Source organism: Colletotrichum chrysophilum, assembly GCF_026319265.1.
Source record: "Colletotrichum chrysophilum strain AFK26 chromosome Unknown scaffold_178, whole genome shotgun sequence".
In the NCBI taxonomy this organism is placed as follows: domain Eukaryota; kingdom Fungi; phylum Ascomycota; class Sordariomycetes; order Glomerellales; family Glomerellaceae; genus Colletotrichum; species Colletotrichum chrysophilum.
The window spans coordinates 8,355-76,552 of record NW_026517465.1 but is presented as its reverse complement, the minus strand read 5'-3'; the positions used below and the strand labels follow the sequence as shown (position 1 = coordinate 76,552).

Here is a 68,198-nt window from a genome sequence, read left to right as displayed (position 1 = left end):
CGATTTCGTCTATATGTCTTTGTTTCTTTGCATGTACTGTGCCCCCCCACCCTTTTTTTCCCCTTATTCTCAATCATTCAGGCGAATAGACAGTTGTGGTGTTACTCGACTCATGTATTGAGCGTCCAGGCACTTACAGCCCAAGAAAACAATCCGCCATCTGGTCCAACACGTCTGTTCAACGAGGCTGCACTAATTGAATATCGCCAATGATGCTGTCAAAGCTGACAACACAGCTGTTCCCGTCCGCGCCACCAAAGTAATCACCATTCGAACCGTCAAAAACACGGACTCCTTTCACAACAGACGTGGGCATGGCGCCCATTTCCGGCACCCTTGAGCCCTTTCCATACGGGGGAACACGAATGCCCCTGGCCCTCGCCGTCCCCTCAATGTCCCAGAGGAGTTCCGCCGCACGGCCCGATACACAACTCCGGATGCCCATCTCGTGGAGCACGCAGCACGCCTTCGCGACCGTGTCGTGTACGGCGGGGTCCGTCATATGCGGTAACAGAACATGGACGGCAAACGAGCATTGCTCCGCAGCCCAGTACTCGTGTTTCAGGGTGTAGAGGCCGCGATAGATCCACAAGTTCGAGATCATGGAGCTCGCATGGAGGATTTGCAGGGAGACGGGGTCGTGGCCGTCAAAGTCTAGACTAGAGCGGCTCGTGAACGTGGCGAGCAGCTTCAACTGTACAAATTCATATGTTGTTCTACCTCCTGTCAACGACGTCTTTTAAATTCCTGCAGGGCTGGGGAGGCTTACTGCAATAATAGTATCGACGGGAGTACGCTGTTGCTCGTCGTGAGATGATCCGGCAGAGACAGCTTCCAGCAGAGAAGCTTGTTGTAAAACACCGTGCAGCGTCCGCCATCGAGGAGGGGACGCTGAGTGTCGTTCTCGATGAAACCGGAGACGAGCTGATCAATGATCTCGCAGAGAGAGCACTCAGCTGTAAACACCTGCAGCTGGCATACATTCCATGTCTGGGAGGTTGGGTGGCCGTCGCCCGCGGAGGATGCTGACCTTAACGAGCCAGCCGACAGTCCGTCTTGGGCATCAAACGTTTTCATTACGAGTGGCTTTGGGACGAGCATATGTGGTGAGTAGACAAGTGACATTTTTCTGTGCCGGGAGGATCACAGTCAGTGTCTCGGGAGGCATCGTACCGAGAAGAAGGCTGGCCCAGGCGACTTACGCGAAGAAGCAATAGAAGCCCCAGGCGACGTGAGAAATAGCTTGCCACAGTTTCAAGTCATTCGTCACCTGGATCTCTGGATGGTGGAACAGGTTGGACCCATCGACACCCAAGCCAAGAGCTGACCAGGTCTGCAGCATCAGCCCAGCCAGGCCCACAGCCCGGTTTCGAGAGGCAAGGGTTCCCTCGTTGCTAGAGTAAACCCAAAGGACTGCCGTTCCTTGCAGAAGTGGTAAGGAGCTTACGCCTCGTTCGGCGTCGAGAAGGTCTAAGGCGCACTCCGCGAACTTCCGGGCTATATCCTTGGCATCCACTTGCAGACTGTTGTGCTTCCTCATCGAGTGTAGCTAGAAGCGATGTCAGTCTCCATGGCACAGGCGCGAGAAGGAAGAGAATAGAAGACCCGGGAGGGGTTGGTTGGTTGGTTTGCTGCTTACAGATGAGACCGCTAGTATGGCGTTGACAAGAAGTGGAGAGCAGAATTGATGCTTCTGTTGTGCGTCTGGATTTCTCAGTTCAACGGTGAAAAGATCACGAGCAACGAGGCTCGAGAGCGTGCCGTCCCAGATCCAGAATAGCTCGAGAATCTGCGTCAAGATTATGTCGTCCCCCAAGACCGTCGTCCAGCGAGAGATGGGCAAGGTGACGCCGGTGTCGACACTTTCAGCCGACAGCGATGTCAAAAAGCTATCAATGCTACCAGTGAAGAAGGATTTAGTTCAGTATGAGGCGAACATGAACAAACCCTCTGATATTGTATCAACGAGAACTCACCTCCCTGTCAGATCCTGCACTGTATCTGCCAGCACGTTGTCTTCCGGCTGCGATGTTGTGAGGATGGAGGTTTCTGTCTCATGTACTGGTTGTGTTTCGAGCGCTGAAGCGAGCCGTGGTCCAGATGGCTCGCCCATGCCACCCCCCCTGTCGCCCGGCGGAAGCAGCAAACTTGCGTCGGCAATGGACTGAATAGTATCGTCAAGATGCTTCGAATGCTTCAGTTGCTGCAAGACCTCGTGAGAGGCGCCATCTTGGTTGCCGCTCAGCAACTCTAGCACCCTGCGGCTGCTCTCATGCGCCCTTGACGCGTTCGTGAAGTTCTGTTTCTGGGCCTCTTTCAGAGAGACACCCTCGGGTACGGGATAAACGCATGGCGTCTTTGTCACGGAGCATCTGTGGCAGGTCGGCCGAATGCCATCGCACTTCATTAAGGTACTTTAGCCAGACTTGCACGGTGATAAGACCACAGGGGCTGAAGAAACCCTAACCTTGACTTTTCTTCTGCGGCATCCTGTGGGAACGATAAGATGTCAGACGGTCTGAGTCGGGACAATAAGGACCAGTTTGGACCATCGTACCGTTGCATGCGGCCGAAACCTGGGGTCCCTTTCTCTTCCGCCTGGTACTCGGAGTCGGCTGTGGTTGTGGCTGGTGTTGTGATTGTGGATCGCCACCCGGGGCGAGCGGCAGCAGCGGCCGTAGCCTGGCCGAACTCGACATAAGGTCGGCTTTATGGAGTGAATGCATTTTCACTTCCTACAGGTGCGGCAACAGTGCCGGGCGTATGTTAAAAGACTGGAGACAGTTAGACCGGTTGAGCTTTTCTTCCTTCTTCACATTAGAATGACGCGGAACGGGCCCGGTGTCACTCGCAAGCAAATTCCACAGACGTTTTACTCCCCCGCGGTGGTCTAAAAACCACAAGAAGCGAGGAGACTGTAGTCTTTGAGGAAGAACGTGGCGAGAAGCGGAAACGATGAGAAGGTGTGACATCAGACGGGGGGAAACAGTTTGATATACATGAGTAGAAAGGGAAGAATACGCATCATGAACATTGCGGAGACGTCCAGTCACTGGAGTGGTCGGTGAAGCCAATGCTCCTGGTTGCCCGTGTGCTTGTAATTAATCGCCTACAAGTCCAAAGTCATCTACTGCGTAGTATTTCGCAAAGACTCCGCCAGCTTCGGACCCAGCAGTTGAGCCTTACCTAGATACTGTCAAGCGGCGCGGGCAGGGCCTCTGGTGGGTATTGACAACCAACGCGTGAAATAGCTGAGGGCGGGGGTTCACGCTGAGAATGATGATAAGTCGATGTTAGGATGAAGTCACCACCAGGCGAGTAAGCGTGGCTTCACCCCCTATTGGTTCGCAGCTCCTATTGGCCCTCGGCCCCTGTTCCGTTCCGTGATTGATTTGGAACGCCTGATGACCTTCTGGGTCCATCCCGAGACGAGCGGTTCCGAGAGCGTGCTCGCTACTAATAAGAAGTCTCGATAACTTGATAACTGATGGGTTATCGATCTTGCGCCATGCGTCTCATGTACAACCTTCCCAACATGACACACCAGGAGCAAAGGCCCTTGTATGTCCAGAAGATTGCATCTTGGTTCCAGACGCATAACACTGATCCGTCCGCATATCGCTGCGCAGGAGGAGGAAGGCTACCTATTCGAGCCTTCTCGACCGTGGTCGATCACGTACAGTAGGATGGGGGCAAGTGGACTCCATCAAAGTTGGCATCGCCAAGAAGAGAAACGACCATATAACGAGGGGCGCTTGAGTCTTTCTTCTTGACTTGCTGACGCCTTGCTTTCAAGGATGACCTGATATAACTCTGCAGAGCGCCGTGTGCCCCATCGCCAGAGGAAGGTAGATGGTAGATTCTGGAACCTCGTGCCGCAGACCATGAAAGCCCCGCGCTGCGCTGTGTCTTGAGAACTTGGGTTCGTCTTACTTGCTGCATGTTCCCTGGAAGCACCACAAGTATCCGTGTTGAGTTCATCTTTCACCCCTCGCGACAGTTCTAGGGCCACAGGTGTATCCGTAAAACCCGAGGCGGATGTAACGAGCGGGCTGCCTCAAGGCGCCCTCGCACACACCAACTTCCTCCTCTGGTCATTGAAACCCCAGCACCGTCATCTGGGCGGAATGAGGTTTAGCTCTGATGTCTGTCTTGTCTGCGGCTTTCGGCTCCTCCACGGCATGCCCTCCTCGACATGGTCTCCCGGTTGGATTTGACAGATGTGCTCTGAATTGGCAAGTCCTCTGTGAGCCTGACAGCGTCCCTCTGGGGGCCGAGATGTTGGGGGCCATCTTAGTTTGCAGGCCGTGGACGCCAGGGAGTTGGAACCGAGCATCTCTCACACAAGGATGGACTGCACCCCTCCGAATCCCATGTAAAAACTGCCCTGTCCACATCCCAAAAATACACTACCGGTCTACCAACGTCGCCTACAAAGCCTGCAGGCAGCGCGACCTACCTACACGCACGCCCCCCCTCGCTTTTGTTCCCTGGCTCTATAGATCTCAAGTCGGTCAGCAATCGAGATTATAGCCCAGAAACCCCATTCCCGTTCTTGCTTTGTTTGATATACTTCACAGCAAGCCACTCTTGGGGCCTCTACGAAAGGAAGAGACGGCGTACTCTGGTCAAGACCGCCGCGCTTGAAACCACCATATTCCAGACCCAACTCCGCGGTCTCCCGAGAAGTGGTTCATATACTCGGATTGCGTTATCCGACGGCGGAGTGGGAAAGGATTCTTTTGGTCACGGGAGGCCGCACATATCCTAACAAGACCGTGGAACACAAGAGCGTTATATACAGGATTACCGTCCATCGTGGCGAAAACACCAGGACCAGTATCTGACTTACATGGCCGGTCTCACGTCTCTGGAATAATGGAATATGTTCAAAACGAACCCGAACCCGAATGGCGGTCGCCGCCCGCGCGGGACGAATGGCGATGTTCCAGGCGATGAGGTTCAGGGTCGCAGTGCTTCCCCCTCTCACCGGAGTGGGGCGGAGTTGAAGTCCGACAACTTGGCTGCTGATTGGGACCTGTCCTTGCCGGCTGGTCGGTGTGTGGAGGGGTGGCAAAAGGCTCTCGTTTGCCTTGACGCCCCCCTCTCCCTCCCCTCTCCTCTCCTCCCCCAGACTGTGGATGCCAAGATGGTCCCTTGGGACTTGGGCCGGCGGATGATTGGCATGTTCATGATAGCTTGGCCCGATCTCGCGCCCTATCAGTCGTCTCGTCGTTGTACCACCCATGTGTAGGTCGCTGTGCATGGACCATCAAGTGCATGAAGACGGGTAGAGGAAAAGAGGAAAACAAAAATGAAGAAGGCAAAAAGAAGAAGAAGAAAAACGAAAAGAGAACAGGCAGAAAAGAAATTAGCACGCGACGCCTTGCCCAGTGGATTCTTCAGTTCCACAACCTCTCCTCCGTCCAGCAGCGCGGGAGCTCCTTTCTGTTTGGTCTCTTTGCTTTTTTTCTACCCAGATTCCATCTCCATTCATTCCCCTACAGTAATCCTCATTTCAACGCGGCAATGGAAAGCACAGAGCCGGGGATGCGGACGCTGGTATGGTTTTGAGCGCGGACGCGGTCTCCCCGTGGTACTCGGCCGCACTGACGGCTTGCGGCAAGACCTCCGCTCCGCGTCACCGCGTAAGCGCATCCGGGCGGCAGAAGGCCAAGGACGCCAACATGCACCCGGTGTACTCTGTGAACTCGTCAAGGTGCGTGGGCTGACGCGTGGGGAGGGAGAGGGAGGTGCAGGGACTGTGCAGGCCAAATGGCCTGACGCAGCCTCCCATTTTGCCCTGGGGACCGATAATCTTCGGCAGTAGCAAGCAGCACATCTCATTCGACTTTCATCGGCCCGTCGTGGTGGTGGTGTCGTTGATCGATAAGGGCCAATAAGGCGAATGAGAGTTTCCGAGCGAGCCCCAACTCAAAGTTTGACATGTCTAGGAACCCAATCAAAGGCTGGCCCTCTTCGTGAGCGCGCTAAAGCGAGACTGACTTCCCGTCATGGGATGGATGGTGTACAGGCATTAGCCAGCGCGGCACCGTGGTCGCTCGCAAAGCCACGACCGCCGTATGGGCTCTCTGCGCGCTGCATGTTGTGGGGTGGTGTGCGAAGTTGGAATGTCGTCGTGGCATGTCTTTGGCCAAGGGCAAAAGATGGAAAAGAGGAGGGGAAAAAAAAAGAAAAAAAAAAAAAAAAAAAAAAAGAAGCACATGAAAGAAAAGTAAAACAAAATCCTCCAAGGGGTGATATGGGTGCGCCGTAAGGCTGCGGGGATCTCGTCATAACGTGGTAATGGCGCAACATGCGCACAGATGCGGCTTTTCTGCAGCTGCTATCCCTCCTCATGTTTGATCTCACATTCATGATACTCCATGGTAGTCCCTGGTTATCGTGGTCAAGATATCAATTGTTAACAGGCAACGAGTCCGCAGGCTGATTTGTAAGCCCAACTGGCATCAAACAAGAGACTGTGCTGTTGCTCCATCGTGCCGCCGCTATTGAGGACAACTGGGAATCACACGAGGTGCAGAGCATTCCTTTTCTGCAATCGAGGATGGATGCAGTGTGTGTATGTGTGTGTGCCCGTCCCTGTATGTGTCTGTGTCTCCTGGGTGGAGGAATGTGCACAGCACGGTAGCAGGATGGCGGAAGGTGGATGGCGGAAGGTGGGAGGCGAGCTGGCAACGAGCTCGCGGCACGGCACGGCATGGGACCTCGAGCGGAGGAGCGGGCCACATCACGATGTATGCGGGAGCCATGTTGAGAGCATGTGTCGGCGGTACAGCTAGGCTTGCAGGTGTAAAAAAAATGTCATGTGGAGCGATACTGTAAGCCGTTTGCGGACGGCTGAACAAAACGTAGTGCCGCGCGAGGTTGTGAGGCTCGAACAATATCCGACGTCGTGCACCTGCAGCTTTACTTGTCTTATGTGTTATGTACATGGTGATGAGAGTGAGGGTGAAGCCAGCGGATCTGCAGCGCCGAACGGCGACACAGTTGGTGCCCTACCTACCTACACTACTTACCCTACGCCATCTTACCATGTACAGCTACCTAGCTGGCCACTGGGAAGAGGGAGGGAGGGGCTAGGGATCTGACAAGGGGCGGCAGGAGGGCGGCAGTCTTATTTGTCGAAGACAACTTCCGCGGACTTGAGACCGACACCAATCATATTTTCCCCTTGGAGCCGGACATCCCCTCCAGTGCCCCTAAGCACTTGTCATTGGCTGTGTTTATTGCTGCCAACACGTCTCAACCTATCAAAACGCCCGGACTTGGCCTCCGTTTACCAGGATTGAGTGGGTGGAAATAGCTCTGCTCTGCTCTGCTCTGCTCTGCTCCTGCAATACTCACGCAGGTCTATCCGTAAGTATGTAAGCTTGCTCGTCTTGCGACCTTCCACCGCTGTCGATTTTGGACCCCTCTTACCTATCTCGCCGGCCTTCCAGCCTGTTCTTGCATGCTTCCTGGTCCCATGTACCCTGTAAACATGCTTCTTAAGTGGTCTTGTTCCATTGTTCTCCAGCCTATCATCCCGTCTCTTCGCTGTGGCTTCTTCATTGCCGCTTGAGTCTTGCTGGCCTCGTCGAACAAAACGAAACAGCCAGGCTGCTCACCTATGCCATCCCGCTCCGGGGCGGCTGGTCGGCTACATCGACCAAGCTTTTGAATGCCAACGATACGAGCACGCCTTGGCCGTACAAAATAGAGTTGCCACCATTCAATGTCCTTCACCCTTCACCTGGACCCTGCAAACTTCCCCATTCACGCAGATCCATGTCCACGTTTCCTTTGATAGGGTGCCTGGAAGTCCATTCAAGCTACCCTCGTTCATTCTCTTTGCCTCATCAGCTCATCTGCTATCTTTCCTTGCCGTCTCCAATTTTTCATCCACCAGCCATCCCGCATCCCAACCTCAATATCTCTCGTGTATCTGGCATATTTGAGGGGAACACAGCAACGTCCATTACTTGGCCGGGTCATCTGAATTTTGCGGTCCCACCACAGTCACCATCACCGCGCCGTCTCTTCCTGAAAGGGGTTGCCATCATCTTGTAAGCTCGAGCTTGGACGGCTGTAACCCCCCCAGTTCAAAGTTTCAAACCAGTTAATCGCTGGGTAGCAAGGACGCGATGGCCTCGTCGGACTACCCCTGTCCACCAGACATGGTTGACACTACCGCTATGTTTGTACCCACGACTTTATATCCCACACATCCGAGCCAGAGCGGCTCTCTCTCCCCAGACGAGGGGCCACAATGGCAGCAATGGCCCGGGTTGGACGACTACACAGTCGAACCCATTTATGCGGAGAACGAGTTAGCCGACTTCGCAAACCCGTCGCATTTTGAGGCCGGGACTCCTCAAAATTTGGAGTCTTCACACTTGGGAATAGGAGCTATGTGTCCCGCGGCTACCTGGGCTTCCCACGAGAACAACTGGCTCCCATTTCAGTACGGAAATTTCCAGCAACCGCTGGTATCCCTCGTGAACACACACAGAAAAGGCGAGGCTTGGCCCGCTCCCAGTACGCCTTCGCAACCGGAACCCCGTCCTCGCGCCAAGAAAGCGACAATAACAACAAGAACACATTCGAACGCCAAGTCCTGCACTATTCCGTCGGTCACCACACAGAGTCGTAAGAGGGCAAAGATCGGGGCTGGAAGCAAACCATCTCCGTCAAGCTCGGATTCCCACGACAACCAGGTAACAACAACGACCGATAGCGGCAGAGAATACCAGGGCGAGGTAGATGAGGCGGGCGAGCAGAGCGAAAGCTGGCCCCCGGGATCGAGCAAGAAATACCGCGTCAAGAACCGGGCGGCAGCGAAGCGGTGCCGCGAAAAGACGAAACAGTACGAGGAAGACCTTGCGGTCCAGGAGAAGGAAATCACGCAGGAGCGGATGTACCTCGACGCGTGCGTGACGGCGCTCAAAAACGAGGTGCTGACCCTCAAGAACCAGATCCTGCAGCACAGCGACTGCGGCTGCGAGCTTATCGAGGGATACATCGCCAGAGCCGCGGGCGGTATCAGCGCGGCAGCCGCCGCACCGCCGGGTCCCCAGGAATACCAGTCGATCTGAAGGCGAAGAGACGCCATCGACGGGCTCTTCCCGAGTCGGGTGGACGATCTTTTCCCTTACAAACGACAGAAACGATGGTGTTGGGGCATGTCGGCATCGTGGCGTTTTGCTTGGTCTCGTCTTTCATTCTTTCCTCTTTACCTCCCTTCCTTCTTTTCTGTATTTCTCACCCCTTGTTGCTTTCTTCTCTTGAGAGTATTTGTTCGTCTTTTCCCCTCCCTTTTTTTCTTTAGCCACAATACCCCTTTCCCCTCCACAAGCCCCCCTTTCAGCCTTCTTCGTACTATGGTGATATCCGGTGGCAAGTCCGACACTATGGGTACTTTCAGTCGCCTATGTGACGTCATGAGCGAGCACGCGCAGATAGATGGTAGGGGCTGTTATATCACGATGTGGCCAAGGAAAACCTGAAGGAACACTGGTTGGGATCGGAGCCATCGCCAACCTTCATTCTTTGAATTTTCGGCCGATGGCGACTGCTGGATGCGATGTGACGATGGGCCGCACCGGATCAACATCACGTCCGGACATGTGCAGGTGCGATCGCAAAAAAAAAAAAAAGGGGGGGGGGGGGAAGACGAGCAGAACTTCAATCCAGTGGGAAACATACTCTGATAGCATCAACAGCTCTTCCAGGCCTTCCAGGTGTGCGGCATCTTCATTGCAGATATCTAATTCCTCAACCTCCTCTGTCTTCTTCAAACTACGCCCTTCTCTGACAGGTGCCCGGCAGCAAGGTTAGTGCACACTCAGGTCTCGGCCAGCAATAGAAACGGGCAAACACTATTGTACTCGACGTCCGGTCGAGAAGCATCCGCAACAATCTCAATGGCATGATCAAGGCCCGCCGACCGCCGGAACCGCCGCAGGCTCTCGAGGGACGCGCCGTGCGGGCTGGCCCACAACAGCTGCATCACCTTACGGCTCTTCTCGTGCGCCATCGTCATGCGGGTGACCCTCTCCTCCTGGGCCCCACCTTTCTGCGAAAAGTCCTCCGGCACCGGGTATTCGCATGGTATCCTGGAGTGCTAGCAAGAATGGCACACAGGCCTGACGCCGTCGCGCTGTTTGATTTTGCGTGTGGTTGGTTCCGCTTTGTTAGAACAGTGGTCTTTTGGAACAGGGGGCCAAACCGACCTTAATTCTTCGTTTTCAGCATCCTATGACGGAACAGTACTCAGGTCAAACGGTTGCTTCCTCATTTGCGGTGGAAGGAAGGAGTTACCGTTGCCCACGGCTCGGACCTGCGGCTGTCTACTCCTCGGAGCTGCCGGTGCTTCGGATGGAACCGCTTGACGTGCGCGATGATGGCGGCCCCAGTAAGTTAGGGCTCTGCATGTCGCCTGACCAAGCGATAAGTAAGACTAGGAATAACGGTAAACGAGAATACCTTGGGATCAAGCGTTGTTGATTTAAAGATAAATGAAGAATAAATGAGCCAAGTGTCTTCAGTGAGGTCAAAATGCTGTATTTGTTCAGAAATCTGGTCTACTTAAGGAGGTAAGATCATAAAGGAGGTAGAACTGATGGGCTGATCTACTATGCGAAATGTCCTAAAGTGCCAAAAATTGTTATCATTTAGACGTTAGTGGATATCCATCGACCAAGTCAGCCTTTGTGCTTTCCCATGAAATTCAGTGCTCGCTTCTTTAGTTATTTGAGGCATGATCGGCAATATGAGGCGTGGCATTGAACCATGTAGTGGTGATTCAGCAGCCTTATAATAGGCGTGACGATTCATAAAGTCAGAGCCGGTGTTGAAGTCCGGCGCTCTTGCAATAAGAAACAAGCGGACCCGATACAGGACGAACTTCAATATCGAAATTCAGTCACCAGATGAGTAAGCAAGGTTGGCTGCTTTGGTTGGAAGACACGAGGAAACCGCCGCCTTGGGGCCAATCTGGTTCGCTGTATGCCTTGGATCACTCTGTGACAACCTCCAGCTGCTCCGACCGTCGATGGATTTGAAGCTCTAGGATACGGTGTATGCAGTTGATGTAGCTTCGATCGTGGTATTCGCTCAAATGAAGCGTCTAGGCACATTAGTGGAAGGGGCACAATAGGGCAGACTTCCGGGTATCTTTGCCGTGCGGCGTGAGCTATGGTACCTTTGCCTTGCTTCCGTAGACTAAAAATGGCATTGCCGAGAGTTGGAACTGGTAAAGTACGCCAGCTTAACCGCAGGAAGCATGTCTCAGCCAAGGTGCGAGGAACAACTATGGAGAAGAGGGCAAGTTCTTCTGGGGTCTAGCGCTCGCCACCGGTTGATCGGCCATCGTTCGTCGTGACGCGGTACGTCGGACATGTCGAGGGTGTGAACAGGGTGCTTGAAGCGGACTAGTGTCTTCGCAATGTTGCAACCTAAGGTAGTCAGTGTATCCTGGAGTCTTTGCTGCTAGTACTTTTAGGTGGCATCGCATTTAATCGCAAATTGTGATTGGAAATCGATGGCGCTGAAGTCAGCAGAGGTCGCGGCCCTGCATGTGCGGCGATATCCCCAGTTGCGAAACTGGCCGTGGCCAACAAGTACCTCTGACTTATAGGCCGTTGCGTAGTATCCTACATGCTCGTCCCTTCGCACTCATCAGAGTGCGCTGCAACGTATCTCGAGCCGGTTGGAGCCGGCGCAGCAGATGTAGAGTGGCATAGACTGCTAGTACTTTCTTGTACTTCACATTTCTTTCTAAGGTGTCGTCAACTCTGTTGTCGATTTTAAAAAGGGCGTCACTGGTTGGCCGGGAATGTCTGCTGCTGGGCTTTCTGTGCTGTCGTTCGGCAGTTATGCACGCTGAAATTCTGTTGGTGCAGCTCTTTGCGCGTGTGGCTTCCGTACTTCCAAGCCTACGCAGTCGAGATGCATCGACGTAAGGGATGCTTATGAGTTGGATGGCGCGAGATGCGGGTAAAGGGGTTGAAGTCATTCATGGTGTTCGTCTATGGCTACACTATCGCAATCGATGGTCGGCGAAGCAGGTGGGCAAGACCCAGAGCAGCAACACAGAGTTGTAGAGTAGTTTTGCGCTGTTTCTGCGTGGGTGTATTTGTCTGTCGGCACTCATGGCGGTTGACAGGCGTTGGGTGATAGTAAATATTGGATAGGCAGCTACAGGCAGCACCTTCGCATGCCGCCGTCGGGCTTTGGGGGCTGTTCTTGTACTGCTGTGGCTGTGGCTGAGTTTCACAGCATGTTGCAGCCGCTTATTTTGACGCCAGCCATCGAATTTCTCGTCCAGTCGAGGGACCCTAGGTAGCTCGAGCAGGTGCATGCGCTGTAGCTGCTTGAGTTGCAATTGTCTTTCTCGTGCGGTACATTACAGACGGGAGGAAAGTACCCTTGGACCAGTGATCATGGACGGGTAGAATCTGACGTTGAACGAGGTTGAGGCTGTAGGGGGTCGCTTTCTTGTACGGCTGATCCGTGTGGGCTGAGCGAAGCGAGGACGGCTCGCCAGCGATCGACAGAAGACAACCCCCCCAACACGCCAGGCGGTCTTCTTTCTGTCTGGCGACTGCAAGCAGAGATGCTGGGATTCGTAGTGAGGTTAGGCGAGTCGAGGAGCAGAACGGAGCTGGAGGAATACTTCCATGGACTCAGACTCGACCGAGTTCTTCTCCAGCTCGAGTCGGAGACGGTAGATTGACAGGTTTCGGGAATAAGAGAGCGTGTTGTTTGAAGTAGGTCCATCCGCATGATCTTGTGCTGAGAGCGTTGAGAGCCTCGGGCTGTTAAAGGCTTCACTTTTAGATGTGGCCTGAGATGGTGAGGGTGGTGAGGGAGTGCCCTGGCTGCAAGAAAGTTAACGGGGTCGCGGCGAGCCTTCCCGCTATTGGACGCCAATTGCCCTGGACCGTTATTGCAGGACGGGACGGGCACTCTCAAGCGAGGAAGGCAGGAGAGAGGGGGAAGGGTTGAGGGTCGTTCTTACTGATGTGACAAATTAGGGGCTGGAGGAATGTCCGTGGACCAATCACATCTCCCAGCTTGTCCGGAATGAATTCTGAAGCCCAAGTATTCGCCACTGGTCAGATCCCTACTCACTCGTCCCTGCAACTACGTCGCTTGGAATCTTGCCCACTCGACAACCACTACAGCAGCCGTGAACGAACTCAGTGCCGTCGCAGCCTCTCTGCCTGGGGCTTCAAATACTTTCCTCCTTTTCTTCCTCTTTTTTCTTTCTATTCTCCTCTATTCATGTCGTTGAGGTTTTCAACTCATCAGTCTTTGGTCTCGTGCGACTGCCTCTGCTTCTCAGCGTTGGTTTTTTTGGTTTCTTCCCAGCAAAACGATATTCCTTCGTTCAATTTACCTGCTTGGCCTCCAAGCTTGCCTGTCTATCGCCCTACTACGGAGATCCGTCCCTATCCAGAAAAAACATGGCAGGACGTGTCAGCTCGCATGTACCCGTCCTCAATGGTGTGTACCTTGCAATCGGTATGGCACAGTCATTGTCGGGCCCAACCTAACCGCCCACCAATTCTTCAGACCATCTCTTCAGGATAGCTGCAGATGATGGCCAAGGCATCTGGAGAGTTCGGTTCCATGTCTGAACCTCAACGAACGGGAGTTTGAGAGACGGCGCATGTCGTTCGCGGTACAACGAAAGACTTTCATCCCTCTGCCCTTTGGAATCGTGTCTAGGTAAGTCGACCGAAGCTCCTGCCAACGTCTAGGCTGGGGACAGCAGAAGTCAATTACCGACCTGACTTGTCCCTGTTCTAGGAGGGAGCAAAACAGGGCTCGCCCTTTCCGCTTCCCACCTCTCCCCGACATGCATGGCAATCGCCCACAACCGCTTTCCCATCCGTCCATTCAGGGCCCAGTCAAATATGCCCTCGTCCCCATTTTCATCGACACCACCTCTGACCCTGGCTCCTCCAAGACCACGACCTGCCTCTTCCTGTTAACTTCGGCCTTGCATCTGCCTCCGTCAAGCCGTCTTTCCGCTGCTCAGACCTTTCGTTAGTTCTCACCAACTCTTCCCCCTCCATCCAGATAAGCGGCTTTCACTCCCCGTATCACCTCGGCAATCTCGTCCGTCCATCTTTGGAGCAACAGAAAGCTTCAAGCAGACTGCCATACGACTTTTGAGTCTTGCATCGTCGATTCGTCATCGAATCCGTTGCTTCTAGAACAAGTGTGGTCTGATCTTGAGTGATCCACCCCAGTTCTGTAAGGCATATTGTATGCGTCGCGTGGTCCAAATTAAGTATAGACAGAAACTGACTGTAATCACAGATACGGAGAGGGCGCACATCCAAATTACCTCGACTCAGTAGTTATGACAGAAACTGGCGACATACCACAGCCACTTGTTCCCACTCTGCCGGAGCAGGACGACCTGCTATCTCCGGCAAACGGTTACTCATGCCGGGGATGGGCGGCATACAGCGAAATCAGCGAGTCTTTCCCCGATTCAAACGTCTCTGCCGGCATGCCACCGTCTCCTCTGTGGCAGACAGAAGTGCAGGGCCATCAAGTATTTGGAACTGAAGGGACGGATCAGAGCACTAGCATTGCAACTTGGGCACCTCCATCAACTACTTGGCCTGGACACCATCGATAATTGCAGCCATCCTTTACAGGTACTAACAATGTTCAGACCCATTGGCCGACTACGGCATGCTCATCTTCAGCCGCGACTACCGCCTGACAAACGCCTTTGAGGATGCAAAGATTATCTGCGCGGGACCCAAATCGGAGCGGCTATCAGTGGAGACGATGAAACCTCGGGCCAGCCCTTCGATAACTCGGCAGCCCCTGGAAAAGGTCAAGATTGGCTCCGCAAATAGGGCATGCACTACGAGCTCACCCTCTCCCAAGCATGAGACGACGACGATATCAAACGATAATGGTGAAGATCAGAAGCCTTCTGTGAGCCTCTCCGGCCCAGAGAGGAGGAAGACTTACCGTGTTAAGAACCGCGCTGCCGCTAAACGTTGTCGGGAAAAGACGAAACAGTACGAACTGGGCCTCGCAACCAAAGAGCAGGAAGTTATCCAGGAACGGATCCATCTCGACGAATGCGTGACGGCGCTAAGGAACGAGATCCTGAGTCTGAAGGGTCAGATCCTTCAGCATGGCGACTGTGACTGCGATGTCATTCAGGGATACATCGCAAGAGCCGCCGGCGGGGTGGGGGCCGGAACCACAACGTATCTAACCGCGAACGAGTTAGCGATTCACGAGAGTAAGGGCTTTTCTTTTGTTTCATCCCCTGGGGTCACGGGCTGATGCTTTTGGTTTCTGGTCCAAGCGACTTCGCTTGGCTGGAAGTTCTCTTTACTGATCATATTGGTTTGTAGATTAGACTTTGTTCCACTAAATGGCTCGATTCGAGATCCCATCCATGCTCTCCCGTTGTTTGTCCGACTATTCCGGGTCTTGAGTGCCATCGTGAGTGGCTCAAAGCTACGAGGCGAAGGAGAGAATTTGATTGGTTGAAAATCGGGGAGGAGGGCTTTCGGGATTCCTGTCCCGCGCACTCAGCGGCAGGCCCGAGATACCTATGCAGTACGGGCAGGCCGCTTACCAACGACATCCGGGACAAATTTACTGCATAGTACTTCAGCTGGCCTGCCAGCAGCCCGACCGCTGTAATGGAACCACGAGGCCCGGGACGAGGTGGCTGCCGCTTCCAGAAAGCTAGCTCCCCTCGACGACGACCTTGATGCCGGCTGCATCGACAACGCGCCATCAGACTTGACGCGTACTTATTCGCCTATCCATGCAGCTCGAGAGGCTGTGCGACATGACATGGGAAAGACCACTACTGGGCCAAGCTCGGCGGCGGCGACGGCACATGGCGACTGAGGCCGCCAAGTGTACCCCAGGCGTACCCGGAAGATACAACAACGTGCTGTCTCCCGCCCAGCGGCTCGGTCCGAAGGGTGTAGCCTGTCGACGCCATCAAACCCGACGCGCTTCAAGAGGGAGGCTTCTCTTCAACCGAGACCGTACTGCGACTCGAATAAACATGCAAGCTCGCTGCTTGTGAATAATCGACGGCAAGCAGGCAGGCAGGCACAAAAAATATCCATTTATCAGGGGTTAGGAAGCTGCTAGTTGCATTGAAAGTTTTCTACTCCGCTGCAGATAGAGACCATGGTCGCCTCGCGCTGTTCAGCATTACAGGAACACTGGGCACTTCCACCAACTGGAACCGATTCACCTTCACTCATCCGTGGATGCTTTCTCTGAAAAATTGCGGACTATACATGCTCCATTGCCTTTTGGAACAAACAAGGACCCGTCCTTGTCAATTACGTCCGGGTGGACACAATGAGGATCAAGCCAGTCAGGGGCAAGAACAAGTGCTCTTGGAGGCTCCCGTCACCTGACAAACTAACTGTGCTTTAGGAAAGCAAGGCTGTCGGTAAAATCTTCTGGTGCGTGAACGCTCCCAAGGAATCTGCCGAAACCCTGCGTAAACCTGTCCTGATATTCCGCGGTTTGAACAGGACATCCATGATTCGCCATACAAGTTCGGGAATACTCGTCCACGAGCTTGACTTTGGTCACACATTCTGTTCTCGTCGGTATTGGCCTGCTGTGAAAATGCGAGTTCCGTTTCCACGACGGTCGCAAGACTTTTCCATCCCAGGATTCTCAGCTCTGTCGGGAGGAAACCAAGGAAGCAATTGCCGTCAGTGGGATGTTTTATCCAGCAAGCAAAGGTGGTGCTCTGGATTTGGAAAGCGGCGTTAGGAAGTCTGTTTAAGAAAGACCAAACAACAGCCCGTCATCTAATGAGACTAAGACCATGTGGACATCTGCATTAAACAGAAGTTTCAGGACCTTGGCTATCGACTAGCCCCGGCGTCGCGATCTTTCGTAAGAGATAATCCTGGAGCAGAAGGATAGTCCGACGACGACTCGAGCCAGCGACAGCCACCAGTTGCCAGGGTTTCCACAAGAAACGTGGGCGACCGCGACACACCTCTGTGGCTGGTGCCTCTCCTCTCAGCTTATGAACAGAGCTGCAGTATCGGTAATCTTCAGCTGTTCAAAGGTTCCATTTTCGTGCTGCCCGATGATAAGCCAGAGCGTTCTACCAGACCAGAGCTGTGGCATGTATGCGCTCGGGTCCTTGGGCTTGGTCGTTGTCTTGATTTCTGTCGCCAACGCTGAGCCATCGGCGGTTGCGTTAGAGGTTTGGGGGGAGCAGCGAACCCCTCAGGACTGTCCTCTGCTGCCAGCCGCCCCATTGCGCCTTCCAGCGACTCCAAGCCGCTACGCTCGCCCGTTTTCTCGTAGCATGCGTCCACCTCAAAACGCACCACACATGTGAGATCACCTAACTGGTATCGAAGGGCCCGGTGATGTGACGTGCTGTCTTCTGGCCCAGGTGAGTATTTCGTGAACTTGCGCTCGAAATTCCTGCCCCACCCGGAGTTCTTGGAACCACTGATTAGCTCGCGGGCGGTCCTCTCGCAACGCTCGATAAACAGAGTTCGGTGAACCAGGTGTAGGATGAGGCGAAAGCTATCTTGTCTTCATCCCGCAGATAAGTCGAGGAGCTTTCTGAGGCTATTCCGATTCACCAAGATGTCAACATCATCGAAGCGGAACGATGGGGTCATTGATGCCGTGGCGCGAAACAGCGGCGCGAAAGAGAACTCAGGGACGCGCGCCGCATTCTGGTCCACGGGAAAAGTGTCTCGATCATTTGGGACGGCAATCGGCAGGTCGACATTCTGGAAGACCGCCGCGAAACCTATTGATCGTTACTCGTGTGTGGTACCTTCCTTAGGCACTTCAATCCTACCAGGTATGTGAATATTTTCATCCGGACCAACTGCCCAGTTGTAGCTGCAAACCAGTTCGTGGCCTGCTTCGCTAGACACCAAAGTGTTCGACGGTACGAGAGTAGAATGGCCGATGCCAGACAAAACCTTACGGTTCACATCCTTCCACAACCAGGCCTCGCGATGGTACTTGCTGGACCGACGAGACCGGGCGCTTTTCTGCCGTTGCTTGCTAGAGTTTTGTTCCATCGCGTGTAGCGCGCGCGGCGTAGATCCTCGGGCAGGGTAACGAGGTGCTATCGTAAGCTGAATGAGCCGATGGCACGAGCAGAACATCAACGAGAGAGAACATATTAATGGCTTGCTGCTGTATTGACGGCTGCCAGTGCTCGGAATGGCCAGTCTCTCCCAACAAATAATCATTGGGTCCATATGCACGGTGATTTGTCACTCGGCTGTGTAAGCTCCTTTGTAGACTGCTTGCCTGAGACGATCGACAGGCTTTCGGTCGAGGCAAGCCAGATTGGCGCGTTCAGCTTTCGAACGTTTGACCGTGCTTGCCTCGGGCTCACTCCGATTGGCGCACTAGGAGGCGCCAAAGACTTCTGTCGGGGTGACCATGCGATACTTCAAATATACCTTGGCACAGCCTGCAAAGTGGGATGTGATAGATACCGTTTGGCAGTGCAGCGCGCTTACAGGAGTACCCAGCTTGGCCTTTCGGAAAGTTTGATGTGCCACAGAGCGGCAACCGAGACAGTTCGTCGATCTCTGCCAGCAAGCACAATGGAATGGTAGAACGCCCTTGTGTCGCGAGTCAAAGTGGAAGATCCTTGCGGCACGCGAGAGGGTTTGTGAGACGTGCTCATTCGGCATTGAGCCTTTTTCCTCAGTTCCGTCTGACTCGAGGTCATGGTAAGTCTGGTTATTCGCCGCCTGCAGCGTCATCAATTATTTTTTAGTATTGCGAACAATTGATCTAAATTCCCTGCTTAGTGTCCGCGGCATATCGTACTACGCATGTGATCCCTTGATATCATGGCAATTCCGATGCACTCAAAGATGATGTAAGTTGCGCGTTAACTGCTCAAGGCGCCAGTATTTGGGTCGTTCCGTCCTCGAAGAACTTAACGCGAGGCTTCTGCACAGCTAATGTCACTTCTCACTACTGGCAGACAAACAACAGATAGCAACGACATACCGGTTCGATGTCATGATAGCCGTCGAAGCGGCACGCCCTATAGTTGCAACTCTTGAGCCACCGGCAGTGGTGACCCCGCATGCAGTTGGCATCTTGACATTCTGACATGCTGTTGCACGGGATGCCCCGTGACTTGAAGTGGTTAGCAAGATCGCGGGGTACGGGGACCGCTAGTGCCCACCTTCTGCACGAGCAGTGTCAGTTCTCCTAAACGTAGCTTTGCACCATGCAGGAATACGCAAGTATCGCCGGCTGGACAGCGTTCATGTAGATGGTAATCATTGCATAGGTTTTTGCCAGACTCTTGCGTGCGTTTCTTAAATTGCTCCTCGACGGCTTGGTCAACACGCGGGAGCTGCTCGTCAACGCGCTGGCTATTGACATTGAGAAGATAGTACTTCTTGGGGGCTGGCTTCTTGGAGGAAATATCCATTGTCTTTCCAGTAGAGATGGTAGACCAAAAGCTGGTCGCCACGGCACCAGGATCCGAAGACTGCGGGCTCGTGAAACGAGGCGGCTGGCCCCCTTTCGGACTGGTTCTCACTGGTAAGCCACCGTCTCCGTTGCTCCCGGTGCCGTTTGCCTGGGGCGACGAGTGTGGTATGCCGGGATCGGATCGCTGAGTGCGCCCGGGCAGCTTCTCGGATCTAAATATCGGAGGAAACGTAATTCGACGGAGATTAAGCTGTTCGAAGCCCTCTCCGGCCGCGATGGTCTCGATAAGCGTCAGGCGTGAATTTATCCCTGGATCTACATTATAAGGCTCCAAGACGGGTAGGTATCCGTTATCATGGCAGGGGCCGAAAAAGATGTGCTTGCACTGGTAATTGCGAACCATGAGGCGCAGAGTCTCGCGAATCTTATGACCGGCGGCTTCCTTGCCGGGGCCAACATCGACGAAGTTGAACAAGGGCTGAGCGCGGCTGAAACCATGTCCAAAGTCGGCGAGAGTGCGGTCGGCGGCAGTGTTGGGGATGATACCAGAGGCATGGAGCCTCTTAGCAAGGCCGTCAAGATGTAGGATGACCTGGACGACGACGCTCCAGTCCTGAGTTGACTCTTGAAGATATACCTTGCTGACGCAGTTCATTATCTCGCTGTAGAGGAGGTGCCCTGCTTGACAGCCTCCTTCCCTTCCGGCTTTCAGGAGGTTGTCCTGGAATACTGCATCGTCTCCGTCGATGACGACGTGAATAAAAGGATTGGATTTCTGAAGTCGGTCAGTGCTCGCTGGCGTGACAGGATATGACTTGGAGGAGGGAAGCATTATCGAAGCTCACCAGCGTCTTGCGTAATGCCTGCATTTCGCCATCGCAGTTCTGTGCCTTCGTCTGCCACCACCTGCGAGACTCGACTTCGTTGTTGTAGTCTTCACACTTCTCCTGGTACGCACGTTGCAGATTTGCATGATTCGTCAGGATATCCTGGGAATCCCTGATGTCAGATACAGGGCTATCATTTTGACGACACAGTGGTCTTTCACGGAAGGAAACAATCTTCAACTCAATACCAAGGAATGGGCCACTTACGCTAATCAGTTGTTGACGGTTATGGTCCTGTTGCCTGAAAATCTCGAGTTGTCGCGCATACTGATTTAGGTCGATGGGACTACCCATTTGCGCTTTGGTCCGACCACTGCTCTGCGCCGGCGATAACCTCAGAGATTGGTTAACAGAAGCGGGCGATTGAGATATAAGCAACTCGATCGCTGGTCGCAATAGGAGAGAGAAGAAAAAAAAAAAGCTAGGTGAACACAGGCAGACTGTCAAAGGCGCAAGCCCGGACGCGACGACATGTCCAGGAAATTCCATAGATATATTCCAACCCTAGCCCCCTGCAAGAATATAGGTGTGGTGCAGTAGGGAGCGCCGCGACCAGGGCGAGACGGGCCATCAACCAGCCAGCTCGCTGGACGCCGCGACGCGGGGTCTGAGGGCGTTGCCCAATCGGCCCCCAAGGCACTAATGGGACCATCCAGACAAATGTCCTGGCCACAATGGGTTGCGAGGAGTTCAGATGTGGTCAACATCGATGAAACTTGCATGTCCGTACATACCTTAGCATCATCTTTCAGGGCCGGCAGAAGTCGAGCCAACGTAGAAGTTTCCATGAGGGCCATGATGTTTCTGCGAGCGATTGCCTACAATATCTGGCTGAGGTTGCTGTCCTTGCCCTTCTGAGCTACCATGGAGCATTCGGGTCGTACTGCCAGTTGCTACTGTCAACATAGCTGGCCCCCTGCTGAGTGAATAATTGGTAACCCAGAGGCGTACTTCAGTAGCGGGCCCACTGGGCGACAAACCCTCCTAGAGCGCTTATTCAACGCAAGTACAATTGAACGAATGAACATGACCAGAAAATAGCTCTCATCCTGAGGATTACTTAGTCACCTACCTAGAATACTTCGTTAGACAGCATTGAGGTTATTGAGGCTGAAGAAGCTCTTAGGTACGACCGGCGCGCACTCTTTTTCTCCGCCCAGTTGCGGGCGCCTGGTTGGACTGTACAGTATGGTATGGAAAGCCGCATACTGCGCAGGGCTCAGCGTTCCGACCCATAGGACCAAAAGGTCGCAAAGGCTCTACTACGCTGTACAGGGCCACTGTTGGTTACAACAAACAACAGACTGAACGGGGTCCAGAAACCGCGACGGAAACGGCAAGCCATCTCTGGCATGTCCGCCTCGACCCTCGTCGCAGCAGCCCTGTCTCCATCCCATATCAGATGCGACCACACTCCAAAAGACATCTACGAGAGATCATCTTGGATGACTCCTGCAGCTGAAGGCAAGGGTCCCGTTGGCACTGCGCCGAGTGGGCCCTGCTTGTGCTTCTGGCTCATGGCCTCAACACGCATCGCATCAGCTTCATCCGGACAGCGACACGCCCAGGTGACCGGCGGAAACAGCCTGGCCTGGTGGACAGGACGCGCCACAGCGTCATCGTCCAATGCGATTGCTGGGAGAAACCTGCCACAGCACCGGGATTAAGGGATGAATCAACGGTTCCCATCAGGCGCGGCGGCTCGCCAAGCACGCACAGCCGCCGGATGCCGGAACGTGACCGCCCCGGCCGTTCCTGCCGCCTGTCACCTCGCCCACCGTGTACACCACCCTAGGTCCAGGGTAGCCACCCCCGGAGTGTCACTGGCTTTCCGCGAAGTATTCGTTGGAACGAGCTGAGGTGCTGAAGCACTGGGTGCGGTAGCCGGAATCCACAGGCAGCCCTTGCCGGGGTCGCGGCCAACTCCCAAGCCGATTCTGGAAAAGAGGGCAGGGATTCGCTCGAGGCCCGGCGCATAGCCCGCTCCCTCGATTTGCGGGCTCAGTGATGCCCCACATGATGTATCCAGCACGTTGTGTGAAGTACTGTCCATGGTCGCTCCCGCAGGCGCTCAATGCCAGCCCCACAGCGTTACTCAGCTGGCGGCCTGGGTTGCTGAGCGCCTCCACCCTTCCCTTACGGGACCACCGGGGGCGTGCTCTCTATCGCAGTCCCGCATGGTGTCGCTTCCGCAGGTCCGCCTGAAGATCGTGTCCAGAACAAAAGACCGAAGGTCGCCTCAGCTCGCTGCTCTGTTCCGACGTCCTTTTTTCGGTCGTCTTCACCAAAGTCGACGGGGTTTCGTGGACGTGGAAAGGATGCCGCAAGGACGTTCCCGCTGCCTGGGACAGATTCGTCTTCAACGACTCCATCTGCAAATTATCGTCGAGCGTGGTGTCAACCCCACAGCGGCCGAAGACCAGACTATGATACGTCCACGCACGATCGGCTGAGAGCCGCGCCGTCTGGCACACGACCGCCCACGGCAACACATACAAGAGATTGCTCGCCAGACTCTGCCAGAGGTACCACCGCGGTCGGGTGGCCAGCAGAATGGTCGCCAGCATCGTCGACGTGGCGTACAGGATGTAGCACCAGTCAATCGTCCGCCACATCATCGCAGTTACGTCGGCAACTTCGTCCGAGCCGCTGAGATACCGCGCGAATGGCCGAGCGCCGAAGAATGTCAGGAACAAGCACACTGGCACCTCGACGGCGATGGCTATGGCGACGGAGCTCAGCGCCGGTCTTGCGATCCCGAGGATACTGCCCCTTTCTGCCTTTGGCCGTCTAGTCTCCACACCTATGCTGCGTCTCCAGGAGCCCCATGCGTGGCCGACAAAGGCCAGGGACGTCTGCTCCAGGGCCTGGACGGGAACCATGACGAGACCCCACCGAATAGTGTTGAAGACGCCCCACGCCGTCGCATACGTCGATCCCATCGAGACGATACTAGTGACGAGCCAGAGGTAGAGCGCGTTGCGGATCGCCGACTCGACGAAGGTTAGGGCGCCGGGACGGAGGAGGATGAAGAGCGCCTTCGCACTCGGCCGTGTCGTCCCGCCTGCATCAGGGAGCGGGAGGCCTTGTCGCCAATGATCACCCATGCCGCGCGCGGGAGACCTTCGTTGAGGACCTCGGCCACGACACCGATGTAGGTGTACGCGTCCGTGGTAACGACAAGGGAGGAGTCGATGTTGGCGACCCAGAGCTTGGAAAGGGTGCCGTAGAGGGCGGGAAGCACGAACGCGACGAGATTGAAAGCGAGTGCGCCGGCATAAGTACTCCGGCGGTGATTGAGGGCAGCGTCGCCATCCCGTGGGCAAGCCACGGGGCGCACAAACTCTTCAGGGTCATCCTTGGGAAGCATCATGTAGTTGGATAGAGGGTGTGCGATGACGGAGAGAAAGGAATTTGGGATTCGAATGGCTCGCATCCTCATGATTCAATCTTGGGCAAGGCCGCTGTATATGATCTGGGCAAATGTGGGCGAAACAACTCTGGCCAGAATTTGAGTGCGTGCGTTTGCCTGCTAGCGCTGCTCATCACGGGTGGCTAATGGAGCTATCGCGGGCTTTGTCGCTAACAATGCGGGGTCTGCAGGCCCCGTCGTTCGTGGTGGGGAAGAGTGATGGGGTGATAAGGTTCAGCTGGAGGGTTGAGTAATGTAGTGGGATAGTGCTAGAAGCTTGGGCGATGTGGTGTCTTGCGCTTCCGTATACGTCGGCAACCTAAGGAGCCGCTGTCACTGCCCGACGGACTTGTCACGGCCGGGCAGGTGATGGGTTCGTCCGGGATCCAAAGATGGATGTCGTTATCGGGAGCCTGACAAGCCACCGACCTCCTGCTTGGTACTTCATCAGGCCAGCGGTGAAGCCGACGAGGCCGGCGCTTGCAGGGAAGTCCGCGTAAGGCCGGGTGATATTTGAACCACTCAGCAGGAAAAACAGACGTCGTCTCCAACCGACTTACACACGAGGGGTCGATGTTGTGTCCGCTAGTGTCTGTGCCTAAGCTGGCAGACAACGTCCGTCGTGACCGGCGAGCCGTCTGAGCGTGGTGGTTGGCTGGTAACGTGCCGTCAACGCGATGTTCTGCTAGGGCGACATGCTTGGGTACCTTCGACTTGCATGCGAGGCAGTCACTCTAACCGACATGTCGCTGGTATCGCATATCCTCTAGCCAAGACAACCGTCATTGGGTTTCCCGTTGCCTGTCCTTGGTCTGCATGGGAGCTGGCCGTCGCCCAGCAGTCTTGAGAGGGTATCCGCGAATGGCTGGACAAACACGGTCGCCCTTACCGACCCGCGCGACCTGGCTAGGTCTGTTGGCGTTGGCCCATGAGGGACGGGGGATCAGTCGAGATGTGTTGGCGTTTGGAAGAACGCGCCCAAAGGCGGCTGCACACCACCATGCCCAAGCAGAAACCAGCCAGCAGTGAAAACCAAGGCGCGATCACGACGGGCGCATGTCAAGAGACACATCTATGAAGCAGCCGATAATTTCACAAAGCGCCTCAAAAGAATATTGCTTCCTAGTATTGATTCAGTGCTCGTGCACGACGGTCATCGCCAGCCATGCAGAACTTTTGGGACCCGAGGTTGAAGGCTGAATTTCATCAAACCATTGCATCCCTGCGACAGCTGACCGAGATCCCATCCGCGCCACGAGATTACCGTGGGGGAGTGACGACAGGTTCTCGCGATCACACCTTTTCCATTGAGGACGAGATTCGGACGGCCGACTCCGTTGCGTTCCTTGCTCATCACGAAGAGGGGGGTAAGTTCGTCTCCACGGCGACCCTGCGCGAATATCCTGAAGGCCTTCAGGTTGTACTTGCTAGTAACACAACACCATCGTCAACTGTCATTGACGGGCTCAAGCGGCTTACGGCCCGCCTAAGCAAGCTTAGTCGAGAAGGTTCGTTACTTAAGATCTCCCGCGATTGGGTCCTAATGCGTTCGTAGGCGATCTAAAGCAGACGGTTCAAGAGCTACTCGACATCGTGCTACGCTTTAGCAGCACCCGCGTTCTTGGCCGGTTGCGCCCACTATGGGTTGAACAGCCTCGCCATTTCAAAACACAGCTACCTTCATTGCAAGACAGATTGAAGAAATGCATTCTTGAGATTGGGCAGCCACCACAGCCCCCTGAGAAAATCGCATCACTCCTGGCCAGGCTCGAGGTTTTGGTAGACACCCTCAACCTTGTCGAGCATCCCATCGAAGCCGACGCTCTGCGGAACGCCTTCAGGACGATTATTATAAGCTGCGCGCAAGTCGCTCGCTTGGGCAATACAAACTCGGTCGAGGAGCATTTGAAGTCTGTTGGCGTTGAAATACAGCTCGCCGAGAGCCCCGAGATACGCCAGGTCGACAAGCTGGCCAGATACTTCTTCACATGCAGGGACCTAGCCCGAGTGGCAACGAAGCCTGACTGTATGCGGGTGTTCAGAAACATCGATGTCAGGGCTTTGGAGTCGCCCTCAGGCGTCCGTCGTCCAGGGACTGCCCACTACTGCTTTGTGCACGCAGAGATCCAACAGATATTCTACTTGGAACAACATCCACACACGCCGGCGCCGCGAGCAATCGGATGCAGCAAGTCCGCCTGCTATCTTTGCGACCTGTTCATACGTAGGCATGGCCGCTACGTGGTGTCTCATTCCCATGGTCGGCTCTACGAGAAATGGACTCTGCCCGACGCTGGGTGGATGACCGCCACACAGATGGGCAGGTTTCAGGGGCTGGTCCAGAGCATGACGAAGGACATGCGGGAGGCGGTTGAAGGGCTGAAAAACGGGGGACGAACCATCTACCGATATCCGCTTGAGAGCCGGGCATGTGTGCCTCTGTCGAGCGGAGCTAACTCGAGCCTGGAGGAACGACGCAAGGAAGTTGAGGAGGAAGTGCACCCAACGCGGCACAGCAATGCCGTGAATCCCTGGCTACCGAGGCGTCACTCGTGGCTTGTTCAAATGCCATCTTCCGTCATGATCACTGAGCTGGATCTGCCATGGAATTGCTACACGTGAGTGGGACAAGGGCCGTTGCATGTTCAGATTGACAGGCTTTCTCTCCATATTGACTTTGCGTCGACAGCGACCGGGCTGCTTTCAATCTGGTCGCGGCCGGACGGGCTCCTTGACGGGAGCAAGATCTTGAAAGTAGTTGATATTCCCACAGACTCGGATCTTTCTGTCCGTAGCTCCCGAGGCTCACGTAAGGTGGTATTTGGCGTCTCCCTCAGTGCCGTGAGGGTTGCTCAGGTTGAGTTTGTTTGGGAGACACCTTCGCATTGACCACGCCTCGAAGGCTAATGGGTGCAGTACCTCATTCACGTCGTAGCCGCCTACGCCGCGAAGATCCCAGTTGAGCAGTCTCGCAGCGCAACAAGAACTGCGTCCTGCTTCCTAAATCGCCACCAGCCTTTTGCATCTTCCCAGCCACAAGATAAGACTTACCGCTTTGTTCGGCACCAAAACGAAGGCGACTGGGTCATCTTCGTGAAGCGGTCTCTGGCTGCCGCTGACGATAATCTCTTCTTGCTCTGGAGCCTGGAATGTGCGCTGCATCTGGACTACAGGCCACTCGTGGGCCGATACGGACCACCCGCGCGGGCAGAGCTTGAAGAGCGGTTGGCATGGCGCGCGGTGACAGGCCACAGCCGAGGACTCAAGTCGGGTACTTTGTTGCGCGTGGGCTTGCCAACCAAAAGTGCTTCGCACGCACGGTAGGCCTCCGCCGTTCGTGCTACGGGCGCAGAGCCTGTCGCAGCTGCCAGCCCTCTGCCCACAGCTGCTGCATGATGATTGTGTTGGTGGAGTTCTCTGCCGAAGCGAGAGCCACCTGTTGACCGTTCGACTACGCGCCAACGGGAGCTGGCCTGTGCTCAGTAGATCCGCAGCCGAAGGCTCGTCACCCAGAAAACTAAGCGACTCCCAAGAGCCCCAGAAACCGAGAATCTTGCCATTTGCCAACCACAACTGCGGGCTTTACGGCCCTCCTCCACGGCGGATTGCAGGACGTCCCGCTCGAGGAGGTGACATGAACCCGACGGCGACCGATGACAGCCTGCCAGCACCCGCAGGCGAACACTCCAAAAACGGCGAGAATATCACGACTAGCGACGACGACCCCAAGCCATGGCAGTTGAAACATGAGAGAGCACTGGATCTGAGAACAAATGGCGACCTTCAGGAAGCAACGGACCTGCTGCGGGAAGTTGTCCAAGATCTCAAACATAGCTTCGGCTCGGAGAACATTGAGACACTGACTGCCATTCAAAACCTGGCCGCCGTGCGCCTAGACCTAGGCGACACCAACGTTGCGGCTACCCTATTCGAGAGCATGCTGTCCACCGCGGGCCAGGTCTTTAGCGAGGAGCATGCTTTCACAACACTCTCAAAGGCAAACCTTGCCAGCGGGGGCGTCAGGCAAGGAAGACTCAACGAAGCCGAGGACTTACAGCGGGACGTACTCAAGAAGATGCAAGAAGCCGTCCGCGAGACACATTCGGACGCCCCGCCCGACACGCATCCCGACATCCTCGAAGCGAAAGCCAGCCTTACCAACACCTTGCGATACAAGGGGGAAAGCGCTGAGTCTAGTACGTTACTTAAGGATATGTACAAGACGACAGCAGGCTCTTTCGATATAGACGCCCCAGAGACAATCAGCGCTACAAGTGATTACACCAACTAGCTTCAGGACCAAGGCCAGGTGGATAAAGCAGAACCTCTGTTTAAAAAAGTATTGAAATGGAATCAGAACAAATTCAGCGAGACGCACTTTTGCACAGCTATGCCGAGGCACAACCTCACCGCCGCATACCAAAGTAAAAGTAGGCTGGAAGATGCAGAAGCACTATCCAGGCAGTCGTATTACATTCTCCATCAGTCAGAAGGCAGCCACAGGCTAGAGAAGATCGCCGTGGGCAACCATTTAACCACCATAATCTTCTCCCTAAGCTTAGACAGAAGAGATTAGCAAAGGCTGGAAGAAGCCGTCCAACTGCAAGAGACTCTAGTAGCAGCAGCTTGTTCGACTCTAGGCCACGAGCATCCGCTCACAGAGAATGCGACGACGGAACTCGATCGCATGGCGAAGATCCTGCGAAAGGTTACACAATGAAGGCACGAAAGCACGCGCACCGCTAGTCTCTTCGAACGTACGTACATATTATTACGCCCCGGCAAAGCTATACGAGTGCCGTACGTCTGCTCACGTGTCATCTTCAATACTACTTGCCAATGCCGTGATCGATCGTGGTGTCAGTAACAGGCTATGTCGAAGATTGCTGTCAGAGTCTCCGCCGGGCTATTGTCGGCAGCCGAAACCAGTCATGCTGTCGCTGGCACGAGGGTGCGTGGGGGTGTCGTCGGCTAGTTAGTGTGTTCATGTAGGTTGAGTGTGATTTAGCTGCTGGTTGATCTGTGCGTCCAGCCTCTCCGTGTGCATGTCAAACTTGATCGTCTCTTTGACAAAGCTGACGCATGACGACCACTCCTTCAGATCAGACGCGCTCTTTCCTCCAAGACAGTACGGCAGACTCCCACTCCGGGATTCTGCCTGTGGATGCATTTGAATCCCTTGTGCCGTTCACTGTGTGCAGTGAGACAGGGGGTGCTCCACCATTTTTATCGCGCACTCATCTGGCGACTGTCGTTGCGCTGAAGGGGTTTCTTCCGCGCTTCTGGACGGCAACGATGTCGTAGTTGTCAATGTTCGTGTCGCGCAGGAGGAGTATTGCCACAATGGTAAGACCGGATGTTTTTCCGCTATATTGTAGCATCGTAAGTGTGCATTGTGCGTTCATTCGTCATCATCTACGACGATGTCCATCGCTGGCTGTCGTCTGGCGTCTGGTGTATTTCCTGGGAATGGCCTGGTTTTAATGACGACCGCATCCTTCGTCTTTAACCGGATCCTGGCTTCGGCTCCCGACGCCGGCCGGCTGCGGGGTCGCCCGTTCCGAGTGGCACCTCGGCTGTTGTACAAAGGTGGACCTGATCTTAACCGTCACACGGATTCTGGTGGAGCATGTGCCGTTCCGCTAGCCCTGCAGGAGACCGGGATCCCCGGAGCCATCGAAAAATCCAAGGGACAAGCCGCCATGGCAGCGATCTATGTCACTTGCTTGCGCGATGTGGGCACACAGTCGAAAGTTGATGTGGCTGTGTTGGCTAGTGGTCTTGTGATGGAGTGCCGACAAAGGCAAATTCATCGCCTCTGGACCTTCTTCTACCAGGGTGAATTTCTGGCGGTTGCTCCGATCGCAAAGCGTGGCCTTCGTCGAAGCGAGGTCCTATCAAAGAAGCGACATACGGTGATGCTGCGACAAGGATCTCGGGATGAGCCAAGTATCTATGTAGGGCTCTGTGTGGTCACAACGAAGTATCAGGACCATGTCGGCGTGCGAATGAAACTCATTAGGTCCACCTTGGTCACCGCATCCAAATACATTGTGCTCTTTCGCTATTGATCATGTAGTTCGGCCTGATACAGAAGGCCATGTAGTGAGTGATGCTTGACATGGGCTATTGAAGAGCCCTCTCAGCGCTCATCCCTTCCCCAAGCGGAAGATTGGATCGTACACTCATGCATATGCGAAAGTTGTTTGCACATCCTCGGCGACTTCTGGCAAAACGACCGTAAGTTCGCGCATGGAACTTGCAGCATCCTTGCCGGACGTTCCGGCTGTTTTAAATAAAACAAACACCAACGCACCCCTCCTTATCTGCAAGTAGATATATCAGCTGCAAAACCCGCCTTCATTGTCGACGTCAACCGAGCGCCTTCTCAAGTTCGGAAAGCTTACATAGGCCGAACAACATGGAAGTCGTTCTTCACTCAGTACCACGTCGATCTCCCATCGAAATCAGCTCCTCAGTGCTAAAAGACCCCAAGACGCTATTCATCGCACGTCGTAAGTATGGCCATGTTGGACTACGATGAGTACGTTTCGCTCTCAACGCCCGCAACCTCCTCTGACTTTGTTTAGAATTCTGGCTTCCGACTCTTTCAAGTTTTTCGTGGGCGCCGAGCGTCGGTCCTTCCATCTTCATGGCACGTTGGTTGCTCGGCAATCCAAGGCACTCCGTGAGCTCTTGTACGGCAAGATGAAGGAGGCCCAGGAACGCTGCGTACAGTGGTTGGACGTTGACGTACCGACCTTCGTTCGGTTCGGAGATTTCATATATACGGGCGATTACCACGCTGCGCCGTACACGAGCCGCAAAGTGTCAGACCCAGTCGTCAGCGATATCTTACCTGCGGAACCGGTTGCCGGTTTCGCCCGGAGTCCTAGTTTTACTAAGGGCAAAAAGGTCGCGATGTGGAATCCTAAGCCATCAGCTTATCAGCGTCCTGCAACCGGATCGCTCTGGAGCGAGTTCAGCCGGCTTTATGCGGACGTTAGTGCGGCCGACGTGCGCGAGAACGGGCCGACCGACGATTACACCGACGTATTTCTCGGTCACGCTCAGGTCTATGTGTTCGCGGACTGCTACGGGATCGCTACCCTGCGGGCTCTGTCGCTTGGAAAGCTGCGAAAAACATTGGAGATTTTCACTCTATATCAGGCAGGTGTTCAGGATGTCATCAGGCTGATTCGATACTGTTATCAGAACACCGCGGACAAAGTGAATGAAGAAGACGAACTGAGGACACTTGTGAACATGTACACGGCCTGCAAGGTAGAGACGCTGTGGGAGGACGAAGAGTTCGCTGGCTTGGTCGAGACGAACGGCGAATACGCGAAAGGCTTGGTCAATTTCATTGTGCGACGCGTGAGCTGAAGATGTGCTCAGAAAGTCCTGTCATAGTGAATCAGCCGTCGCATCATCAATTAGCAAGATCTGATGAGGAATCAATCAAAGACCCAGTTCGATGAGGCGAGGTCGGCGGCAGTATAGGCCAAGCTACTAAGGCGGAGGATATGAAGACTAACTGATGGCGGCCGTAGTCTCACACGATCGTCAGGCAAAACGTGCTGCCAGGACCACCTTGGGGCCCCTAGTCCATGTACTGCGCTATCAGGCCCAAGTTTTGGCCCCTTGCGCTGGTATCTGTGGCTCAAGCACACCAGACGCGGTATATCGATCGCGGGCGAAAGACCGGTCATTTAGCAGGGTAAACAATACTCGTCTTGTCGTGCCTAGGCGCAGAGCAGCCGAAGGCTGCTACCATTACTTCGGTCGGGGACGGCAAGCGTTTGCCAGCCCACGAGCCTTGCGCCATCAGCTCCCGGCGCTGTTAATCAACACAATGGCGACACGCATGCGGCGGTGTGTCAGCGGCACGTCTGGGGACTGGGCCTTGTCGAGTTCACGCTTATAGCCGTTACCGGCGGCGGCTGGTTTCCCTCTCCAAGTGGGCCGGTAAGGCTGCCGAGAGAACACTAGGCGTATTGGCGCCTGGCTTCTTTTGGATGGAGAAACAGACGCAAAACGCAGAGCGGCGAGGATGTTAGCGCCCTTCGCGTTGCCTTCGAAGCAGGCTACCTAGGTATCGTACAGCTTCTTCTCGATAAAGGAGCACTTGTCAAGAAACTTGGAGGCTATCACGGTGCCGCTTTACAGGCTGCAGCTTTCAAAGGCCAGCCCTCAGGCGCAGAAGATCTTTCATTCATTAGGATTAGCGCCTTCGACTAAACTTGCCAGAAGCGATGAGGGCGGGGAAACAGGCGCGGGGTCAAGGCGGGTAAGCGTTGCAATCACCCGTCAGCCAAGCTCTCGCACAGCCTAAACCTGCGCATTGAGCAGTTGGCTACTACTCGGCTATCGTCGACCCCTGAAAGCACACGATAAACTCCCAGCGTCGACGTACATCATCACGTGAGTGTCGACCAAGCCATGCTTGGAAAATTCGGTGTTTCTGACTGATTACTCCTGCTTTTTCCCCCACTTGCAACCGAATTGGCACCGACGCAGCCAAGACTGTATTTCGCACAGAAGATTCGGCACGCAAGATGTAGATCGATAGAAAGGTACCGGCCTTGGATGATGATGCGGCACTTTGTTCCAAATGCACGATCGAAGCTTTGGGCTTCCCGGAGACGCTGATGGTCAAAGACAAAGTCCAAGGCGATGGCAATGCTCTCAAGGTGGCATGTGCTGAAGGGTTCTGCTGTGTTGCTTGGAGCCTAATTCTGGATGGCGCAGACGTCAACGATGAAGTTGGATGGTATGGCAACGCCTTACAAGCTGCATGTGCCGAAGGTCATGAAAGCATCGCTCGAATGTTGCTAGACAACGGTGCCAACGTCAACGCGACCGGCGGACACTACAACACTGCACTTCAAGCTGCATGTGCCGAAAAATATGAAAAGTTGGCATGCAAAGTCCTTGAACAAGGAGCTGAAATCAACGCAACTGGTGGGCATTATGGAAGCGCCCTTCAAGCCGCTTCTCTCACTGGGTGGCGGGAAATCGTACAACTTCTGCTGGACAGGGGTGCCAATCCGAATGCGGGAGGCGGTTCCTACGGCAGTCCCCTCGCAGCTGCATCATTTGGAGGAGACGTAGAGAGCTTCTTCGTGGCGACGTCGGTCTTGTGGACGGCTGTTATAGAGCCTTTTCGGAAAAGAATGGGATTATAAGAGGAACGGAAGCATTCTACATGCTTTTCATTGCGATTCATCGTTGTTTGGATCAGATTTTGGCGTAATGACAAGGCCATGACAGGCGCGCAGGCAGCTCAGAAGGCAAGGGCTTCGTTGGCAATGCGTTGAACTAAGCTACATCAACGCATGGACCAACCAGCCAGACCATCTCGTCGTGGATAACTCGGCGTCTCCAACGACATGGCTTGACTGACAACCCTGCTTTGCACTCGTTACGCTCACCGCCTAGGTGTTGTGGCGGTGCAGTCCACCAGACGCGCAAATCATCAGCTTGTCCCCAGCGCGATACGCCCAGCCGGCCGGCAGGGATAGCATGGTAAGCCACCCGCCCGCTGGACCGCTGCGCTGCACTTGCGGGCGCTAAGGAAGCCCTGTCCCGGCCTCAGTAACGGTCACTAGCCGCCAGATGCTGGCACGTCATGGTTGGGCCCTTCCTTGCCGCCGCGGGTTACGGCGCCCAAGGCACGGTGTCCCCACCACACCGGGCTCTTCTCTCTCAAAAGGGCACCGGATGCGACAGCCCGCCGGTCGCCGCGTGCTGCTTCGTTCCTCTAGCAAAAGCGCGCTGGGCGCAGCCTCCATTTACCTTAGTTCAGGCGGCTGGCTCCCATCATCGGACGGAGGCAGGGCTGTTTCATTGGCGGTCACGCTGGAGATTGCGCGACGCCGTGGCCAGACAGGGTTTCCCTGCAAGCGAGCCCCCGGCGCGAGGCACGATACCCCTGGCGACTTGACAGAGTCATACAGAAGAATTGGTTTAACGCGGGAAGACCAGTCCAAACGCCGGACGTGATGGAGGCGGAGCGATCGAGGCACGGCGCAAGCATGCACCTCACACGGTTTGGATTCACGGTAGTACCCCACAGGACGTGTCCAGCACAAGATACATCGGAGGAGGTACGGTGAAGTATCTCGACACGTCCGGCCGGTCCATGGTCTTTCCATCCCCTTCTCACAGGTCCTCTCGGCTACAGCTCCGCCTGTGAGCTCGCTTCTGCAAGTCATCCGAAGTAGGATCGCCAAGTTTGGCGACAACGGGGGCGGCGGGGGAGAAGACCTGGGGCAAAATCCAACCGTTCTACTGAAGCATATTCCATGTGCTGTATGGCAGCGCGAGCCGGAATTCGATTGCTACGAGGAATGTACTATCAGGTGGAATGGTCCTGCTATGGACGGTGATGTTGAACACCTGTTCCAGTTCCAAGATTGAAGCGCTGATGTGGGCCAGGTCGCACGCGCGGCTGAGTCTTGGACACGCTCCCCCACCCCATCTTCTGCCAAAAGTCAGGTATGATTTATCTGGGCAGCGTTCCTATTGAACATGGCAAGCCGCTGTCGTAAGCGTGAGATATTCTCACCCGAGAGCCTTCGGTCTCGATCTGACGAGACCTGCGCTTTAGGCCCGAAGTCGAAGAATGCAAATGCCGCTTCAGTGATGGCAACGCCATCTGTGGATGCGATCAGAAGCTGACCTTCTTCGACAGTCCACGTCTCTGATTCTGGTAGAGGTGGTGCTCCGACGAGTATCGACAATCTGCAGATGACCTCATGAGAGACCTTGTTCTGCCCGACGAATTCCTTCCACGCGGCGGGAAAGTCCTTGCCTGCGCCCTCCCAGTTCCACGAGCTCCCGCCGACATGACAGACGACTGCAATCTGCGCGTCGATCTCAGCCAGCCGCCTGGTGCGCTGTCCGCTGTCTGTAGGGGAAATGTTGACGTTCAGTGCCCATGTGTTGCGCCTGATGGGCGCGTTTCCCACAAAGAACTGCCATTGTCCGTGTGCGCTTGTGGGTAGCAAATCGCGCCGCAATGTTGCCGGATCCGGTGCTGGCACATGGTCGCTCCTGCCGCATAATCATGAACAATGGCAAAACAGGCTGCGCAGCGTGGGGGGAGCTACCTTTGGGGCTGTCCATGGTCCGCGAGCAACTCCAGAACCTGGTTGGAGGTATCGTTCCGAGCAGCTTTGTTATGAGCCATCATTTTGGTCTTCGTTGACATAGATCGAAAAACAAAGTACGTGGCGCATGTTGGGCGATCCTCATATTTCTAAGCAAGGAGAAACTTCAGATGGGCTTCTGTGCGGTTCCATAGGCAGACTTCGTCGGATGAGTTCTGCGACAGTGACAGCTGTCGAATTGGCTGCGACGGAGAGTACATGCAGATAGGCCCATGCGAGACGCGGACGGCAGCTAGGGTGCTAGCTACGTAGCGCTGTTGGGCCACGTTGGGCACCTGCAGGAAACCTCAGACCGGCCGACAGAATCGAGATACTTCACGGCTTTTTCATTCCGTGTGCTGGCCACATCGCGTGGGGCACAGATGAGCGTGTGGGTCGAGAGAGTCGCTTACGTGCGCCGTGCCCTGAGCGACGCGCCGAACAGCTGGGTACGTGGCACACCACTTAAGGTGGGCGGACGGCCATCGCGGGCGCGTAGGGCACCCTTCTCGCTGAACCTTGGCACGGACTCCCCGCGCTAGCGCGACCCAGCCGTCCGACCCCGCCCCGTCGCCGGGGGCAGCTTGGGTGGCCCTCTAGGCCTCCGCGCGAGGGCGAGGGACGAAGCGGCACGCACGACCTTCCGGCTACCGCACCCGTTGGCTCCTCGATCTGTTGATCATACCATTGAACGTCGGCGGAAAGCTATGGTTCAATGCTGGAAATGACACGTCCTCTTTGTCGGCAGCTCGCTCTTGTCGTCGACTCGCGCATCCCGGACGTGGCCACTGCGCACTCAAAGCGACTGACATCTAAGAACGAAAGCAAAAAAGACCACATGCCTGAAAGCCCAGAAACGACCAGAAGGGGCCGCTGATGCCGAGACAGCGTCCTCCCAGAGCCCGACGATCACCAGCGCCGTCATCCACGAAGTCGAATACGGGGCATTTCCAACCATTTCGTGTTGATGAAGGCGTGAAATATTCCCCCACACCGTCGCAGCAGTGCCACAAACGATGGGTAGGACGATGTGCTACCTCCCAATGGGGCGGCTCCTGCCGCCGCCACGATAAATCCACATCACATAGCTCGAGGGGGTGTACACCGTAAATCGCGTAGAGTCCCCGCGTAACTCACTTGCCCTGGTCATATCGCAACACGTTAACGTCTCGGCAAAAACGGGCTGCGGTTTGCTGGGAATCGATAAGTACTATGACATCAGGTCCCAATGCAATTACCCATGTAGACCAAGATTGCTACAGCATCTCTTTGCCCTCATTCGTGCCAGGCAGGTGTACCACCCTCAACGGCGTAATCAGCAACAGCCACAGCGACTTGTTTCGCACGGTGGTTTCGCCTTCCAATAAGACATCGTCCAGAATCGATGTTCAGGCTGAAGCCCGTTGTTTCATAAGCTCGTGGATCATCGATTGAAGCACCGCTGTTCTGGTGAGCAACTGGTGAGCACAACAGGCTGGAAGAGTCAACCGTGTCATATTCGTACTCGTTGAAGGCAGAAAGAATCGCTCACTAGGGTCTTGCTGTCATGGTGTTTGAAGAACTTCGGGGTGTGACCAAAGCGGCCTATTTAATGGAGAGAAGAAGATGTGACAGCAACAAGTTACACTGAGCGGCTTAACGACTCGTCTACCGACGTTTGAGATAGGCTGCTCCCTGACGTTGCCGACCTCACGCCTGAACCCATGAACCACGCAAAGGATATCTTCGGACATTGCGATACACGTTCTCGTAGAAATTGAGGTCTAGCAAGAAGCCTACTGACCTAGTCTGACCCCGCTCCTGGACTGTTCATATATAGAGCTGCCTCTGCCTGTACCATATCCATCTGTTCTTCCCAGAAAATTGCGGCAGCATCATCCTCGCCACGATACTCATCAGAGCCTGAATCCTAAGATAACTCCCTGACGTTTTGCTGTTGTGCTCGTTCGATGACCTGCTCTGTCGCAATCCGATAGACTTGCTCCTGCTCGTGGATACTCTGAGATGTGCTTGTACAGTCGTGGCAAATCATACCATGAAAACTCTCATCGACCTGTCTCCCAAGCCTGACGAGTCGGCGGTGAGAGCAAACGACATACCCTTCACCTCTCACAGTTATGAGGTTTGCTGGGGAGTATCCCTGAACGCTGCTGTTCGTAATGCCTATCCCGCATTCAATACAAAAGCGCTTGGGAGCGTCTTGACCACCTCTTCGTCTTTTCTTCATGAGCATGTTGTCGGCAAACTTGCTGAAGTGTCGCAGACGTTGACAGCCAACGCAAGTGTATATGCTTAGTTCCTCTGCGACGTCGGTATTTTCTGCTTCATTTTGTTCAGAGTGACCAAATCTAATAAGGTCGTTGAAGCGTCGACAAGAACTCTTGGGACTCAGGTTGTCCGGAAAGAATAAGTACCCGATGACATCCCGAAGGAGCTCATTGGGCAGCTTTGTTAAGGGGGACGACGGGGTTTTCGCCTGCATTGGCAATATTAGAACACAGAGCCTCGACTTTTGGCGGAGAAGAAACTGTCTTTGACTTTACAGGTGGAATATATTGGGATTTCGAGACGAGATAGCAAGGTAAGAAGGAGGAAGGGAAAACTTGTATGCTGTTCACAAGCCTGATCTTGAGCAAGCAGGCAAGCTCAGACCTGTCTATGACGCAGACACCGCACCTCGGACGTCATACGTCTTGAAGACGACTCACACGTCTTTGCGTGGCGACTGGATATGTTTGATGAGGTGGAAACATACAGTACCACCTAAACACCAAGACCCTTTCAACCAAGGCTGCCAATGAAGCTTCACCAAACTTATCTGCCCCTGAAGCACTTCTGTGTTCTCACGTGCATCTGCCTTCCATTAGTATGGTGCTGGTCCTCGAGCGTATCTCACCGCCAACTAGAACCTGCACCAATCGTCTCTACTTCGTAGAGAATGCTCCTACTATGTTTGTGCGTGCGTGTGTGTGTAGCTTATTGTACCATGGTGCAAGCACAACCTGAATGACTTTGACGGCTACCCATCCACCTACTTACCAAGCCACCACTCGAACACCCTCCCCGTATTCAGATTGAGCCTGATTAGCGAGGAGCATCACGGCATGGCTTGATCCAAATAATGGACCACACCCAAATATCGTAGATGGGAAACTGAAGTTGGGCAATATGAAGACGTGACCTCCCGCCGTACTTGATGGAGGCCGGGACAGGATGCAATGGCCCGCGCGTACTGCACTATCGCGGACACTAACCGCGACTGTCACTCCACCAGGCTGCATGGCACTCCTTTAAGATCACTGGTACCGAGCCGTGTCGATCGGGCGGATCATCCCTTGGGGTGAGCTGTTTCATTTATCTTGGATTTTTGGGTGAATTGAAGTTCACATGATCAAGCTGTCTGTCTGCAACAGAAGAACAGAGAAGAGAAGCATGGAGCAAAAGGGAGACAAAAGACCAAAGTGAGAAGAGCAATGCTGTGCACCGGGACATGACCCCTCCTTACTCCGCGATCTGCCCCACCTTCCTCTCTTGTTTTGTCAATAGTGACCTTGCGCGAACTTAGGGTACGGTGACCCGTGACATTGAATTACAAAAGAAAAGGATGCTTAATATACAATTGTTGCAAGCGCGCTTGGGATCATGCCGTCAAAGAAGATGTAGTTCCGTCTTGTTTGCCGTATTGTGTACTGTAGATGACCCAACATGCAAACTCTCAGAGACTGACCCCGGTTGTGATTTCTACTGCCTTCAAGCATATCAAACTCGTGCCTGTATCGTGCATGCTCCACGACTCCGCCACACGAGCTTCGTCACACCTCAAACATGAGCCTCCAGAGAGAGCGCTCCCTTTGTCGTTTCCGTGGCCTCCCAGGAAATCCATATCGATTGCTGACCAGCAAGAGCTAGCTCAAGCAGCTGCATGAACCAGATGTTTACTTCATCCTACAACAGATAATGTCTCTGATTGCTACCATACCTAGGCTGCTGGCACTTGAATTCCCTGCCCAACACGCCCAGGCAGCGAATCGCCCCAACCCCATCAGCGCCAGAAACGAGACATCAGCTGTCTGATGCCATCTCAAGGACCTCAGCCTTGAACATGGGCCAATACGTGTCTTCCGCCCATCGAGTAAGATGGTTGAGTGCGAGAAGCGTCATAATGATCCCAAACTCGGTCGACGTGTTCCCAAACTCGACCCCGCTGTAGAAAATGGACTTTTCACCTTGCATCACGCTAGCAACGAAAGTCCACCTGTGGCCTATGACAATGACGCCGGGTAAGAACTGGATCGCCGGCATTTTGTGGCGGCGATGCCGCAGGCCCCTCCATTGCGACGTGTGCCATGAACCCATCTGCATCATCGCCTTCTCCTCATCCTCCCCGGGACGCTTAGTCTCGAATGACACTACGATAGGGCTCTTGCACAGGATTCCGTGTTCCGTGTGATTGATGGTCACATCCGGGAGATTTTCACGGACCGCATTGATCCGGTCGGCCTCGGGACTTCCTTCCGGGGGACGAATAACCATGCAGAAGTCAACCACGTTGGATGTCAACGATTTGGGCTTGTAAGCCGTGGTGACCTTTGCACCAGGACAATACGTGTAATCGACAAGGCCATGCTGGCGGTTCGGTCGCAACGCCCACTCCATCATTGGAAGATGCAGCTCCGTGTTCCAGCTCGGTTCGCCGTGGAAGTTCAGTTCGCAGTCTTCACCCTGATCTCGCAGCCAATTGACGAGATCTCGGGGCGGAAATCGCAGGCCAGGTGACATGGGATGGCCCTCGGAAAAGAATGCGTCGTCTGGTATTCCAAAATCTTCGTACTAGCATTTGAGGAGCAAAGAGTTAGTCTACGCAAGAATCTCCAGGGGCAAGAGACGGGATGAGGAACGGCGCGCCCGTAGGCAAGTGCTTACCTCGGTACGCATATGATGCGCCAGTATCTTCACACCATATTTCATGCTCTTCAGCTCTTCAACGAGTTTGTTAAGCGACGGGGGTAACTCGGCACGGCGCTTGGTCGCGAACTTGCGATGAACAAAGCCATCGGCCTCGAGGGCAAGTCTCTTGAGCTGTTTCGTAGGTGAGGACGTCCGCGACTGCGATGACGAAACGCTCTCCGCCGATGAAAGAGTGGGCGTCACCGTCCGTAAGCTCTGTTGATTGTTAAGCTCTGATGCTCGCGGTGTCGCTTGAATGTCGCGGGTGTGTAGGGGGTTGTTCGTGCTTTTCTCGTAGTTGCTGTCCTCGTCGTCCTGTTGGACGTCGTCATGCTTTCGTTTTGTTCTCGCCTGCGTGGAATTCATGAAATGATTCGCGGAACGTGGTGAGTGCGATGAGGGGGGCGATAATGGGAGCCTCGCCTCGTTGCTGGGATCGATACGGCGACGTTTTCGCCGGTGTCTGAGCGGCGGTTGATCGTCGTGTTCTTCGGCAATTTGCACGGTGGCCAACCAAGCATAAATCGCAGTGCAGAAGTCCAGCGAATCTGGCATTGAGGCCGCAATTCAGCGCCGGTGATGATAACGAGTACGGTGGACAAAATGAGTATGAGTGGGTTGAAGCGCTGCTGAGTTATTTTGCGATGCAATCTTATGGCGTTGGCTAGGCTACGACCAATTAAATGCCTGAACATTGTTGCTGACTCAGCTGGTCGCATCGGCGGTCTCGGCCCTCCGACGCTACGACCCCACCTGCTCCACGGAAGTCGGCTCTTGCCCCGGACCCAACGACCGAACCCCGACCCGAGCCCCGGCTTTACGTAGAGGTGGCAAGGCGTGTCCTTCTACTGAGACTTTACTCACTTCGTCCAACGTTCTTCTCTTCCTCGTCACCAGGACGGGCCCTCGCTCATCACGCCGATACGCCGATTGACAACCGCGATGAGCATTGAGTCGTCAATCACAACTCACTACCAGCCACATCCCACTTCGAGAAGAGAACGGATGATCTAGGAAAATAATCTGATCCAACTCCCCGAAGCATATTCGAGGCAGCATCAAGGCAGAGTTATTGGCTGTGATCGTGATATATGCGCATCCCACTAGTTAGCGCCAGTGTGTGGGTTGGGGGTACGGCAGGTACGCCGCCGGCCCCAGTCATTTGCAGCTGCATCTGCGTCTTTTGGGATACGCCAGCCACAGTTCAGTGCAGCTTCACTAGAGGAACTACCGTCGGTGTTTACTACGACCAAACCGACGTGTACACTGACGAAGGCAAACAGCGCATGGTCGGCTTCCTGCAGCAGAAAAAGAACTGACGTATCCTCCCCCGCACACGAGGGAAAAGACTACTGCCGGGCGCGGGGTTTTCAAAGTATTTGGGGCCCATATGAGAAGTATCCCAGACAAACTTTTTACTCTCTCCTTGCGCTCTCTCCGTTCTGGTAGGACCATACCTTCATCTCTCCAGCCCAAGTCTTCAGAGCTTGCAACGCGGCCCTTTTTCAAGACTGATCCGTCAACGACGAAACCCCACAGGATTCCACCACTTCTGTGGTCATGGATACCAGAGATGTTTCCAGTGTTAACGAGATCACCGCGCTTTTCCGAAGGCTTCACCAGGCTGCGGAGCGAGCCGATTCCCGCAAGGGGGAGACCCCTACTGACCACCCGCCCTCCAACATTCTCGTCGCCCGGTTCATGATGACACGATCTGCATCGCTTGCCAGGAGTGGCGACCAAACTGCTTACTCCACCACGCAAGTTCCCCCGCCGTATCCACCTTGTATCCGATCTGCAGCCAGCCTCCGGCCTCTCCCAATCTCTAAGATGAAACTGGGAGAACACCACCGGGGCAAGCAAGTCGTGATCCGGACGATGACACCGCCCGACAGGATGAACGCCGTCATGGCTACCGCGGAAGACGAGGAAGGTACTGCAGTCCTTCTCCAGCTATACAATCAGCCAGAGGATGTCGAGGCCGACGACTTGCTCCCTCAGAGCAGCGTCCACATCATCAAGGAACCATTCTTCAAGGTCACCACCGACGGCAAGTACAGCCTGCGGGTGGATCATGTCAGCGATGATCTTCTACTTTCAGTGAATGATGAGCGGATCCCGAAGAGGTGGAGAATCCCCAACCAGACTGATGGGAACTCCGAGACTCGACTCCAGGGGAACGCGGCAGTCAAACAGCAGAATTGGGGACGAGCTGAGCGTTTGTAAGTGCATCAAGTCCACCAAAAACAGCTTCTGACTATTGATCAGGTATTCCGATGCGCTCTCATTCGCCACGACCGTCGCGCAGGAACAAGCCGCGCTGCTTAATCGCTCACTGGCCAACCTGAGACTTGGACGCCCCGAAAAGGCGCTGGCCGACGCTCTCAGAGCCCGACATGGCAACGAACCGACCGAGAAAGGCTTGTTCCGAGAGGTCAAGGCGCTCTACAGAATGGAGCAATTCAACCTGTGTTTGGAGAAGTTGCAGCAAGTGGTTGACCTGAACCCCAACAACTAAGACGCAAAAACGGAAATTGAAAAGGCGACCCGTCGGGTTCGCGAGCAACAGACTGGGGAATATAAATGGAAGCAGATGCAGGAGGAGGCCAGGGCTACTCCGCCGCTGATCGACTGCGCGACCTTCTCCAGTCCAGTGGAGGTGCGACCCTCGCCAGGACGCGGAAACGGGCTCTTCACGGCCAAGGCTGTAAAGGCCGGAGATCTTTTGCTTTGTGAGAAGGCCTTTGCGTACAGCTACGCCGCTGAAGACGACGCCGTCGGTCGCCGAAATGTCAAGATATTGATAAACTTGGATACCAAGAGAATGGCTATGGGCGGACAAGCCAATCTCGTTACCACTGTAAGGCGAGCGCAGTTCCTAATGACAGCTACTTAAACGGTTTTTGCGGGAACAGGAAGGCTTTTTACAAGAGCACTGATCTGCACAGCGGAAGGAGAATTCGGCTTCGCAGAAATCACCATCCATTCATGTTTCTGGCCTCGAGGTATCTCAAATCTGGGAGTTGAAATTAGCTGAGACATCAGGATATGAATGGACCAAACACCTAGGATTGGAGTTTACTGGCATGAAGCAAGTTCTGGCCCTGATCGGAGTGAAGACTAAGCCTAATTCCCCGCTATATATAGAGGAACTATGATTGATGAAGCTAGCAGAACACGTTAACACTTCTACCAGTCGTACACTATGCCCTTCTCAGTCGCAAAATTCCTAGGCTACTTGGCAGTCTTATGCAGTATTCCTGGCGGCGTGTCAGGCGAAGAACACGCAGATCAGCTCGCTAAAAGGGAGTCTCCTCTCAAACCAGGCGGCTTTCTGTCATCCTGTGTTGATTGGGGTACTGTCTTGAACGAAAAGAACAAGATGGCCGCACATTGCAGGACCACAACAGGCAACTGGACCTGGTCAGTGCTTGATTTGAACCATTGCTTGCTGAATAACTATGGTTATCTGATGGCGCAAGACGAGTGAGAGCATCTCATGTAGACTGCTGCAGAGTACTGATCATATCTAGGGGGTACTTTTTCAAGTCTGCTGCTCCGTGTGTGTCTGACAACACAACGACATCATGGGCCAATTACCAATGCAGCACCGAATTTGATGAAAATAGCGGACGCCATGTTAGTCACGGGATAGACCTTAGTAAGGCGATCAATCTACTATGCTATCGTCCGCAACTGACCTTTTCTAGATGAAGTGGTCGGCAACGACAATGGGAATCTGTTCTGTGGCCGTCGCGCCTATAAGGGAAGTGTGCTTAGTCAACATCAAGTCAGTTGGTCCGGCTTTGACATCGTGATTAGCCAGGACCAGTGAGTCTTGGTATGGTCGTAGGCCACGACAGGAAGCAATCAAATTCCAAAACTTCGGCGAATTATGGCAAACATCTGAGTTGGCTGATGACCTGAAAGACTTCAATGGGTGACGCTGAAGGGACTCAATAGGAGCAGGGAAAGGAGCCGCACACGTTTTGGACACAAGTGATCTTCTAGCACATAGAACTGAATCGACAGAGTGAAACGCGGTTGAGGTATTTGAATTGCTTGGCGTCCATGTTGATAAGGTCTTATATTTTCATCACTTTCATTACATGTCAGCGGCACAGGCCATCAAGTGATGATGAACTACCCAGCTCTCCGTGGTATTAATAATAGTGAAAGGGGTTTCCTTACTGAGCTTCCAATACACTGTCAGATCCTTATGAAACAAACAAAATAACACGAAAGCAATACAGAATATATAAAATTCGATGTCTCGGCCATCAGATATCATGGGAGCGATCATGTTAGTTTTGTGTCGGTCAACGGAAGAGACCGCGACTCCATGCAGACGATCGCTCCGCCAGAGAGTTGCTGTTGTTGGAAGTCGTGGGTCCCTGAGTAGATATTATATTAGCTTGACCCCAGCAAGAAATGTGTGTAGCAGATCAGTGCCAGAACCAAGACTGACAGACCAAGCACCGGAGTGGCGCATCATTTTCACATTCCTGCATGGGTATCTACAACGATTTTACACTAAAGTCGCGCGAAATTCATGATTAATGCACTCTTCTAAGTTCTAAGTTACTCAAATCTCAAGTGGATAGTAACGCTGGCGTCGGTTCCAGCTTTGCATTCGAAGCACGGTCAACATCTAGATCTGCTCAATGCTATTATGGCCCACCGCAGTCGCATGCACCCTGTGTTTAGATCGCGACTCCTTATCCAATGAAACGCCTTTGATCAACAGACTCATCAAAAGCGCCGCTCCCGACACGCCGACGTACAGCCCATAGACGCCTCGCAAACCATAGACGTACGCATCCAGTATTTGAGACTGCATGCTATCGTCCGTGGAAGCGCTGAGAATGCTCGTAATGGCGTGCGTACCCCCATAAGTGCCCGCGGATGGCAGCCCATCTCTCTCCAACTTGAGCTGCATAACATTCTGGAAGATGGACCCGCCGACGCCGACTCCGAGTGCCATGCCACCCTGTCGAAGAGAGGCATACATGCCCGCGGCGATCGATTCGTCGCCTTCCTCGCATAGGGCATGCGAGGCCATGTTCTGCGCGTTCAAGATGGAGCCGTGGCCAAGACCAAGGAGGACGAGCGTCGGCACCCATATTTTTGCAGACGTATCGGCATCCCAGATCAGCATCAGACCAGAGGCGACAGTAGCTAGAGTCCAGCCGCTCCAAATTGGCCACTGGTAGTTGTTGGACACTGTAACGAGCCATCCTGTGACGATGGACGCCGGCACCAACGTAAACATGACGGGAAGGAGTGCGACGCCGGTCAGCGTCGGAGTGAAGCCCTTGACGTCCATGAAATAGAGAGGCACGTAGTAAAGCTGTCCGTACATCTAGGGTCTTTGTTAGCATTACCTGTCCCGCAGTTGACGCTACCTGACTCTTACCACGAGGCCTTGAATAGCGCCGCAGATATAAGTTACGGTAGAGCTAGTATTTTGAAAGAGTCGACGCCGCAAAAACGGAGATGTTGCGAGACGCTGTTCGTAGACCAAGGTCAGCGCTATACCGACCGCCCCGAGCGATAAGGGTACGAGGGTGCCGGCGCTGCTCCAACTGTAGCGCAGACCGCCCCATGAGACGGCCACGAGGAACAACGTTGCCGAGCCTATGAATAGGGTGTTGCCAAGCCAATCCATCCTGCCTAGCATTCCGCCCATCGCGTCGGCCGGCCGATCGATGTTGACCAGCCAGGGCACAAGAATCAGCCCGGCCGCGCAGAAGGGAAACATGATGTAAAATACCCATCGCCAAGTTGTGTTCTGAACGATAGCACCCCCCAGTACGGGGCCGGCGCAGTTGCCCAGCGCCCATGCCGCCTGACTGAAGATGGATCGTGTTAGTGGATGAATCAACGAGTTCAAGAATGGCTTCTTACACCAGGCCGTACCACTTAGGCCTGGGCCGCAACGGGACGATGTCGGTGAAAATCAAAAGACACAAAACGATGATTCCAGCCCCCCCTACACCCTGAAGAGATCTTCCAACCAACATCAAACCGATGGACCTGGAAACGCAGCAGCAAACGGTGCCTACAGAGAAGAACGCCACCGAGATGGTCAGGCATGGCCGTCGACCGAATACATGGCTAAGATCCGCGATGAACAGCATCATCACAGCGTTCGCCAGAAGGTATGCCGTGCCTATCCAGAAGCCGTCGTACGTGCTAAGATTGAGATCCTCAACGATCGCCTATGAATATTAGCTTAGTTGTGACAAAAGCGGCCCTGAAGGTATGGCTGACCTGCAAAGAAGTCACAATAACACATGCATCAAGGGCGACCATAAGGGACAACAAGGCAGCTGTTGTCATGATGGCGAACTCGCGGCGTGAGGGCCTCCATTTGGTTGGGACATGGCTAACGTCGTCAAGTTCCAGCTGTACAGGAGAGAAATTATCTTGATGATGCATTTCGGCGACGGGGTCCATCCAAGACGTAGGTAGGAAGTGTGTAGGGTGTTGGGGAATGAGTAGTGACTCGACCTAGGCGTTTGAGCTGGAAAGTGACAGACAGAGCTCTTATACAACCAAGAGCCATGTCAAAGTATCCACTTCTACATGGATTGCCAGCGGCAAGAGCGCTTTTCGTATCCAGATGTTGGGTCCGTCTCCGGGCAAATAAGCGCCGCTTGGTTAAGCAGCCGAAAATGGGTTCTGCTTTTATCGTATGCCGACACGCAGTTCAAGCTGGGCGAGCAGCCATACCTGGAGAGTTCTGAATGCTTCAAGCCCGAGTCCTTGGCGTTGAATTCTGGACACAGTTCTATCAAGGGAAATACTTAAGGCTCGACAAGTTACCAAAAAAAAACAAAAAAAAAGGTCCGAAACCTCGTCACATCTCTGCTGATATGGACGATTACGAAGTCTTCCGTCGTCTTACTACGTTCCCCTTCACCTCCACGACAATGGATATGTTCCAATGCGCCTTGCAGGTCATTCGGAAGCGCTATCCGCTCGCGTTTAGCCAAGACTTGAGGCAGCTAGTCTCGGAGTATCCGCCACGAGAAGCCTTCAAGCAAACCGAAATGCCGCTACAGGTCACCGGCGACTGGGTTGATTACATGAATACCGTAGCTATTTCTATGAATACCGCAGAACAAGGTGTGTCGAGCTCGTTGTGGCATCTGGCCAGAGGCGACCTCGTCGACAATGGCATAGTCACCAGCTACGTTCAGCTATTGCGATCATCTTACCCAGATTCCCAACTTTTGGGCCCAGTAACCGTCGCATCAGGCGACTTGGAGGCAGCTGCTAGACTCTGCGATACTTCGGGCGCGGCTACACTCATCCCATGCAATCTTGATGGGTGGTGGTTTGTGGCTGTTGCCTACGCAGACTGCGTACAGCTGTACGGAGCGCAGGTCGAAAACATTATGAAACTGGAGCAACAGTTTCAAGCCTCGTTTCATAGACCGACTGTTCGTATCTCTGAGCCACTCGCCACGACGCAGCCGGAGGACACTGTGATACTAACGCTGTTGAGCTTGAGAATACTGGCTGGCGGAGGTGTGCCGATACTATCTGCCGAGACCGCATTCCTGCAAAAGTCGCGAGCGCGAATATTCATCGAGCTCTTGACAAACAGCCTGGATGCGAAGGATTCCGATGTCTCCAACCGGCTTAAGGAAGCGCAAGTGGAGAACTCCGTCTTTTTCGATGAAGCCTTCATAGACGAAGAGGATTCTCTTTCGCCAGTCCGCTCGACCTTCACAGCAGACATGCAAGATGGTGACGATTTTGCCTCAGGTTTCTCTCCTGAGTCATCCCGGTCGTCTCCACCAGCCAGAGAAATCTCTCACTCAACAGGACGAGGTTCTGGTGTGAATGACAGTGCATCGGCTCAGAAGTTAACCTCACTGCGTAGTGGCCGAGTACTCGACATGGGCAAATACGGATTGCCGCCGAGCATGCCTCGAGAGTGCAGAATCGTTCTCGATGCGCTAAGCGAGGCTGTGGCCTTCTACCGGAACTCTCGTCTGTCGGAAAGCTCCGAACTCGCAGTGATATGGTCCGCTATCAGGAGCGGCTCCAAAAGCGAGTTCTACCGGCGTTACAGCGGTGTGCTGTTTCACAAGAAGATGGCCCGTCTCAGCAGCCACCAGGAGATTGCTCTATGTCTGAAGACCAGCATCACCATGGCCGAGGTAAGAGAGATGAGGCGTCTACAGTCAGAATTCCAGATCTGGTACGACCTATGCCAGCTGCGCCGTGACTGGGGGCTAGGCCAATACGCACTTCTATGTGTGCTGCCAGAGAGACCCCGCTTAGAGCAAATGAGCAGAAGAGAACAGCAAAAGCAGCTGCAACGAATCCATGAGCGACTTGATGATGGCAGCGACGCTCTATCGCGATATTTAGACACCACCAAAGAGCTGTGCACTGCTTTGGTTCAATATAGCCTCCCGAGCGGCCGATTGATGATCGACGACTATCACCTGAAGGCGAATCAAGACCTGTCAGAGCCGGAGTTCGCTGCTTACACGAGCCTTAGCCCACGCCCAGTCATACCAATCTCAAGATGGGGACCCCGCTAGTGCAAGTTGAAGGTGTTTGCGAAGCGAGCATAATATCGAAACTGGCACGATGACTACAGTAGCAAAGGAAACAAGTGGCAAGTCCGTCACAGCGAGCGTCCGGTGGAGCGCACCCTTGAGATGCACAGTAGTTGAACCGCTCGTTGCATAGCTGCAATTAAGCAATCATTAGCTCTTCAGTCTGTACATAATACCGTACAAGATGCACAAAAATCAAGTGATAGCCAAGACCTAGACTCGAAAGAGAGGACGATGCAAAACAAAACATGATGCAACGCCGGATCATCGTCTCCGTGCTAGTTACACGGTTGCCTATCAGTGACTAGAGACAAACACAGCTGCAAAAAGGTTTACCTTGAACTCTAGAAGAGACTATAGGTTACAACAACCTGGTCTTGATTTCAAATTTGCATATTCATCTCTGTTTGGGCTGCACTTGTTGTCACGGTGAAGCTTGCCTAGAAATGACACTCTTTCGCCGCTAAAGCAGCAAGCCGCTCGTCGAGGCGTCCTAGATAATGAGAGATGATCATGCCGGAAAGCTCGTTGCTGCTTTCTGGAGCGTTTGCCAGAAGCCACACAACAGGGGTCTGAAGTTTTGACACATGCCCAAAAATTGGTCCATAAGCGTCTGCAATGAACAGTTGTCTCGGATTCGGTCCCAAAGCCGATCTCAAATGCTTCTTGAACGCAGCTCTTTGCCGGAGCTGAAGAGTCACACTATTAATGCGCGTGTTTTCTCTTCCAGACCTGCTACTAGGCTCTTGATCACAATCGCGTCTGCACCATCCTCCGCATTGTACTATGTTTTCCAAGATCGTCATAGCACTACACGTCGTCTTGACGCTAGCCATACTCGCAATAACCGTCAGGATTCTGCAGGATGAGGACAATGAAAAAAAGGGCATAGTGGAGATTTTGGTATGTAGTTCGTGGCGATAATAAAGCGTGACTGATGACAGCGAAGTTACACGAACAAGTGCGGCGCTTCGTCCCAGTCCCTGATGTGGTCGGGTCCATCGCCACAGCGGTGAAAAGTGCGGCATCCAGCGTTGTCACTGCCGCAGTTGCATCGGGCGAGTCTTTGGTGGTCGCCAGTCTGCCGTCTAGCGTCTCAGTGGGCACCAAGTACGCATGCGTTGCTTCTGAATGCGCCGCAATTCCTGGATCTGCGTTTCGTCTGGTTCAAGACCTTGCGTCATTCCTCCCTTCGCCCCAGGAGATTGAAAAGTTGCAGGAACTGGTGGACAGGTGCCCGAACCTCGAGACTGTTCTATCCGCCGGGCTCGGCTTGACGTTGGTCTCGACCATTCTACTACTTGCCGGTCTCAAGTTTAGGCTTCTCCGTTTCGTGTCGCTAGGGTTGGATGTTGTTGTAGTCGTCCTCTTTACGGTAGTGACGGCCTTTGCTGTCCCACTGTACAAAACGTCTCAGGCTGTGGCAGACCTGCTTGAGGCTGAGGCGAGCAAAGGAGATGTTTTTGGGGCATCCATTGCGAATTTGACGGCAAGTTTGGTTATGAGTCTGCTTGCACTTGTGTATACAGTGGCATAGAGAAGGCAATGGCAAGTTGGTGTGCTTCAGTTAGTGGGAAGGCAGAGATGAGTCTCTGTTGCCGTACGTCAGGTACTTTTCAGCTCTTCACATGCATGCAAATAGTAGGAGAAAGATAGAGCTTTGTCAGTGATCACTGAAAGAGCTGAAATAGCCAGAAGTATGATTCTGGCTGTTGCAATTCTGTCTCGGATGAATCGATTACGAGGAGCAGTACATACATACTAAGGTTGCGCTTCCGTTCCTAATCATTTTGTCAAGAGTTCTGTCAAGAGTATGGAGTCCTGTCAAAAGTACAACACGTGTGCTCTTTTTCCCTCACAGCAGTAATTTATACACCATTGCACCATAAACTCTCCAACGACTCTCGTTTCCGTCGATTCTTTCGCGGAGACTTCATTGCACTATCAACATGAGCGTTCATGGCGTTGTGTCGCTCAACATCACGATTGTCTTTACTTCAGGACTGGGCGGGCTGACAGATAGGACCCTTCAAGAGCTGAAGCAGCTCGTCTGTCTCGACACCGGCACTCAGCCGTCGCACCTAACGAACGATCCTCCGACGGTGGTGAGTCAGCAGGCTCTAGAGGAAACGTTGGCTCGCCTCGGGATCTCAGCCCAAAAATTGCGCTCGGAAAGTAGGTCGAGAGACAAGCTTGCGGCTATCATCAACTGTGAGACCGCAGGCTCAGCCATGAGAAATGGGGGCGGTGAAAGCAAGGTTCCCTTCACGCGCTCGTGCGAGACGACAGCAACCGGGCTTCAGTCTGTCATCGATCGCATCAGTTCGCGCATCCAGAGACTCGAACATCAGCTGCAGATCCTGGACGACGCACAGAAACGACTAGACAGGCTGGTTGTCTTGGCTTCAGAAAAGGTGGACTGGGACGATCCTGTTACTAGGATTCGATCGGAGGAGGCTCTTTTCGACTGCGAGTAGAAGATTCCATAAATAGGTTGCTTCATCGTCAGGTTTGCCGAGGAACATGTTATTCAAGGACTTCATACGCGTAAGCCGCACACAAGCATGGTGCAGGACCGATCTATAATCTCTTGCCGGACCAATGTGTCTCCATGTACTGTAGTAAAAACCATAGGTTACATCGAAACAAATAGTACATACACTTGACGTAGCGGCACCATCTTGTCGACCGTTCCGCCTACAAGTGTGTGCGCTTGTCCATGTGTGACAAAGTTCATCGTCCCTTCAATCTATCCCTCAGCGAACGGAATGACCACACCCACCCTTAACGCTACCGCCGTATACAACGAAGAACGCATTACGGCCAGAAAACCCCATTACCGGAAACTGGACCCGAAAGAGTGCTGAAGGCTCCATTGTTGCTGGTAATTGACACCTCTTGCTTTCTCGGTTCAAGCCCGACTTGATCGCAAGCTTCTGGGCAGCTGGGAGGCTCTCTCAGTAGAGGTACGCGCGAGTCTTCTTGGGCGCGTTTGTGAGCATTCTTCAGCGCTCGTCGAAGGAGATTTTCCGCCTGCCCCCGTGGTCTGCCTACGACCAAAGTACCATCAACTGACGACATTGTTCTACTGTACAGTACGAGCGACGATTGTTGGCTTGAGTTTGAGGGATCCTTCTGATATGCGGCGTAGCCTCAAAGCCGGGAACGGGGTAGTGATGAGCGATCTTGGCTACGTCCTACGTTCAGAGGCGAGCCCACGGTGCTGTTCATGTATGTGCATAGCAGTGCAGTTGACTGATCTGAACACTGCACAAGACCATCATATGTATTACCAACAGTGTAAGCCCAAAATGGGGCCTTTGGAAGGGCTTCTTGCAAGCTTAGGGCATCTGCAATGCCTAGTTCATGATGATACTGTACAGTATTGTGCACATGTCACTTCCTCTTTTGCAAACATCAACAATGTTTGAGAAGCTGAAAGTTGCTGTGATGGACCCCTGTAAACCTCTGGTAATGGCTGTGGCGACTTGTGTGCAAGCAAAATGTGGGGTCGGGGTGGTCAGCGACAGTGCGAGTAACAGCACGTAATCAAGAGCTACTTGAAAGTATCCATAACCGGCTTCAACAGCTGCCATTCTCCCACTGTCAATCATGGTGGTGTGTACACAGTGAGATTGACTTTCGGCCCAGCCTGCGTGGGTCAAGCTTAGAAAGATGAAGTGTGTTGCCAAGAGGAAGCAACATATGATCAATACTGTACATACTGTGAGCAAGACCACCTGCTTTCTGTATTCCGGCTGAGGCCTAGTCCAGCGCTCCGTATGCATAACCAGCCAACGCGATGGGAACTTAGAATACCAGCGAAGAGAAGCAGAAAATGCAGCCTCTTTGCTCCATAGTACGTATAGTATTGGTCCGTCGTTGTGTCTCGCCATGTCGTCTTTTCCTGAGACAGCAAGCTACGCCGGATCTGGCCTCCAGACCACGGCGTGGGAGGGACGGGCCCACAGTCGCCACGAGGTGGGGTACAGCATGCACTGTAATGCCACGTTGCAGGCGGGAGTGTCCCGTCCAAGAACACACAACAATCTCAAACAGGCCTTTGACCGGCGCGACAGATCCAACAATGGAGCATCTATTTACCCTAGCCAGAAAGCGCTTCCTGGCTTGCAGAAAGTCCAAGATAGCGGTTCACAGTACTGTAGCCGGCCATTTCCAGATTGTCACTCAAGCGTCGAGCATCCTGCCGTAGGCGGCTGAAGCCAGTCCTGCTGTTGACAGCAAAAGGTGCGTAGAATCGTCATCGGCTGCTTTGTGAGATTGCTGAGAAGCCACTCGGTCGGCTGCGGCTGCCCTTCAGCGATGGTGGTGTCCTCTCGAGCTCTCGCATTGTCCCCGCAGATCTCAACCGTAAGTATCACCAAACTGGCGATGGCCCGTAAGACCGGACAGAAACCAGCGGCCGATTCCCCGCCTTTAGCCGGCCCCGATACGAGCCAAGCCAGGAGCGCGACTGATGCATCAGTGCAAACGTTCGCACCACGACCCTGGTTCAGCATGGACTGAGGAGTAGTTCGCTCACGGCCCATAGGTCACAATCGCGATGCTAAACTCCACTGGAAAGTCAAGCACGAACCCCACATCAGGACTGGCATCACCACGTTCCGTCTTCGGTTCGTGGCCGATTATGCCTGGCGGATCGGAAACACAGAGTGGCAGCCACACGAGCGCGTCTGCTTACACTCCGTTCACGAACTTATCACAGGCTTGCCATATGATGCTCGGTTGTATATTTGATCGTGGGGCATTACGCCCTCGAAATCGGTCGGTCGGTCGCTCGCTCGCTCGCTCACATCATACGCGTAGGTGAACATGCTGTCGTCTATCGCCATGACCGCCTATCGTGTCCTGGGCTCAGAGCCGGATGGGTCGGAGGCTATTCTGTCTCTTCATGGACATCAGCCATTTTCGAGTTGGATGGTCTTCTTACCACAGTAATCTTTCAATTCTTCGTGAATTTGGTTGGCTTCGGCAGCGGTGTGGGCTACGTGGTGGCCTTGGATCGCGAGGCCCGATGGCAGATTTTGGGGCGCGGTGGGCAAGCTCTGCGTGATTTTCACGGCAGATCCAGACACAGGCTGGCACGGGCCACAAGTCTTGATGTAGTCTTGTGGCCCGTGCGCACGGGTTGATGTCGTCAGGTCCGAGAGGGAACGTCACGGATGGCTATGTGCTTGCTAATATGGATACATTTATTGAGACAACTAGACACCTTCCATTCTTTTCAACTCTTGCAGCCAATAAGTATTGTGATGTGAAAACCTCAAATAAATGCATCAGTCGAGCGGCTGATAGTCAAGCTCTCGCAGCCACAGGTTGCTATGGAGGTACTCGCGGATGTCTTCCCTTTTCTGGTAGTCGGCGTATAGAGGGTGGTTTTCATCCATCAGATAGCCTCCCGCAAGATCCGAGAGGGCGTCACGCGTGGCATTTGCGGCAGATACTATACCAATAGTAAGAGAACGTTCGTCCGCGGAAACATAGTTCTTACCGAGCAACAACATGTCTCCCATCTTCCCGGTTGCTTCTGGCGATGTTCGGCCGAAAAGGTGGGATGCTTCCTTCCATAAGCTCGCTGTTAGGTCGGGACTTCCGACGTAAAGCCGCGCTCTCGCGCCGAAGTCCTTCACCCTAGTGGGTTCACCGTGCGACCGGCCGGTGTCATGATGAAGATACTTGGTTACCAGCCGCTCAACGTCAGACGTGCTAAGAATATGTGTCGCGGCACTCGTAGTTATCTGCTTGTCTTTGACACAACCTGGCACGAGAGTCTGGAGATCTCCGACAGACATTCCCTGCGCCTGCATATCGAAATAGATAGAAATCTCCAGGATCTGTTCTCAAAACAGGCAATCACATCAGCCAACAGTCAGGTAAGTATTGAGATGCTCATACGTAGCCATCGTCCAGCGTGTCGTCGTTCAGTATAGGATTTAGGATCGACTCGGCCGCGTGCACAATGCCTGGTGTAGTCAGCTTGCGAACGCCAATCCGAACCGGACTCAAACTAGCATCTTCTCCGACTTACCCAGGTTGGTCACCTGCCAAACAAGATGAATCTGCCGCGTGCGCCCTCTGCAGTGGTTGTAGCCGTACACCAGTTTCTTCAAGTACGGTGCCTGGGCAGCGATGCCGTGGTCTGTGGCTACCATGAGTACTGCCTCGTAGTCCCAAACTGGGACGCTGACGCCATGTGGCCCAGATAACAAGGCCAGGCGTGGCACAATATGCTCGTTAGAGTATCGCACTAGACTGGAAGTGAATCCTCGTCGGGGTTTGATGAACAGATCAACGATGCCCTGTTCCGCCTCAGCCCACGAGGTCACGACGAAAGGATGGGTCTCGAGCAGTCGGACTCTCGGCATCCACAGCAACAGATACTGGCCCGCCTCAAACTTCAATGGTCGAGAAAGTTGTATAGAGACGCGGACAGTCCCGGTGACATGATCTATATAGGCTCTGCCAAATGTTCGTCCCATCGTCTTGTTGCGAAAGGCCATCAAGCCCACCTGTGACACGGTTGCCAGTGTTGCCACACCAAGATAGGTGTACATCCACAGCCAAGAACGGCCGGCGATCGATCGCACATGGAACCCAACCCCAACTGCTGCCAGACAGGCGAGTGCCTGATGGACTCTCAGACATAGCTCGTAGAAGCGGCGCCGGAAAAAAGGGAGAAAAGACACCGTTGTCGTTACTACCATAGCCATGGAGCCCTATGAGGAAGACGTCAGTGAAATACGGTTTCACAGTGGAGAAAGATCAGCAACCGTAAGTATGAGAAGCTCTTTGACGTCTCCAGAAGTTTGAAGCTGGGAACTGTCATTCTGCATGGCGATAACGACGTGGGCTGCGAGAAGCATCGTTGCTCCGCGGCCCTGCCACCTGTGTATGACCGCGTAGTGTCGAAAGGGTATGGCCAGTATATCAGCCGTAAAGTCTAAGCAGGGTCCAGCAAACAGGGAAAGCACGTTGACGAGAGTCAGGTTCCCCGAGCGAGCGAGAAGCGTTGACGGTCGGAACGTTAGGAAGAATATGTTTATGCCCAGATAAACGGTCGGAACGAGCAATGAGACAGCATTCCAGGGACCGAACAAAGAATGACGATGGACGAGAAGACGGTATGCCAGATGCTTCTCTAGCAGGTGGGCGAGTATTTTCCGAGCTCTCCCCGCGCGAGACAGGACGTTCATCAAAGCGAGACCAACAATCATGCCGGCAAGGCAGATTGCATATAAAGTGGTTACCCAGTCCATGAAGCACTTGAGACTGAGAGAACTGAGAATCAGAAACGATCATGGGCGTGATGCATGAATGGGTGCGATTGTAAGGGTGAAGGAGCGAAGTTTGTACTGTATTACAGTAACTAAAGAGTGAAAGCCCATGTAAGATACTGTACATGGACTTGCAGCAACAGCTGTCTATTGCATTCAAAGCAGAAAAGTGCTGACGGAAGCTCAATTCGGCACCCCTTTCACATCGGCTCCGCAGACGTATTCTCTTGGAAAGACCGCCACACGTGCCAAGCTCACTAGACCCACAAGACATTCGGTATCACGATGCCTGATAAGTGGGTGCTGTGTAGACTTCTGTTAGCTGCAGAGCTCTTCGTGGCGCAAACAATGAAGACAGTTGCTGATACGGACATTTTGTAAGTCAAAAACTGACGACGCAGAATCGATCGCAGCCAGAAACGTGAACCCGGCCGAGTCGGGAGGCCAGCGGTTGAGATCGTCGATGCCTGGCATCTCCTTGCAGTACTTTTGCATGAGAAGCTGGACGAAGCTGCCGAGGGTCTTGACATGATGGCGGCTGTGACCTCTAAGCGGTTGACAAAGTTGTTGATTGGCTGTTTGATTCGATACCTACGTCAGATCCCGAACTGTCAAGGTTGGACTGCGCAGACCAGAAGAATGTCACTTGCCGATCTTCACCACCCCCGCATCAGTTACCAAGACATTCTTGCTGTCAAGCGAAGGATGTTCGAAGCCTTCCCCTTCTAGATAGCCAAGGCCATCTACTAACTATTTCCGCACATATGTCAGTTTTCGTTTTCAGTGGCCTGAACCCGTTGCTTACCTGGCCAACCACGGCACCGAGTTGTGCCTCGTCAAGATATACTGGGCATTTTACCAAATGCAAGAAGTTGATCGCCGTGGACTCGAATACGGCGTGTAAAGAGGTGTGTGTCTTGTACGCGTGGATGAACTCGAGAACATTTGGATGGCGGAGCCTTCTCAACTTCGCGAGAACTTCCTGCGACTCTAGCCGAGCCAGTTCACTGATGTGGAAAAGCTTTCGATGTCTCACCGCTACCGTCAGAATACCCCCGAGATCATGTAGCTTATATTCCGCATGGTAGTCTTTCCACGGTAAGCCCTTTTCGACATCCAAGGGGCGGTCGGAGGTATCGTCGTTTTGCGGGGAAAGATGGTCTTTTGCGGAGTCCGCAACTGAGACGCGCTCCTCGTTGCTCTTGACATGAGGCGCATGGTATAACTTGTCCTTGCTCACGGCTGCAACAGCTGCAGGGCCAACATTATGGTTAGTCAACGCGGCAGCATTCTGGTGGCCGAATGAAGTTGGAAAAATGGCGATTTGGGTCTTTCTGTTAGGCTTCATGGCGTCTGCCTCGATGTGTACCACTGCACTTGTGGCAGTTCGAAATTCTTTGGCGGTGTATAAGTATCGTTGTTGAAAGCGGTTTCTGGCCTTAAGCAAGGCTTACCGCCAAGACCAGTTCTGAGACTGGCAACGAGACGTCACCGTCTGACACGACCAGTTGCTCAGATCAGCCCCGCAAGCCAATTCCAGCTGCGGAATCCATTGTGTCGTCTACATGAACGAACAATCCAGTCATTTGCTGCTCTCGTCTCTATGGCGAATACCACATGCTTCAGGCGCTGATACGAAGGGGGCAGTGGTGCAGTGGTTGCGGTTTACATTCTGCAGATGAGGGCGGCTTTCATAGCTGGAGTCAACCTTGAGTCAATGGCCGGACTGACACAGGAGAACAGGAACTGTCAACGACCATCCTGCGTTGTCCCACGTAAACGCATCATCAATCACGAGATATGAAGTAACTAGCATGGGAATCAAGATCGTTCTATCAGAAACCGCAAAAGAAAAGATGAGCCGTGTGCTTGAATAACTTGCAAAGCTAGAAAGAGACAAGCGCACCACGACAGTTTCCCGTGGACTTTATGCCGCCTTGCGACGTAGTCCATCTAATAGATACTGATACACCCCGCACAGGACGCACGAGACGACCAGCCACCAGCTCGTCACTGTGGTGGTAGCTATCGATGTCGCTGACCACTGTCCTCCGTGAACTGTATATATATTTAAGATAGTAGACAGAAATCCGATCAACGAATTTACCAGCGTAGAACTGTTTTCTTTAGTGACGACTCGCCAGGCTCTCGATCGACTTGAGAATCTTACACGATGATATGCAGATGCACCCAGACATAGTTCCTGCGCCATTTGAACCACAGCCACGCCAGGCCGATGGATGCCACACCCGAGAGTACAGATGCGAGAGCGATCAGACAGTCGTTGACCCAGTATGAGACCGTCTGTCCGACCTTGCCCATGCTTTCAAGAACTTGCGACCGCCTCAAAGACGCGAACGTGGATGGGAAGACGATGTACCCGGCCAACAATAACCATGAGAAAACTTTTGCCAGGAGAGACCACCACCAGTCTATCTCTTTATCGTTTTGAAGCACCATCTGGTCATATCTGGACACCGCATACATTTTGACCTCCTCATCGTCGTCGTATCTGGGAGGAAGAGTTTTGTCGTCTTTCATAGTCACCAGATGCTGTACGAGGCGTAATATCCTGAGAGGAGGGGGAGAACAAAAAAGAACAATACAGTAGTACTGTATGTAGACCTACGAACAGAACAACGTGGGTTAGATATGGCTCGGATGGGCGAACGAAGCACTTCAAGACTCCATCAGCCCAAAACGGCCTCACCCTGTTCCAACAGTATCCGTCCAATAACCGAGTACTTCTGGCTTCGTCTACAGTAATAGCGCACTTCTGTTCACAATGGTTGATCATCAACTTTTGCAGGTTGTATACCATCGCTGGGCGTGTGCGGATCAGACCGCTGAAGGACTTACTTTGCAGCCTAGAATGCTGTGCAATTCGCCAGATAGCTTGCTCTGCCCTTCGCTAAGCGCGATCTTGTTGTCCTGAGTAGCTCTGCCAGCTGATCCGTCAACTCAGCAAGGTCTCGTACGAGGCTGTCCATAACTTTCTGAAACCGCCGCATTGCCCTGAGCTCGCGCTGGAGCGCCACGTTCTCTTGTAGCAAGAGGGCGATGGCCGTATCGTATTGTTCGTCGGCCTGCTTCGTCAGCCGCTGCAATAGGTCATCAAGCTCGAAAGTGTCGGAATAAACGTTGGATGTGCGACGAGGTTCCATCATTGCCGCTGCCTCTTTCTTGTCTGGTCTTGGTTCGTTTAAGTACTCTGGAGCTGCTTTCAGCTTAACGCCTAACTTCAAGTAGCATCAGTCGCCCAATTGGTCGGCACCAGAGATCTTTGTGATTCGGTTCCAAGACTCCGACGAGCCTTGCTGGAAAGTACAAATGTATCACTCCTCAGTCGTATCCTGGCGATTCGACCAGCCGTTAGCTGTTCTCAGTGTCATCGACCACCACCAATCAGCTATCTCCGCCCAGGTCACGGACAACCCAGCAGACGCCCATGAATTCGATTTGTTCTGCCGACGTCCTCTGTCTCTACGACTTATCAATGGCGTGGTAAAGCGCATTCTTGCAGAAATACTTCCCATCAATACCCACAGATCTCAATTTTCCTTAGGGTTAAGATCCTTCCTCCGTCATTTGCTGCTATGGAGCGACATAAGCGGAGCGGTGTTCTGTGCTGCTCTAATGTACTTGAGACGGGCGTTTCGTCGGTCTGAATCTGTCATGACAGAAATGAGTGGACGCATGCACGTCTTGGTGGCAATCATTCTAGCTCGAAAATATCTCGAAGACGACACATACGAAACGAGATTCTGGAGCGGTCTGGCAGAAGACATAGGCTTGTTTTATTTCACAGACGACGACATTAACAACGCGGAGATACGTTTTTTGGATGATATCGCATGGGACCTGAATATAACCGGCCCAGAAATGTATGTAATGTTTAGACAGATCCGGGATTTGGACGTTAGTTCTGTGCTGGACTAGAGATGATTTTGCCGCAATTTGGAGGCGATATCGCCGTTTTTCAGTGATCTCATCCTAAGGATATGTAGCCATCGTGAGCGGACGGTGATTAGGGGTATATCTCTGTCTAGCTCTATTAACCGGAACAGCCACAAACCATACATACCACTGAAGTGAAGACCTTCAGGATAAAGCCAAAGAATTAGGTCCATTGTCACTGCTTTTTCCTCTCCACATACGTCTGGATTCAGACGCAGGCCACTGATCTTCTGAATGCCGTTGATCGTGTCTACCTACTCTACTATGCACAGTACGGAACAAGGAGCATCAATCCATTTTCAGTGATTCAAGAATTATTGATGAAGATAGAGTGGAAAATGATAATTCATATGCATGAGGTCTCTAGGCTGCATGTAAGGCCCGCGGGCACGATCCCCATATCAGGAAGTATTTGAGGGAGGCTGCACTTTCGGTGTTGATTGCGACTGATTAGTAGAAGTCCTAAGGCTTGCTTTCACACGTTGGCGTTGTGAAGAAATTCAAGTACTCTCGAAGCGAGTCTGAACAGCCTTCTTCAATCCGCTCAACGACCAGGTGGTCCATCTTTTCAACCCATCCCTGACATATTTCTGAGAGCACATTCTCCGCACACCTTGAAGATACGTCAAGCTCATCGGACAGCACTTGAACGAGGTTACGGGGAATGAATGCTGGCGCATCGATGTCTCTCTCAGTGTGGCGATCTTCTTCCCAGCTTGCAAGATCGACCAAAGCAGCCGCCTGGCGTGCAAAAAGAAACTCAATGCCAGCGACTGAATGAGCTTCTTCTTGACTGAGATGAACGCCCTTTACAAGACGGTCCAGCGCCATAACTATTCTGAGATGATCTCCTTAGCCGCGTCGAGCATTGGGGGATTAGTTCGGGTACTCTACTCACCGAGAAGCATCAGCCTTATCTTGGCATTCTAGTAGGCCGGCAATTCTTCTTTCTTCCAATGATTTGTTGTTGGTGTGTAAACGCCAAAAGTTTTGCATGAGCTCTATCACTTCTCGTGCCAGGATATCATCAATGACTGCCATGCGTTTCCAGACATCATAGACGACCTTCTCGATTGCCTCTCCCTCGGTCGGTGCTACCTCACACGTGATGATGGACGACAGTTTTTCGATGTAGGATGAGTTTTCCTCCGAAGTCATGTGCCCTAATAAGTCTGTGATATAAGTAGCGTATTAGCCAGCTCAATCATAACTAGAAAAGATCAGGCTCCGTTCGTTCCCTACCGTTGACAAGGAAGAACATCTCGAGGCAGTGACAGGCAGCTGTGACGCGGCCTGGCGAGCATGAGGGGTACTGGCAGCACCACCAAGTCGGGAGTTCTTCGGCAGCGAAATACAGCCGGGCTCTCTCGTTTCGAAAAGGCCAGCGTTCGAGAAAGTACTTCTTGAAGTCCAGGCAGGCCGCACGATGCATGCTCCCGACCGGAACAATCGTATGTCGGAGCTGGTGCGAGCCGGGTCGCTCCTCGATGGATCCTTGATCCATCCGGTGGTGAAGGATGACTTTGCGTGCGGTAAGGTGAGGCGTATGGAAGAAGGTCAAGACCTTCTAGAGGATAAAAGGTGTTGTCCGCAAACGAGAGTCTTGGAATAGCTATCTACTGGGTTTCAATTGCACTTACAGTACATACAGCTGGAACTTTTGGTACTGTTACAGTATTGATCATATGTTGCTTCCTCTTGGCAACACACTTAATCTTTCTGAACTTGACCCACACAGGCTGGGCCGAAAGTCAGTCTCACTGTGTACATGCCATCATGATTGACAGTGGGAGAATGGCAGCTGTTGAAGCCGGTTATGGATACTTTCAAGTAGCTCTTGATTACGGGCTGTTACTCGCACTGCTGCTGACCATCCCGACCCCACATTTGGCTTGCAAACAAGTCGCCACAGCCATTACCGGAGGTTTACAGGGGTCCATCACAACATCTTTCAGCTTCTCAAACATTGACAATGTTTGCGAGAGAGGAAGTTACATATGCACAATACTGTAAAGTAATCCTGGCAATTGCAGACAATCGTCCCTTGCTTGCCATAAACTCGGCAGGAATTGCCGGAGGTCATGAATGAATCTGGAATCGTTCTACTGTACAGTACATACATACTGGTCATATGTACATGTCAAATTGGTTACATAGCATTAACAGGTCTCAAGAGCAGCAATTGTATTGGAGTCACAAACAGTGTATCGCCATTGACTGCGCTCAAGACACGTCCGCCAGGTCCGCAGGTGCAGAAGCTCCCGAACGCGACTGTGGGGGCCCCGCTTGAACAGGTGGGGTAGCCAGTCGCATTCAAACCATGTACCCTCGCCTAGATGCTCCCGCCAGATATGCCCGCGCCCAAGATCAGTCCCCACGCAGGACCAGAGCCAATTTCGACTCCCGCATTCGCCACCAAGCCTTTTTGCCTCTGGTCGCGCGGTCTGGACCCAGTACCCCGGTCGGCAATTCCACGCCTGTTCTAGCTGTTCTAGCCCTAGTCTATGACGCCGCCCGTCGAGAGCAAAGTGTGGATGTTTGCTCACTCGGACCCCGCAAGTGTGGTGTTTTCCTTCCCGCCCCACCACAGCACCCATTCTGGGATTGGGCCAGATGCGAGACCGTTTGTTTTCTCAACGGCCAAGAGCGGGTTTGCGACGTCATCGAACAAGGGGCGGCCCTGCCTCCTTGATTTCGCAGGCCTCGGGAGGAGAAGGAGGAGATGGACGGAAGTATAAGTAGGGCGTTCTTTTCCCGGTTGGAATGAGGAATTTTCTTGGTGGGCTGGGCCTCCCACCCCCATCGCTGAGTTGCCGTTGATGGTGTCTTGACGTGCCATATGGCGAATCTTTCGCCGAGTGCCGTTGACACTGTCTTGACGTTGCCATATGGCGATGCCGTTGGGTCTTCCCAATGATGCCAGGCGTGGTTATGCTTTCCTTTGTTTTTCCGTTGGATGAGCATTCCCAATGATGCCAGGCATGGTATGCACCTCCGTTGGATGAACATTCCCAATGATGCCAGGCATGGTATGCTTTCCTTTGTTTCCCGTTGGTCAAACAATCCCAGCGTTGCCAGGCATGGTCATGCACCTCCGTTGGATGAACATTCCCAATGATGCCAGGCATGGTATGCTTTCCTTTGTTTTCCGTTGGATGAATATTCTCAATGATGCCAGGCATGGTATGCTTTCCTTTGTTTCCCGTTGGTCAAACAATCCCAGCGTTGCCAGGCATGGTCATGCGGGTGGCGAAATTCGGACTCTGCAACCTCCCCGTGGTGCCGCCTGGGAACCTGTCACTCGCGTGATAGAGCCAGTGCAGAGACGTGACAGCGTGGGTGCAAGCGGTGGTGATGGCTGCGCGCTGAAGTTAGTCGGTTAGCTCATTCGACTGCAGCGACCCTTCAACTACCCTTGCGGTCAACAACAGGGTACTCGCTATATCAAATAAAATCACCTCTCAAGCTCGGAATTCAAACATGACTCCCAATTCGTACATTTTCATCTTGATTGCAAATGTTGTCGGTGCGTACGTATAGGATCAATCACATATCTCTTGATGTTGTTTGCTTAGGTATGCAACATCTAAAGCCAGCAGCGGCATAAGTCTTTCTGTACAGGGTGCGAGGTTCGTGACGTCAAGCATCAAGAAACAGCCGGATCAGCGCCATAGAGGGGTAGACAGTTGAAGCAATGCAATGCTGTCAGTCGCTGTGCTGTACGCCGGTCGGCCCTCTCCCTACATATCGTGACAGGTTGCCAGGAGCTGTTAACGCCATCTCTGCGACTCGGTAGCCTTTGAGACAACAGCAGCACACATCACCCACTGCAGTCGGGCTTGGACTGACAGGCAGGGCTGGAAATCGACATTGCTGAGTAAAAATTTCTCCCTTCCTGGCTGTTCTCGCCATGAAGAACAGCCACCTTCGAAGGCAAGAGCCATTACAGCCGTGCCCGAAGTTTTCAGGAGCGAGCTGTGCTTTATTTAGCCGGCAAGGCGGCGAACATGAAGTATGTAAACGTTCTCTTTTTATTTTTGGTTTTCCCCTTTGTTTCTCTTTCTAGTTCTCATATTACGCCGTGCGCCAACCAGCACAGTAGAAAGCACCACACCCGAAACATCCACGTATACCAGCTTCCGTCATGAATACGCTGACGATCAGCAAGATCCGCTGCATGCGTTGTCGCAAGGAGGCCGAGCATACTTCGACTGACGATCCTGAAGACGTAGGCATGACTAGGATTGGATACAACCTGTTCTATTGCGTTCAATGCGTCAATGAAACCGGGTACCAAGCGGGCTGTCGGTCCTGCACTTGTGTCGTCTGGGGCCTCTGAGAGAGGAGAACAAGAAAGCGGGCACCCCAGAATGGTTGCCGAATGCGCCTCATGCCCTCTACGTCACAGATGTGCTGTCTTGATGAAGCTGCGCACTAGAGAGAGGAAGACAGACGCTTCAGTCAGTTAGTATAACAGACGTAACTTTAGAAGAAATGAATGTCGGTTTCCGAGGGCACATCTAGACCTCCTCATATAGACGTTTGTATTTGCAAGGCACAATCGCTCGTGAGCTAATTTGACAGAATCCACGCACGGGCGGGAAGCACGGGCGAAAACAAAATTCGAACGCATATAGAAAACGTGGTAGAGATCTCGCTCCCGATAATCACAAATATTTGTCTCCTGCGAGGCTATAGTGGCTAGCCCCAGGCAGACGGATCAAACGCGCTTATCGCCTACGGTTTCGCTGTGACGAACTCCGCCATCTGTCTTGGTGAGCTACCCGGTACGGCAGGAGTCGTTCCTGGCGGGACACAAGCCGCATGTGCAGAGACACCTGCTGCAGAAAGCGTTGTACCCTGGCCGCTTGCGTCCTGGAGAGGCCGGCGCGCGCCGCTCTCGTCGCCGGTACCGTCGGAGCTCTTGTGTCTTGCGCATAAACCGTCTCCCACTCGGAGACGTCTCCGGACCGCCCGTTCTCCACCTTGCGCCCGGCCTCCGCCATTTCGGAAACGCTGTGCGACCTGATGCCGGACATGCCAGACATGCCAACCGACGTATCCGCCCGACGGATACCATCAGCGACAGCACCATCGAGCATCTCTTGCTTGATGACACATCGGCCAGCATTTCGGAGGGCCGAGTCGTCGGCCATGCGCCGGTCAACCTGGGGCCAATCCTCGGTTCTCCTCTCCCCCCGCCTGGCTGCATATGGTGTCCCGAAGTGGCCGATGGCCGCCTCACCAGCGCAACCGGCGCCATTGATGCCGACGCTGTTGTCGTGAGCCTGCGACACGGCCGTGTTCTCATGAGCTGTTTCCTCTGCAGCCGCGCCGACCTCACTGCTGCTAGTCCGCACATCACCTTCGCTGCGTACGGTGGCCCTGGACGGCTGGCGCAGCTGACGGTCTGTCTGGGCCCGCCGTGGGCCGTGCCCCGGTCCCTTGTCACGCGAGTCTTTCAGCAGCTCGACCAACTTGCAAGGCGTCGCGCCGCGTCAGCGTCTCTTGTCTTCCTCGGTGACTCCGCACTGCGACTTACAAATCCATTCACGTCCGGCATGTATTGGCCTTCGGGGACGTACACGGCCCCTTCCAGCCGCTCATATGTCGGGTTGAAGTAGACGACGGTGGAAAACACCTGGGACGTTTCGCCCAACTGGATGATTTTCCCCTCGGCGCTCCTGCCGGATTTGCGGACCTTGTCTTTGGCTTTTTTTTCTTCGGCGCTGACTTTTTCTCTTCGTGGTGGGCTGGCCATGGTTGCTATGTACGGTTCTGTGCTGCCTGTCGGTAATCGTGTTCTGTCAAGGGACCCGCAACTTTGACCGGGCCTGTCTGGGACGGCAGCGCGGTAACGTTCTCACATATCGTTCTCACATATGGCTTGGAGCCAGAGTGAGGTCGGCCCGGGGTCCCACAACGTCCATTTTCGACCATCTCATGTTCTGTACCGCCCCACACGGCCTGGCTTTCTGCTCCGGAGTCAGATTCGGCCCCTAGTGAAGTGCAGACCCGGCCGAAAGTGGCTCGTCGCAATGCGGTCCGCCCTGGGTGTGACCTCTCTCGGGGAGACAGGCTACCCCGCTACGATCTCGACCCTCGACCGTGGTCTAGGTCGTCTGCATGGACTACGGTCCAGACTGGACTCGATTGCGGAACGTACTCGGTCGAAAGGATTGCTGGTCTAGAAGTGGCCATGCCGCAAGGCATGTTGTGGTCGTGGCATGCCCCGGTCACAGCTGGTGTTCAACCACACTGTGACTTCTGTCCCAGCCACCATGTTTCGCGACGACCACTCAGCCGTCTTGCCCGCTGTCCAACTCGTCGTCTCTGCACCTTTCACCCGACTTTCCAGACCGACACATCTGCGGCGCAAGCAGCACGTTTGGTCGACCGTCTACCTCGCACGGACATCTGCACATCGAACCCCCGCCCGGCACGATGACTGCGTTCTGGCTTGTTATTCTCCTCTGTAGCGCTGCCAATCTTCTGAACTTCACCATACGCATTTTTGGAATACTACGAGGCACTTGATGGTGTCGATGCGGGCGACGTAGCTGTGCTAGATGACACGTTGAGCACCAAAGCTTCTCGACGTAGCCAGCTTTCTGTCGTGGACGTGTTGTTCTTCTAGACTTGTCGACAAAGGAAGGGAGTCCAATAGTAGCGTACATTGCAATCAACGTTCATACAAATCATACACTTCATTTGGGCTGTTTCTCCCAAATCAGTGCCCTTTAGCACGTGTCTACCGGTGTTGCAACAATGCTGGGAATATTGCTGACGACAGCATCATTACCATCAACCGCTGGGATCTCACAGTTTCTATTTCTTGCATTCGTGACAGAGAGCTCAGAACGCAACGCAAAGCGCCGTCTCATGATGCACAGGGTGTGCGGTGGGACAGGTTCGCGTTTGTCGGTCGGCGGCGGACTTGTTTGATCAGCTTGCAGCCCTCCAAACGGGATACAGTCGTTCGCGCATACCTCACCGTGGCAAGCGGAAGGGTATGTGTCAGGGTGGTCGGGACAACCGACAGCGCCCAGAGTTGCTCCAGAATTGCTTTCACTCGTCAACGGGATGACGAACGGTTTTGATGGACCTTCTTATCAGTCGTCATGGAGAAATTGAGACCAGAAAATAGTACGCTGCGGGAATATGTTGCGACGTGCGCCTTCGTTGCCAGAAGACAGCTGAGAGCGTCCTAGAGCCGGCCCTCGCGAGTCGTGCGGTGGAGCAAACCAACGAACAATTCAGTCAAGTAATTACATAGCGCAGCATCCCACGACAGACATCACTGCTATTCTTGGTGAGGCCGACGAAACAGAGTTTCTGCTTGCATGTCGAAGACCGTTAGCGTCCATTGCGAGTGGACATCTTCCTCTACAAGCAAGAATTTCCGAAGCTAGTGAGGCATGCGTGGGTCGTTGTTTCCGCGCGGCCCGGATGTTTGCCCTCAACACGGCTTGAATGTGCTGTATGTGATGCCAAACTTGACACAGGCCCTTGGCACTCTTTGCCTTGATCATAGCAGAGACAAGAGTCTTTCGGCAAGACTTCTCTCAGTGTGTAGTGGCCAGCTCAACTGAGATGCTGTCAAAACAGACGTGGTTGATGTGAGTGGATCACACGTGACGCCTCGCGCCTGCAAGGCCCTAGACATGCCGGCAGGCCATTCCTACCTGCCGCTCAAGATACCTAGCCACTGGCAGTAGAGTGCTGACAAGATGGAGGCTTGCGTCATCGGTTGGCCTTGGCGTTCCGTGCTTGGCCGCTTCCGCAAAGCGAAGATACAGTAACCGACGACATCTGACCGCTCATAGGCTCTGGGGATGGTTGGATGGGATATGGCTGAACATCAAACTTGAAAATCATGCATGCCTGCCTAGTGGCTTAATTTTCTCTCAGCCCCGCAAGGCGTACGTCTTCGGTCAAAAGCCGTAGGCCGGACGGGTGCGCTCATCTTCAGGCACGCATGGTTATCCCAGGCGCCGAGCTGCTTTTTATCAGACGTTGGTCGAATAGCGGAGCCGCCTACTGTCATTCTGAGAGGTGTGATCGGACCCCTGCAAGACCTCTGCAAGACCCCTATTGAGATTGTCTCCTCGCTTACGGGCTCGTTTCCTCTTTCTGCACGAAGGCATGGAGGAGGCTCCGCGGAAAGCACTCGAACCCCTGGTCCGACCCGACAGTACGGTAACGGCGCAGAACCTTCTTCCCCACACGTTCCGGGGTCTCGTATGGGTGAGTCGTCGAGCATGCTTCAGGGCGAGGGAAAAGCGAGACGGTCGTCAAGCTCGCATTTCTTAGGCTCGCATTTCTCATTTGCAACCTTGCTTTCCTCAGGTTTGCATAGCTCGACCGTCAGACCATAATCCATCGCCTTCTCGTCAGAGGAGCTGTGTGACACAGTTGAAAATTGGCATGCGCCCAACTTGATTTGATGCAGGGATGCGTCCCAGATCAGACTACACACAACAAAG

At 53.7% G+C, this 68,198-nt stretch overlaps 14 protein-coding genes across 14 annotated transcripts; 6 read left to right on the top strand and 8 right to left on the bottom strand.

The window, feature by feature from the left end:
- Positions 1-178: 178 nt before the first annotated feature.
- COL26b_012503 (uncharacterized protein) lies at positions 179-1,540 on the bottom strand (the record flags this gene model as incomplete). Its single annotated transcript, XM_053185146.1, has 3 exons — positions 179-659; positions 770-966; positions 1,448-1,540. 3 exons carry the CDS (start codon positions 1,538-1,540, stop codon positions 179-181), a joined length of 771 nt encoding a protein of 256 aa, XP_053030918.1.
- Positions 1,541-8,180: 6,640 nt separating this feature from the next.
- COL26b_012502 (uncharacterized protein) lies at positions 8,181-9,098 on the top strand (the record flags this gene model as incomplete). The annotated part of the gene is made up of 2 exons (XM_053185145.1): positions 8,181-8,200; positions 8,741-9,098. The coding sequence occupies 2 exons, from the start codon at positions 8,181-8,183 to the stop codon at positions 9,096-9,098; spliced, it is 378 nt and encodes a 125-aa protein (XP_053030917.1).
- A 5,279-nt stretch (positions 9,099-14,377) lies between these two features.
- On the top strand, positions 14,378-15,330 carry COL26b_012501 (uncharacterized protein; the record flags this gene model as incomplete). The annotated part of the gene is made up of 2 exons (XM_053185144.1): positions 14,378-14,456; positions 14,699-15,330. The coding sequence occupies 2 exons, from the start codon at positions 14,378-14,380 to the stop codon at positions 15,328-15,330; spliced, it is 711 nt and encodes a 236-aa protein (XP_053030916.1).
- A 3,856-nt stretch (positions 15,331-19,186) lies between these two features.
- COL26b_012500 (uncharacterized protein) lies at positions 19,187-20,660 on the bottom strand (the record flags this gene model as incomplete). The annotated part of the gene is made up of 3 exons (XM_053185143.1): positions 19,187-20,254; positions 20,325-20,468; positions 20,574-20,660. The coding sequence occupies 3 exons, from the start codon at positions 20,658-20,660 to the stop codon at positions 19,187-19,189; spliced, it is 1,299 nt and encodes a 432-aa protein (XP_053030915.1).
- Positions 20,661-23,370: 2,710 nt separating this feature from the next.
- Positions 23,371-23,739, bottom strand: COL26b_012499 (uncharacterized protein; the record flags this gene model as incomplete). The annotated part of the gene is made up of 1 exon (XM_053185142.1): positions 23,371-23,739. The coding sequence occupies one exon, from the start codon at positions 23,737-23,739 to the stop codon at positions 23,371-23,373; it is 369 nt and encodes a 122-aa protein (XP_053030914.1).
- A 3,673-nt stretch (positions 23,740-27,412) lies between these two features.
- COL26b_012498 (uncharacterized protein) lies at positions 27,413-28,069 on the top strand (the record flags this gene model as incomplete). Its single annotated transcript, XM_053185141.1, has 1 exon — positions 27,413-28,069. One exon carries the CDS (start codon positions 27,413-27,415, stop codon positions 28,067-28,069), a length of 657 nt encoding a protein of 218 aa, XP_053030913.1.
- A 2,230-nt stretch (positions 28,070-30,299) lies between these two features.
- COL26b_012497 (uncharacterized protein) lies at positions 30,300-31,164 on the top strand (the record flags this gene model as incomplete). Its single annotated transcript, XM_053185140.1, has 2 exons — positions 30,300-30,322; positions 30,369-31,164. 2 exons carry the CDS (start codon positions 30,300-30,302, stop codon positions 31,162-31,164), a joined length of 819 nt encoding a protein of 272 aa, XP_053030912.1.
- A 7,829-nt stretch (positions 31,165-38,993) lies between these two features.
- On the bottom strand, positions 38,994-40,433 carry COL26b_012496 (uncharacterized protein; the record flags this gene model as incomplete). Its single annotated transcript, XM_053185139.1, has 2 exons — positions 38,994-39,761; positions 39,855-40,433. The coding sequence occupies 2 exons, from the start codon at positions 40,431-40,433 to the stop codon at positions 38,994-38,996; spliced, it is 1,347 nt and encodes a 448-aa protein (XP_053030911.1).
- Positions 40,434-41,774: 1,341 nt separating this feature from the next.
- Positions 41,775-42,396, top strand: COL26b_012495 (uncharacterized protein; the record flags this gene model as incomplete). The annotated part of the gene is made up of 2 exons (XM_053185138.1): positions 41,775-42,100; positions 42,147-42,396. The coding sequence occupies 2 exons, from the start codon at positions 41,775-41,777 to the stop codon at positions 42,394-42,396; spliced, it is 576 nt and encodes a 191-aa protein (XP_053030910.1).
- Positions 42,397-44,529: 2,133 nt separating this feature from the next.
- COL26b_012494 (uncharacterized protein) lies at positions 44,530-45,567 on the bottom strand (the record flags this gene model as incomplete). The annotated part of the gene is made up of 2 exons (XM_053185137.1): positions 44,530-45,240; positions 45,421-45,567. 2 exons carry the CDS (start codon positions 45,565-45,567, stop codon positions 44,530-44,532), a joined length of 858 nt encoding a protein of 285 aa, XP_053030909.1.
- Positions 45,568-46,813: 1,246 nt separating this feature from the next.
- Positions 46,814-48,131, top strand: COL26b_012493 (uncharacterized protein; the record flags this gene model as incomplete). Its single annotated transcript, XM_053185136.1, is given in 2 exon segments — positions 46,814-48,093; positions 48,110-48,131. The coding sequence occupies 2 exon segments, from the start codon at positions 46,814-46,816 to the stop codon at positions 48,129-48,131; spliced, it is 1,302 nt and encodes a 433-aa protein (XP_053030908.1).
- A 5,626-nt stretch (positions 48,132-53,757) lies between these two features.
- On the bottom strand, positions 53,758-54,288 carry COL26b_012492 (uncharacterized protein; the record flags this gene model as incomplete). The annotated part of the gene is made up of 1 exon (XM_053185135.1): positions 53,758-54,288. One exon carries the CDS (start codon positions 54,286-54,288, stop codon positions 53,758-53,760), a length of 531 nt encoding a protein of 176 aa, XP_053030907.1.
- A 2,109-nt stretch (positions 54,289-56,397) lies between these two features.
- COL26b_012491 (uncharacterized protein) lies at positions 56,398-57,103 on the bottom strand (the record flags this gene model as incomplete). Its single annotated transcript, XM_053185134.1, has 2 exons — positions 56,398-56,505; positions 56,561-57,103. The coding sequence occupies 2 exons, from the start codon at positions 57,101-57,103 to the stop codon at positions 56,398-56,400; spliced, it is 651 nt and encodes a 216-aa protein (XP_053030906.1).
- Positions 57,104-64,449: 7,346 nt separating this feature from the next.
- Positions 64,450-65,473, bottom strand: COL26b_012490 (uncharacterized protein; the record flags this gene model as incomplete). The annotated part of the gene is given in 3 exon segments (XM_053185133.1): positions 64,450-64,479; positions 64,497-65,189; positions 65,255-65,473. The coding sequence occupies 3 exon segments, from the start codon at positions 65,471-65,473 to the stop codon at positions 64,450-64,452; spliced, it is 942 nt and encodes a 313-aa protein (XP_053030905.1).
- Between the last annotated feature and the right edge of the window lie 2,725 nt (positions 65,474-68,198).